Source organism: Vigna radiata, chromosome 7, assembly GCF_000741045.1.
Source record: "Vigna radiata var. radiata cultivar VC1973A chromosome 7, Vradiata_ver6, whole genome shotgun sequence".
Taxonomy (NCBI): domain Eukaryota; kingdom Viridiplantae; phylum Streptophyta; class Magnoliopsida; order Fabales; family Fabaceae; genus Vigna; species Vigna radiata.
Genome location: NC_028357.1, coordinates 48,307,251 through 48,377,590, shown reverse-complemented (window position 1 = coordinate 48,377,590; position 70,340 = coordinate 48,307,251). Strand labels below are relative to the sequence as shown.

The 70,340-nt window shown below is 30.6% G+C and overlaps 9 protein-coding genes across 15 annotated transcripts in view; 6 read left to right on the top strand and 3 right to left on the bottom strand.

The window, feature by feature from the left end:
• The window catches only part of LOC106767459 (ethylene-responsive transcription factor RAP2-3-like), an 804-nt gene extending 78 nt beyond the window's left edge, over positions 1–726 (top strand). Inside the window, exons 1-2 of one of the 2 annotated variants that reach the window (XM_014652364.2) lie at positions 1–122; positions 195–726. The exon at positions 1–122 is cut by the window's left edge and continues 78 nt beyond it. In XM_014652364.2, the coding sequence (XP_014507850.1) occupies positions 1–122; positions 195–700 (628 nt within the window). In that variant the 3' untranslated portion in view covers positions 701–726. The remainder of the gene's footprint in view (positions 123–194) is intronic. The other variant, XM_014652365.2, reaches the window with a different exon arrangement.
• A 9,368-nt stretch (positions 727–10,094) lies between these two features.
• On the bottom strand, positions 10,095–11,292 carry LOC106767358. Its single transcript, XM_014652233.2, has one exon. It carries the CDS (start codon positions 11,151–11,153, stop codon positions 10,587–10,589), a length of 567 nt encoding a protein of 188 aa, XP_014507719.1. The 5' UTR covers positions 11,154–11,292; the 3' UTR covers positions 10,095–10,586.
• Positions 11,293–13,973: 2,681 nt separating this feature from the next.
• Positions 13,974–16,195, top strand: LOC106766906 (probable protein phosphatase 2C 34). Of its 2 annotated transcripts, XM_014651694.2 has the most exons (6): positions 13,974–14,130; positions 14,282–14,529; positions 14,620–14,928; positions 15,142–15,259; positions 15,473–15,696; positions 15,844–16,053. In XM_014651694.2, the coding sequence occupies exons 2-6, from the start codon at positions 14,287–14,289 to the stop codon at positions 16,051–16,053; spliced, it is 1,104 nt and encodes a 367-aa protein (XP_014507180.1). In that variant the 5' UTR covers positions 13,974–14,130; positions 14,282–14,286. The 2 variants fall into 2 exon arrangements, with proteins under 2 accessions (XP_014507180.1, XP_022639768.1); XM_022784047.1 differs by lacking the exon at positions 13,974–14,130 and having other exon boundaries at positions 14,287–14,529; positions 15,844–16,195.
• Positions 16,196–19,364: 3,169 nt separating this feature from the next.
• Positions 19,365–24,394, top strand: LOC106766839. Of its 2 annotated transcripts, XM_014651602.2 has the most exons (8): positions 19,366–19,601; positions 19,689–19,819; positions 21,592–21,669; positions 21,777–21,821; positions 21,922–21,966; positions 22,103–22,154; positions 23,256–23,352; positions 24,014–24,393. In XM_014651602.2, exons 1-8 carry the CDS (start codon positions 19,487–19,489, stop codon positions 24,177–24,179), a joined length of 729 nt encoding a protein of 242 aa, XP_014507088.1. In that variant the 5' UTR covers positions 19,366–19,486; the 3' UTR covers positions 24,180–24,393. The 2 variants fall into 2 exon arrangements, with proteins under 2 accessions (XP_014507090.1, XP_014507088.1); XM_014651604.2 differs by lacking the exon at positions 21,592–21,669 and having other exon boundaries at positions 19,365–19,601; positions 24,014–24,394.
• Positions 24,395–24,733: 339 nt separating this feature from the next.
• Positions 24,734–31,561, bottom strand: LOC106767309. 3 transcript variants are annotated; one of them, XM_014652168.2, is made up of 7 exons: positions 31,024–31,561; positions 30,754–30,951; positions 27,168–27,440; positions 26,809–26,911; positions 26,362–26,480; positions 26,118–26,246; positions 24,734–25,877 (listed from the first exon to the last, which is right to left on the bottom strand). In XM_014652168.2, exons 1-7 carry the CDS (start codon positions 31,486–31,488, stop codon positions 25,230–25,232), a joined length of 1,935 nt encoding a protein of 644 aa, XP_014507654.1. In that variant the 5' UTR covers positions 31,489–31,561; the 3' UTR covers positions 24,734–25,229. The 3 variants fall into 3 exon arrangements, with proteins under 3 accessions (XP_014507654.1, XP_014507653.1, XP_022639767.1); XM_014652167.2 differs by having other exon boundaries at positions 24,735–25,877; positions 26,070–26,246; XM_022784046.1 differs by having other exon boundaries at positions 24,735–25,877; positions 26,070–26,207.
• Positions 31,562–35,639: 4,078 nt separating this feature from the next.
• On the top strand, positions 35,640–37,135 carry LOC106769086. Its single transcript, XM_014654552.2, has 4 exons — positions 35,640–36,022; positions 36,109–36,160; positions 36,261–36,328; positions 36,534–37,135. Exons 1-4 carry the CDS (start codon positions 35,873–35,875, stop codon positions 37,080–37,082), a joined length of 819 nt encoding a protein of 272 aa, XP_014510038.1. The 5' UTR covers positions 35,640–35,872; the 3' UTR covers positions 37,083–37,135.
• A 114-nt stretch (positions 37,136–37,249) lies between these two features.
• On the bottom strand, positions 37,250–45,035 carry LOC106769085 (pumilio homolog 24). The gene is made up of 17 exons (XM_014654550.2): positions 44,748–45,035; positions 44,491–44,544; positions 44,002–44,063; positions 43,809–43,890; positions 43,588–43,711; positions 43,431–43,514; positions 42,480–42,594; positions 41,738–41,888; positions 41,525–41,638; positions 41,358–41,429; positions 39,699–39,749; positions 39,570–39,620; positions 39,286–39,393; positions 39,006–39,200; positions 38,141–38,215; positions 37,802–38,049; positions 37,250–37,703 (listed from the first exon to the last, which is right to left on the bottom strand). Exons 1-17 carry the CDS (start codon positions 44,940–44,942, stop codon positions 37,571–37,573), a joined length of 1,914 nt encoding a protein of 637 aa, XP_014510036.1. The 5' UTR covers positions 44,943–45,035; the 3' UTR covers positions 37,250–37,570.
• Positions 45,036–55,400: 10,365 nt separating this feature from the next.
• LOC106765693 (probable polygalacturonase) lies at positions 55,401–58,483 on the top strand. 2 transcript variants are annotated; one of them, XM_022784045.1, is made up of 7 exons: positions 55,401–55,616; positions 55,806–55,958; positions 56,254–56,556; positions 56,715–56,835; positions 56,939–57,113; positions 57,204–57,274; positions 57,364–58,483. In XM_022784045.1, the coding sequence occupies exons 2-7, from the start codon at positions 55,896–55,898 to the stop codon at positions 58,020–58,022; spliced, it is 1,392 nt and encodes a 463-aa protein (XP_022639766.1). In that variant the 5' UTR covers positions 55,401–55,616; positions 55,806–55,895; the 3' UTR covers positions 58,023–58,483. The 2 variants fall into 2 exon arrangements, with proteins under 2 accessions (XP_022639766.1, XP_014505879.1); XM_014650393.2 differs by lacking the exon at positions 55,806–55,958 and having other exon boundaries at positions 55,403–55,616.
• Positions 58,484–63,408: 4,925 nt separating this feature from the next.
• LOC106769477 (WD repeat-containing protein 43) overlaps positions 63,409–70,340 on the top strand; it is a 6,935-nt gene continuing 3 nt past the window's right edge. The window contains exons 1-13 of the mRNA XM_022784042.1: positions 63,409–63,588; positions 63,677–63,823; positions 63,990–64,105; positions 64,475–64,629; positions 65,072–65,160; positions 65,307–65,853; positions 66,136–66,294; positions 67,361–67,518; positions 67,660–67,739; positions 68,398–68,509; positions 68,972–69,046; positions 69,128–69,296; positions 69,989–70,340. The exon at positions 69,989–70,340 is cut by the window's right edge and continues 3 nt beyond it. Coding sequence (XP_022639763.1) covers positions 63,499–63,588; positions 63,677–63,823; positions 63,990–64,105; positions 64,475–64,629; positions 65,072–65,160; positions 65,307–65,853; positions 66,136–66,294; positions 67,361–67,518; positions 67,660–67,739; positions 68,398–68,509; positions 68,972–69,046; positions 69,128–69,274 — 1,875 coding nt within the window. The 5' untranslated portion in view covers positions 63,409–63,498 and the 3' untranslated portion in view covers positions 69,275–69,296; positions 69,989–70,340. The remainder of the gene's footprint in view (positions 63,589–63,676; positions 63,824–63,989; positions 64,106–64,474; positions 64,630–65,071; positions 65,161–65,306; positions 65,854–66,135; positions 66,295–67,360; positions 67,519–67,659; positions 67,740–68,397; positions 68,510–68,971; positions 69,047–69,127; positions 69,297–69,988) is intronic.

The following is a 70,340-nucleotide window of genomic DNA, read 5'->3' as shown; positions in this document are numbered from 1 at the left end:
CATAGACGTTGATACCAAGAATGTTCCAGAATCCACCACCCACCACCTCTTCTCTCAGCTCCACACATTCAACGCCGCCGCTTCTTCCACAATTCAACCATCACACCCTACACACAACAAAGGTAACACCTTCTTAATCTTCTCACTAATTATAACTTTTGCCATTATCATGATTGTTGTTGACTTTTATACAGCAGTGGAGGAGCCATGTGAGAAGGTGAAGAACAACAGAGTCGTTGCAGAGAAGGGTGGTGCGCGCGTACGGAAGAATGCCTACAGAGGAATCAGGCGAAGGCCGTGGGGCAAGTGGGCTGCGGAAATAAGGGACCCACGCAAGGGCGTTCGCGTGTGGCTCGGCACCTTCGCCACCGCGGAAGAAGCCGCACACGCCTACGACACCGCCGCCGTACGCATCCGCGGAGACAAGGCCAAGCTCAACTTCCCCGACCATCACCGCCACCCATCCAATACCAACAACAACAACCCATGTCTCAGCCCCGAGTTGACTCAGTCGTGTTATCAACCCAGTCTTAATAACCTCGACCACGACCCTCAACAACTCGCGCAGCATATTTCCAACCTGGAATCGTTTCTTGGTTTGGAGCACGAACAGCTTCCAATGCAGCCGCTGCCACTTCCCGAGTGGGACCCGCTCCACGACGTCGTTTTGTCCAACCACCACCTCTTCTGTAAAATTTAATCTTACATGCTTTTCTTTGTGTTCCACTTTTATGTATAAAACTTTTCATACCATCCTATAAGTATTTTATTCTCTTTCCTTCCAAAACAAGAATAATCTTCCAAGAAAGATACACTAACAACTATATTTTCTACATCATTTCATGCAAACAAAAATATAAAAGAAATTTCTCAAATAAAACTTTCCCATTTTTAGTAAGCCATATATGCATGTCTTTTTAACACTTTTTTTTTATATAAAAATGAAATACAGAAATAAGAAGAAAAAAAAATAGTAGAAATTTACAAAAGTTATTCACGCTTAATATTCTCAACGGAGCATGACCATTTTTTTCAACATTTTCTAATAACTTTATTTATTTTTCCAGATTTTAAATCTATCACTCTCTCTACTTGAAAAATATTTTCTTTAACATATGCAGCTTTCATCTGATGAGTAATTCAGTTACTCAATTTTATAATAATTATATTAAATAGCTATATAAAAATATATTTTTTTAACTAACAGTGTTCACAGAAACTTAAATAATTTTTTCAATCCTCGTAAATTTGCAAATTCAATACTTTTATTTATTTTTTATTCTCAAAAAAAGTTTTACAAAAAGAAGATTTACTAGGACAGGTTTCTTCAATTAACTTTGAAAGTTTGCTTTTAGCTTTTAATATATTCCGTTTATTTTCCTCCTCTTTAAATATTTTATCTTTTTTATTTCGTCTTTGTGTTGTTTATGGATATGTTTAAAATAATAAACTGTTTACTAAGTTATATACCAATGATTGAATACAACGACACATGTATCTTTTTAAAATATTTTTATTTTAAGAGAATTCATCAAATATTATGTAAAAGTGTTATTCTATTAGGTTAGTGTTTACGTCTCCTATGTTTTGTAATATTTCATATTAATGGATAAAATACCAAGAAATTATGTGTGGCACATGGAAGAGTTTTTTCTCGGATTATTAATCTTCTTTGCATTTCACCTTTATATAAGGAATGCCCAAAGAAAGAAGAATGACAAATATGCTTTAATAGAAAAGGAAATAATATTGTTGTATCAGATTTTTTAATTTTCCTTTTTCAAATAAAATAAATATGAAAAAATATGTTTCTTTTACTCATTCGTGAATATATTACTTAATTGATAACTTATTAATTAAATGATATTGATAAATAAAAAAAAGGACTAAAATGGAAAAAAAAATGAAAAAATTACTAAGAATTAAAAGCAAAATATGAAAGTTAATTAGGAAAATTTAAGACTTCAATTTTATAAAAGTTTCTCACTCAAATGCTGATACACCATAAACTGAAATTTAAAATTTTATATTTTAATGTTTTTAAAAGATATTTGTTTTTATCAATTTAAAAGTTTATGTTTTATAAGATTATATTAAAGCAACAATTGCAACAGCCTTTTCAAAATAATATTGTAGCACAGTAAAATTTATAAAAACTAAATTATCATATAATGTTATTATCCATTTATTTATGCAAAAAAAATCCATTATTTATTGCGTTTGTTGAAATTAAAATAAACTGGTGCATTAAAAATATTTGTTAAATTAAAATTTCTCAATCACTATATATGTTAATATTATATATATATATATATATATATATATATATATATATATATATATATATATTGCTAACTTGCGTATTTCAGTTGGTACATTTTAGCAATGTGTACCGGGTTTCAGTAGACAAAAATACCCCTATATATAATGAATTCTAAGTTTTAAGGTTAAGGGTATTTTAATAATTTTCATTCTCAATTAAAAAAATAAAAAAAGAAACCCCCAAACCCTTACCCATCTCTCTCATTCTTCTCAACCATTTCTCTTTCATCTCTTTCACTCCAACCTTTTCTTTTCTCTGTCATCCTTACTTGCTCCAATTGAAAAAAATCAGAAACACTTGCCTTATTTTAATAATTTTCATTTTCAAAACTAAAAAAGGAAAACCCCCAAACCCTTACTCACCTCCTTCATTCCTCTCAACCCTTTCTCCTTCATCTCTCTTACTCAAACATTTTCTCTGTCATCTTTGTACTAGCCCCAACTAAAAAAACATTCACTATTAAACGATTTACTTTTGTAAAGAGTTGAGTCATATTCACCTTTGGAAAAAAGTTCATTCAAAATCTCTTTAATTTCATTATCTTCACTATATGTATTACAGCCGAAGGGCACAACTTGCACCAAGACTTATGAGCATCCTTCCTTTACATTCTTTTACATTCTGAGACTACTACGTAACATTGTTCCGTGACCATTTAATTTTTTTGGTAGAAATTCATTAACTTGTTTTCCTTTACTAAAGAAAAAAATAAATCAAAATACAATAAAATACTCAATTATAAAATCAAACAACAATAAAAATTCTAAATCTTGAAATTTTATTTATAATTATATAAAGAAAAAATTAGGTGCTTTAATTTTTTTATTTATGTAAGTATTTTTTTTCTGTAACCATTTTATTTAATAATGAGTGTTTTTTTAGTTAGAGCTAGTGTAGAGATGACAGAGGAAATGTGTTGAGTGAGAGATGAAAGAGAAAGGGTTGAGAGGAATGAAGGAGGTGAGTAAGGGTTTCGGTTTTTTTTTTTTTAATTTTGAGAATGAAAATTATTAAAATAAGACAAGTGTATTTGATTTTTTTTCAATTAGAGAGAAAATGTTGGAGTGAAAGAGATGAAAGATAAAGGTTGAGAGGAATGAGAGAGGTGGATAAGGGATTCGGGGTTTCTTTTTTCATTTTTTTAATTTTGAGAATAAAAATTATTAAAATACCCTTAACCTTAAAACTTAGAATTCATGATATAAGGTATTTTTGTCTACTGAAATCCGGTACACATTGCTAAAATGTACCAACTGAAAAACAGGCGTACGCAAGTTAACAAACCCCATATATATATATATATATATATATATAGTGATAGTAATTAGTTAAAAACACTCGAATTAAGGAAAAATTAAGTTTTTTGATGATCAAATTAAAAAATAATTTGACTTTTCATTGTCCAGGAACAAGAAACAATTTTGTATCTTGATGATCAAGTATAAGTATGTTCTTATCACACTTAACAATTTCACATGATTTAATTAGAAGTATGATGTATATGACAGTTTAAATATTATATATTCTTTTTATCTTTTAATATGTTTTAATATCGACGGATTTGAAATTGAAACAATTTATAACTTTTTAATTGTTTATTTCTAAAAAATGTGTTAAAATTTTTGTAATTCAATTCATAATACTTTAAAGGGAGACATAAAATAATTTTGGAAATTTAAATCTTAATTTATCATTAGTCTTTCAACTTGCTTTTATGGTGACACACTAACTCGTAGTATGATAGTAGCACAAATGAATAATTAAATTCGAACAGAAGAAAGGTATATTAGAAGGTGCATGAACCAACCCTCAGTTTGATAAAGTGGGACCCAAATATCTAGTACGTTATCTTAATTAAAGTGACACCACACCATGTTTATATTATTTTATTTCCTATTATTCGACCAAATTCAAACAAAGTGAACTATCTCATCTTAGCCAAAAACAAAAGGATAATATATTTAGACAATATTTTTTTAACAATATTTGAACATTGATTACGTGTCAATATGTGATTGGTTAAAAATTACTCTACAATCAATAATAATAATCATAAACATTATTGTGGAGTAATTTTTTACCAATCACATATTGACACGTAATCAATGTTCAAATGTTATAAAAAAAATATTGTCTAAATATCATTATTTAAAACAAAAATAGTTAGTATGATAAGTGATTAATGCTAAATGAATTACACGTAAAATGATAAAGGAATAATGTTAAGTATTTCCTTTAAAAGAATTCAACATAAAGTTTCTTCTACCAGTTATGTGATATTCACTCTAATTCTATCATTAATGTGGTTAAGTAGCTAATATTAACGGGTAGTAAACTTTCTTTATAATATTCTCTATTTTTCAGTTACATATTCCACCAATATGTTACTATAAAGGCAACATTCAATAGATTAAGATTAATTGATAAGAATTTTTGTTAAAATATTTCTTTTTCTCTATAATTAGTTTTGTTTCTTTTCTAATTTCATTGATAATCAAAATAACTTAACTTAAACTAAATAGGGTGAAGTTAAAAAGATTCTTGTAATAAATTTCATAGAATTAAAAAAATAAAATACCTTAACATAAGATAATAATATATTTTTGATGACTGAAATGTTAGTATTTAGTAGAACTTAGAGAGTCTTTATAAAATTATCAAATACAAAAAATTACTCTAACATCATAATGGTTAATAATTCATGTAGCTTATAAATATACAATTTTAAAAAAATTATGTATTTTAAAAATATGTTATACTTTGGTGTATAATAATTAAATACTAAATAATATTAATATGAGATATTTCAAACATGACTGGAAAATTTATTTCTATATATTTTGAGACAAAATTACTTATTTAAAAAAAAAGAATAGCTTTGAACTTAAGTAACTTATAGCAATGAATATATATGTATATTTAAAAGAACATATTATTTATTAAAATAATGTAAGCGAAAAAATGTAATTGATACTTTACTTACACAATTTAATATATTTAATAAAAACATCCAATTCAATAGTTAATTTTTTTTTCACATTATAGAAATAACTTATTTAATAGTGTTAGTGTAGATGTATAATATATGATGTGAATTGATGCTGTTCACACGCTACAACCAAATGGAGAAAATTATTCTTTAACTGTGAGAGTATAATGAAGAAAAATAAAATGTTGTATAATATATTAATTTAAGAGTCGGGCTCATTTCTTTGAAAAACAAATATATTCAGGTTCACTTAACTTGGTTAATTTAGGCGACAACTATATTTTTTAGAAAACGACAAATCTTTGGCATTTAGCAGTTAACCTAGTCATATTCAGTTAAATTGTGGACATAATAATGGCAACTGGGAATATAATATATTTTATATTTTATCTATTTGTACATGTTTAATCGTTAATAAAGAATCCACTTGCAGAATATACTCTTCAATTTGTCGTATTCAATTACCAACTCCAAAAATCTAAAACATAACTTAACTTACTGTCATATTTTTGTCGTATATCAGATTAACTGAAATATGAAATAAAAAAAAGAAAAATACTCTATCTGGTATTATTATGAGACGGGTTAAATACGTTTTTGTCCCATAATTTGGGGTGATTTTGATTTTAGTCATTCTTTCAAATTAAGATACAATTTAGTCATTCTTTTCAATTAAGGTACAATTTAGTCTTTTAACCTTAAAAAACTTTGGTTTTAGATTATTTACACTATTTGACACATTTTTACTTCAATATTAATTGAGAAAAGCGTTTCAAACAGTAAATAAAGTTACTGATTTTAGATTATTTACACTGTTTTGACACATTTTTTGCTTCAATATTAATTGAAAAACGCGTTTGAAACAATAAATAAAGTTAAAAAAATTTAGTAAAAAAAACTAAAACTAGAGTTTTATAAAGTTGAAGGACTAAATTGTCTTAATTTAAAAGAGGGACTAAAACCAAAATCACTGCAATATAGAGACTAAAAACATATTTAACCCTTATCAGATTACAATTTTCGTTCACGTTTTTTTTTTTCCATTTCATTCTGTCACACCGTGTTATCCAATAAATATATATATATATATATATATATATATATATATATATATATATATATATATATATATATATAATATTTTTCTTTTCATTTTATCTGCGCATCTTCTTAAAAAATATTTCTTAGTACCACCGAGGATCTAAGCAATTTCATTGATTATTGTTGACCATAAATATTCCTTCCTTCCCTCAACAAATTTTTCATTTGATAGGAATTAAAAAAAAAGATAAAATAAATGTAACTATATATCATATCAATTCTAAATTTAGCTGACACATTAATGTCTTATTTTAATGATTATACTTTACTTTTAAAATACAGATGAAAGAGACTTATTGTTTTAATTTTAGATTATAATAGATATTTTGATAAAAAAAAATTAATTTTGTTTTATTATTTTGAATATTTTCGATTTTTTTTTTTTATAAACGAGACGAGCCAACATAATTCATGTGACAGTTGTTGTGTTATATATTTCATTTTGTGTAAAAAGTCAACCTTAAATGATAATGTATCATGTTGTATCATTATTGTAATATCGTTATTATTAAAGCACACACATATTTATATCAAACGTTAAGATGTTTACTGTGCACTAACTATAATAAAATACTCCTTAGGACTCCCATGGATGTTGTGCTCTATCATCAAACAATCTCATAATTATTTCAACAGAACCATTCACACCTGAAAACTACATTTTGAAACATTACAAATAGGACAAAATTTATGAATTAAATCTAACAGATAATTAATATAGGTGAATATTTATTAATCATGGAAAATGGTTAAAGTATTTTAATATTTATTTATAACTCGATTAAGTATGGATATTATAGATGTTCTATTAGTAAAGTATAATGGTTTATGTACTACCTTATTAATATGTTATTTAGAAATACACGTCTAAAAATTGTGTTTTGCTATGGATATTATTTATTCAAATAGGATAGTTATTAAATAGTTTTAAAAAGTATTATTAAGATTTTAAATACGAGTTTGATTGTATGTTAAAGTAGGAACGAGTCATAAAAATAATACATAAGAAACAAAACTCACATACATAATGTCTCCACTTTCTTATATGAAATATTTATGATTTATTAGTATCAAAATTTCTTTAACTAAAACACCTTCTCCATTCTAATAACTAAATGCATAGACTATGTTCACACTTATTCATACCATTTGTCATCTCAATATCTGGAGTTAATAAACAATATATTTGATGGAAAACAACAAAACAATTATTCAAAAACACCAAAATAATGATTTTCTTCAAATTTGCAAGAATATATAAAAATCAACAACAAAAGAAAATAAAAATAATGTTTTTATTGTAAAACTCTCTCAATATGAAATGGAAATCAAGAGTCACTAACAAATTTCACTAAGATCAAATATTAATATAAGAAAGTCAAAGCACAAATAGGTATCTATAATCAATCAATAATGCTTTCGAATATAAAAATCCTATTTTGTGAATATGCAATTAAAATTTTAACTCAATCTAACTATGAACGAAAATTTCGACCAGATCAAATAGTGAACAAAGTAAGAATTATAATTTTATTCAAACAGATTGGTGAATACGCCAACAATTACTTTCTTTTTTTTTTCTTCTCCCTTCTAAATATTGTAAAAAATAATAAATCTTTTGACCTAAAATATTCTCTCCTCTTATGTTAAAATAATGAAAAAATATGAATTTAAACGAGTTAGACTTTATAAACATGTACTTGGAACGAATAATATTAAATGAAAAATGTTATTTTAATATTTTTTTTACAATGTCTACGTGCTAACTCTTGGTCCGTTTTAAATATACGGACCAATAAAAAAGTGACAAATAATCTACTGTAAAAAAGTTGTTAAAAAAATTGTTAGAAAAAGTTATCAAAAAAATTTGTTAAAAAAAAGATTTTCATACCAAAAAAAATCTTTGTTCCACTTTTAATTTTTCATTGGCAAAAATTTTTTAACGACTTTTTTGACAATTTTTTACAACAGTCTATGTGGTAATTTGTGATTAGTCTGTTTTAAATATACGAACCAATAAAATAGTGACACATAGTCTATTATCAAAAAATTGTTAAAAAAAATTGTTAACATATCGTAATCCTTTCTCATTTTACTGCCTTGTCAAACAAACCTAATGTATTTCTTGTTACACACTTTTCAAGTCCTTCGACCATATTGTCTCTTCTATCTTAGTTTTGAAACTATTGACCTTCAGTCTCAAAGCCAATTTGAAACACTTTAAAAAAGTATTTTTGTTGTGTAAAAAAAGGAAAAAAATTTCTTTAATAACTTTTTTACAATTATTTATGTGATAATTTATAATTGATCTATTTTTAATATACATAATAATAAAATAGTGACACATAGTCTATTATTGTCAAAAAGTTATTAAAAAAATTATTAACATATAATGGTCTTACCAAAAATCTCATCTTTCCTAATTATAGACTTTTTCACAGTCAACTTTTTAGCCTCATTCACCATTTTATTGACAACCAAGACTCTCTCCAACGTTTTTTTATTCTAAGGGATGTAATTGTTCATGTAATATCCATGATATATGTATAATAAATTAGAAACTAAAAAGACTTCAGAAACATGGATCTGCAAAATCAAAATAAGGTCATCTTTACATAAATAAAATCTGATTTGAAGAAAACCAAGTTCCAGTATTAAGCATTACTAATCAATTTTGAAATAAATTAAAACTTTTAAATTTATTAAAGTAATTTTATTTTTTAAATTAAAACATGGAGTAAATATTTAAAATTATTTACATTATTTTCTATTTCACATTTATATTGATTACTTTTTTTTCCTGAAAAGTTCTTTGTTATATTTTAGTTTGTCTGTGTGAAATATTTATTTATTATATTCATAGAATAATTTATAGGATTAATTGTAAAAATATTCTTCATAAGAATATGGATTATTATGTAATTAAACTCCTGCCAAATAAATTAAACTCAATCCAAAGGTAAATGCAATAGGTTACATCTTAACACTACGAATTCATGAATTAGGTAAATACAAACAATAGGTTAACATCCTTAATTTTTTTTTCAGGATGTTCTTGTTTAGCTTCTTATCATTTTGTTCAAGAAAGTACTTCTAATATTAAAATACATGATAATTCACACTGAACTAAATTATTTTTTAATTTATTTTAGCATAAATAGTTTTTTGACATAAAAATAGTTCATTGGTAGTAAATTCTAATTCTTGATTTTGACATCAGACTTTTTTTACAATTGATATAACCATGACTCCTACTAATCACAAATTTGTGTCCAATAACACATGGTCAATTTCAATAAACAAACTTCTCAACTTATATTTGTTGATATAAAATAGAAGATTTGATGTAGAAATTAATTTTAAATTATGTAAATAAAGTTTTCATTTTCTTCTATAAATAGAGTACTTAAAGAAGTGATCCAAAATAGTCCTGCTTATAATTTCCACAACTTCTTCAACCCAAGTTCACCATTTTCTAATGCAACGGGATTTTAAAGAATCTAATTACACCTCTTTCTAATACACAAGTCACATTATAAAACATGAATTCAAAATTCTGGGTAAAAATTGAGGCAAGAGAATATAGTTATTACTCCTCTTACTATCACACAAGTCACATGATAAAACATGAATGCGAAATTCTGGGTAAAGACCGAACCAAACAAGAACGACCGCCAATCATATAAAAGTCCCGTATTCCATTCACTACGAATCATTAACAAAACAGAACAACCATAAAACCAACAGCACTAAATGGTAAATTGTTGGCACCAACCCCGAATAGACGCATTATAAATAGGTTAATGTGACCTGGATTTAGGTCTCGATTTAGACTATTGAGGTTATAACTATGAGCAAGGGCACCCGAAAATGTTTGTCTCTCTACATGACTAATATCCAAAACATGAAACAGGGACAATGCATTCCTTGGATGCAGTTCTACCCGAAATGATGCTATCGCAATCTGGAAACTTGTTACTTCAACTAAACATTACACAATTAAATGTAAATACAGAAAAATAATTACTTTGAAATTCGTCAACTAAATATTAAATGACAAATTATTATATACAATGTATGTACAGCAAATGCACAATTAAACACAGATGCAATGCGTAATCACGAATAATGATTTGCTCTACGATGTCTATGGGTTCGTTTGAAGATACCAAATCAGCAAATTGGAACCAATCTGGCGGGAACCTTTTCCCTACCGGAATCCACAATCGATCCCGCCGCAACAATTCGAATGATCTTCTTAACCGCGAAATGCAAACAATTCGAAAGCATAATCCACGACAGCACCTGATACACAAAATCAAAAGCAGGATCCGGAACTGAAGATGAGGGTTCATCCCAATTGTGACCACCCCCAAATCTATTGAAATTCCAACCACTGCCGCCGCCACCACCGGATCCGCCACCACCGCCACCAAAATAACCGTCTCCACTGTCACCGAAGAGGAACCCGTCGTCCCCGGCGTCCCCGGAGAGGCCATCGGGTGATATCCGTTTGGTTCGTTGTTTTCTCCGGAGCAGTGTTCGGCGTCGTAGCCTGTAAGTAGAGGGCTTTACGGGCGGCGGTGCGACGGCGTCGTAAGGCTGGATCATGGCGGAGATCTGATCGGCAGCCGAATCGGTGAGGGGAAGGTTACAGGTGGATTGACAGGCGCGGAGGACACCGAGGCCTTTGGCTGCGGTTACGACTACGGTATCGGCGACCATCATGATATTGATCATGGTGAATTGAAACGAGTGGGTATGAGGAGAAGAACACGGATCGGAGAATAAATATCGTTCCTTTTATTGAGATTGGAAGAAACCTAATAGAAATTGAAATGGTTTTCTTGTGTCGTGCATTGGATATTACGAAGGCTGCACGAAACGTTAGCGTGTCAGTTTGATTTGACCACTAGATACAGATTTGCCACGTGTCCTTCCTCGGAAACACATGCGTGGTGTAGCCATTTTCAGTGTTGAGGTTGGGCTTTTGGGTTATTTTCTGTGATCCGCAATCTTGGGCCAATGTGCGTGAGTGAACTTGGCCCATGCTAAGAAAGAGCGATGTGTGAGTTATTACAAAAATGACGAATTCTACTATTTCAATTTTTTTTCTTAATTAAATTTTAATTTCATCATAAATTTAAGTATGCTTAACTGTGTTTATAATAAAATTTTATAATATATTGATTATTAAAAATTATTATACTTTTTAATTGATTTTCTCTTTTTTTTTTTCATTAACTAGCTATCATGATTGTCACATTTTATTTTATAATTTTATACTAATCATTAATTTTAACTATTACAATTTTTCACTTTTCTTGTAAAGAAGTCCTTGAAGCTGAATGACTAAGCTATCAAGGGAGTAACAGATATGCTCCCTCGACTACACCGTAGGAACTAAAATGTTTTGGATGCGGGGCCAAGGTCAGTTGTTCGGTTTCTGACAAGTTGTCCAAAGTTCAAGTTTTGTTATGTGAAAGTCTTTTATATGTCCAAACTACTCGAATGGTATATGTAAAAGATACCCTTATATTAAAGTTAGTAAATGATCGATCAATGTAATATTAATACAGTGATGCATGTTTTTGAAAGTCATATTTAATAGATTTTGTACTAGGGACTACTGGACGGTTAATACGGCCGGTCCCCAGAAACAAGGATCGATTTGTGAAACAATTGAGCGGACGTAACGGTCAGTCATCTTAGAGGAGAGCAACCGGGCGATTAGAAGCGGTCGGTCCGGAAAATCAAGGTAAAACCAGTTCAGTTAAGGTAAGTGTATGATTAAGGTGATTGGGCCAAGATTGGGCCCTGATTAGGACCACCTTAATATTAAGCTCATATCCAAACTATAAATACAAGTCACAGGTACCAAGTAAGAGAGTTCATTTATTGTGCATTTAATACAGAGCTTAAAACAACAATCGGACATTTAATTGACTTTAGCATCAGAGTGCCTTTAGTAGGTACCCCTCCTAATTGGTTTATGGAAGAACGGACAGACAGGTGCGAAGAGATGAAGAAGCGAACGACTGGTTGGAGGAGCAAATTGTGAAGGGTTTAGACTACTTGACCTTACATCGGAACAAATTTATTTACAGTGGTTATTATTTTTACCTTTTTGTTAATCTAATTGTAATCTACTTATATTTTAATTAATATTAACATGTTATTCGTGATTATTATTATGTTAATTAAACTATTTTATAACTGATCAACCTCAAGAAAAACATCCGACCAAATGTAATCTGCCAAATATACTAGAACAAATGTGGTCGGTGTTAAGGTGCTAAAGTGTTAAATTACTCGATCAAATATAATCAGTCTAGAACGTTTGAGATTAACCAGACAAAAATGTATTAATATATTTTTTCACAATAGTTATAAAAGGTCTCGGCACTCGAGAACATGGATATATGCTGCTTAATCAGAACCCGTTATGTCTTTGAACATGTCCTTCCGGAATCATCTGAAAATTAAGAGCATAGAAACATAAAAAGAAAAAAAAAAGTGTTAGAGAGCAGCACAGTTTTATTACTTGATAGAGTTCCAGTATGCAGCTGAGTGGCAAGAGAGGATCTAGTCAAGATAGTCTTATAAAGCGTGTTTGTGCATATGTGCATGGTTGTATAAATTACCTATTTATCATAAATGAAAATTAAAATTCAATTATCATGCTTTATTCTATTCCAACCCCACCAATCCAGTATCTACTCCTCCCACTATGGTGGGCGGCATATTATTGTCTAAATTGTCATACGTGGTTTAAGATATTGCAATAAGTCCTCCAAACAAACCAACCTTGGCCATCAATGCTTGCTTCGCAGCTTACTAAATCCTTGGTAGGCCCTCACCATAACACCCTATTATGTCACAAATCTCAACTTTTTCTATTCTAGATCCTCGTGGAGTCGTGTTCAAAAAGCCTACAACACAATTCACAAAAAAAGAACAAAAAATAGATAATATAGATAAATGTGATCCAAAGTAGAAGAAAAAAATGAATAGTAAAAATATAACAAATTTGAGTATGATTACGACCACTTTGTAGAAAGGCACGTTTACATTATTGACCTTAGCATTGTGGAGCCCTCCAAAGACAACTGGGCAAGCCATAGCCTTGTGTTTGGTACACTCAGTGAAATGTGCTTATTAAAATATCTCAAAATTCTATATTTTAAAGTGTTCAACCTGTTTGAATTTTTTGCTTAATCACAGATCGAAGATATTTACCTAATAGAACACAAAGAAAAGTTGAAGATCGATTTGTTCAAAGCCAACCACTAGCTATAGACGAATTGCAACCACAGAATTAAGTTATTTAATGTCAATTTGTTATTATATAGTTGTTAAACACCGACCTCGTATGACAATAATTGCTCTTTTATTGTTCTTTTTTCGGTCAATTCTTTTGTCACTTATTGTTTATAATGTCTTCAAATTATTAATCTAATTAGTACAATATGTTTTAATCACCTTTCACTGTCAAAAATACCCCTTGCTCAGTTTCTTATGGTGGCCAAATAAAGGGTACGAAAGGTAAAGCCACCACACATTACAAATATGTCACGTGGATTCAAATACAGCGATTGCGGTTGTAACTTTGTAACTTGCTATCATGGTATGGGAGCATTGCTTGGAAGGAATCGTCTCTGAGTTCCTCAGGCTCTGATAGGCTTAAGGATTTTCTGGTGGTGATTACAAATCACAGGTATGTTCATAACTTTTTTCCTTTTCTATTTCATGTGTTATCATGAAAGAACTAGAACTGGTATATCAGTGCACATACACATCTTTTGTTAGTTATGTTTATGGTGAGGAACTGTGAGTGTGTATAACCTGCAGCAATGATTGGAATGCAGTTATCATGGTTCTTTTTCCATCTTTTGTGAATGGATTGGCAAGAACCGTGTCAATCAAGAAGGAGAAGAATTGTAAAAGGGAAGATGGAAGGCCAGCTGCAGAAGAATTGGCAAAGGAAGCAAGGAAGAGTGAACTGTTACTGAGTTCATCTGGAGTTGTTAGGTCGACAAAGGCCAAAAATTTTGCTTCTATGTTCACTAATAGGGGACGGAAAGGAGTGAATCAGGATCGTCTTCTTGTTTGGGAGGTAAGACAACCACTTTTTTCAAGCCATTACAAGTTAGCTTAGTGTACAAATTATCAAATGTTGTACTTTGTTGGCTATTGATGATGCTAGGAATTTGGATGCCAACAAGACATTATGTTCTGTGGAGTTTTTGATGGGCATGGCCCTTGGGGACACTTTGTAGCAAAAAGGGTCAAGAAACTAGTGCCAACAATTTTGCTGTGCAATTGGCAAGAAAATCTGGCTGCAACGTCACTTGACCTGGATTTTAAGATGGAAGCAGACAGACATATCCATGGTTTGAACGTGTGGAAGCAGTCCTACATCAAGACTTATGCTGCTGTTGATCAGGATCTGAAGCAGCAAACCGGGTTCGATTCATTTCTTAGTGGCACAACAGCATTGACAATTATCAAACAGGTTATATGTATTCTCTATTTTCAAGTTTTTATATATGTTATTTACTTGTCTGAAATCTCTTAGTTTTCCATCCTAGTCTTTAATTAATGATGAAGACATACCATGTCGGGTTGATGGAAATAATTGCTTTTAGTTACTAAATTTTAGTGGCTAGGTTTCGCACCTGTGTAATAATCAGAAGCGTGCTGAAAATGTTTGTCAGTGATGTTTCAGGGTGAATATCTTATTACAGCAAACATAGGTGATTCTAGGGCTGTCTTGGCAACCACTTCAGAGGATGGCACATTAACTCCACATCAGCTTACCACTGACTTCAAGCCAAATTTACCACGTCAGATTCATCTCTCTTACCCACTCACTACAACTTATTGTTTGTAAAATTCATTTTGATTAAAGCCTAAAACTAAATTCATATTGAAATTCAATATAATTTTTTATTTAGCTCCAGAATTAAACATATGAACATTTATCAAAATCAGACTAGTTAGTATTTTAATTCATCTAACATGGATCAAACACTGAGTGTGGTATTTGTTGAATTCAGAGGAAGCTGAACGCATAACACAATGTAGAGGGCAGGTATTTAGTTTGGAAGATGAACCAGGAGTGTACAGGGTGTGGATGCCAAATGGTAAACCACCAGGACTAGCAATATCTAGAGCTTTAGGAGATCACTGCATGAAGGAATTTGGACTAATCTCTGTGCCTGATGTCACACAAACAAAAATTACAACCATGGATCAATTTGTCATATTGGCAACAGATGGGGTATGCGTCTTTTTGTGTGTGTGTGTTTAATGCAATCACTGCTTTCAGAGAAAAACATTGAGTAAATGAGCATATTTGGTTCAGTAAGGTATCAGTATCATTTCTTAAGTTTTCAGAAATTGATGACTTCTTTTTGTTGCCTCTCAGGTATGGGATGTTATATCCAATCAGGAAGCAGTGGAGATTGTTTCTGCAACACCACATAAAGAAAAAGCAGCTCAAAAGCTCGTTAAATGCGCCATACGTGAATGGAAGCGGAAGAAAAATGGCATTGCTATGGATGACATGTCAGCTATTTGCCTCTTCTTTCAGTCCTTCCCTTCTCAAAAAACCCCAGCCATTAAAACTGTTGATTAAGAAGAATGGTTAAGCAGTTCATTGCAACTTCCTTATAACACAGAAATTCATGTAAACTTGTATATAAACTTGTCAACTATAATGACATTCGCGGTTGTCTTACGACAGAGGTAATACTAATCTATCTATATCAATCATCATACTCCGTGATAATAGGAACATCTTCAAGAACAGGCTCTGTGTCCCAGAATCTTACAATTTCAATTTCAAGTCACACACTCGGAGGCTTTATAAGATACTACTTCATGCATATATGTAATCTATAGAGCTAAAATTATACTTACAACCAAGTTTGACAAAAGTCCCACATCGATGGTTTTAATTTAATGCGAAAATATCAGAGTCCCACAACACTGTCGTTTCCACTTCAAAATAGACAAAAAGAAAATTGGAATTTTGAAAAGGTGAAAAAGGATATTTGATTATATATTTTTGAGGGTGTGATAATATTCCATGCTTTTAACTCATTACTTGCGTTAACTCACGTTGTGAGCTAGGCTTATGTAGGGAATATTGTAAACTATTACGCAACTTCATCTAATTTATTTTGAAATGAAATTTAACCAAAATTCCCTTAAATAATTAATGAAACAATATAACATAAAATGATATTGAAATTAAAAAAAAAAACTTAATGCTATTAATATGATAAAAGTGATTTCATTTTTCAAGCAATGCCTTAGAAAGTGAAAATTTGTGTTTGTATTTAATATAATTTTGATGACAGCAAATGTTTCATATATGCACCATCTTATTTGTAAAAATGATTTCTATTTTCTCTTAGGACTATTTTATTTTTATTTAATTGAACATTTAAAATATTTTCATTTTATAATCTAGACTAATATTGATACAATGATGGATTTTCAGTAAATAATTTGCGGTGCCGAATAAATATGTAATTTTTTTGGAGATGTCACATTCACAAAATAATCTAAAATTAAAATAAATTATTATTTTTTATATATTAATTTATAAATATTAAAAAATTGGTGACCCAAAGTCCCCAACAAATAATGGAAAACTCTGCCACTAATTGATATCATTGCTCTATATTGCTTCACGCATGTTTTATTTGATTTATAACTATTTAATATGTTATTTTAGATAATTCTACTATAATAACCGATGATCTTATAAATTTGAAAAAATAAAAAAATAAATCACACATTTATTTTATTTTATGTTCTTGAGAAGATTGAAAAATTTTGACACCAACAAATGAATGATGAACAAATTTTTTAAGTTAGTGCAATAAGGTATGCATGTTAATTCATGTGTAAAAGTTATTGGTTTTGTAATATATGTGATGATTTCCACTTATACCGATATAGTCTATGTTGTGAGTATTAAAATCTTGGTCAAATTCACTAATAAGTTTTTAAATGAGTTTTTTGTTGTATAAAAAGATCGTATACAAGATTAATTTCAGTTTATGAAACCGAATGATATGTTAGAGATATTCTCATAAGGGATTATATTAACTCACACTATACTATGAGTTTGAACACCAACAAACTTCTTATTGATTGTGTTCATGATATATGATGGTGAAAAACCATTTATAAAAGATAATAACTTTGTCAACTTTAAAACAAGGTACATTATTATGACAAAAGTAATGAAAGAAGTTTTATTACACAACATGGCACGAAAGCTAAGGCTCCAAGATTGTTATCGTCTTTCATGATTATAACAATGTTGTGCAATTATCCAATAACAAAATCCGTCATAAAAGAACTAAAGATATTGATATCAATTTTTATTTCATAAAATGAGAGATTGTTCAAAGGTTTTTGAAAGTGACAAAAGTCTTAACAATGTACAATCATTCTTGTATGGTTAATGATTATGTTTGAAGAGAGCATAATCATTTTTATAGTCTTAAAATAATTTGTAAACAGTGAATTCATTTTATTGTTTGTATTTTGACATAATTTATTGATGATTGAGCTTCAAATTAACTTAGTAACAAGTAATAATTATTACTCAAGATATGTGTGTTGAAAAGGAGGAGATTTGTGAGAATGGACTCAATCAACCTTGCTAGGGTTTTTTTTTTTTAATTATTTTATTTATTGTTCCAAATGGTTTGATGGTTTAAGAATGTCTAATGGTTGAAGAGCATTTATCCTGATTAATATATTTGTTTTCATTCATGCATTTGTGTTTTTATAAGAGCATTTAATGATACCAAATTATCTCTATCTATAATACATTTTAACTTTCTTTTCAATCTGTATTACATGAATATTCCACACTTTTGTAATATTTCAAGTTTAGTAGTGAAAATATTATTCATATTTCTTATTAGTTATCTTATGTATGATTTACATATATTAATTACATTAGTTACTTTATATAACAAAACATACATTTAAAAATTCTATCAACTAAAAGTTTATGTTTAATTATATAGAAAAAATGAAGAATTTTTTCTAAAAGAAAACTTCAAATTGTAAATTATCTTTTAAGTTAATTATGTCATGTTAATTGTATATGCAAAACTCATGAATTTTTTTTGGGGTCAGGCTGTCAACTCATTCAAAGAGGAATTGATAGAGTTAAAAATTTCAATCTGTCAACTTGTTTTGGCTTGATCCTTCCAATTTATTAATTTGATGAGTCAAAATGTGAGTGTAAAATCTAACCTATTGACTTTTTTTTTTAATTAAAAATTAAAATAAAAATAATTTAAAAAATTCACTTTTTCATATTATATTTTTTCAAAAGCGTAAATATATAATAGTATTGTAATTTAAATCAATCACTTATTAATTAAGTTATAGTTATTAATTATAATATCTAATTTAACATGTAAATACAATAATTATTTTAATTTATCTGACTAAAAACATTAACTAGTCCATCAGAGTTTAGGAAATATTTTATAAGATTAAATATGTTTGTAATATATATATATATATATATTAACTTTTTAAACTTATGGATAAATTTTTACGTTGATTTTATTTAAAATTTAATTATAAATTTAAAAATATTATCATGTTTTTCCTTAACTTCTAAATATTTTTAACATAATATATATTTAAATATCTTTTTAATGTAATATATGCTTAAATGTATTTTAATATAATACATTACTAACATAAAAAAAAATATTAACTAGTGAAACGAGTTTATTATAAAGAAGGAGTACGGAGAGAATAATAAAAATCGACAATTAAAATTTGTTTACTTTTTTTATAAAAGAATAATTTAGGAAAGAATAATAAAAAAAGGATAAAGTGTAAGGAACAGACAGACAGTGAGAGAGAGAGAGAGAGGTATGGGTGCATCAATAAAATGGACACACTTGTGTGGAATATAAGGACTTTGCCAGATCTCTTATTTATTCCCCCAAACCCCAACCCAGCCAGTGTTAACCAATCATCACTGTCTTCCATTCTTCAATTCTCCCTCTTCCGTTCCCATGGCTATGGCTAAAACCTTGCCCATTCATGATCTCACTCACCTCTCCGATTTCGATGCCTTACTCTCCGCAGACGATTACATCTCCATTTGCGGTTATGGTTCTCTTCTCTCAGGTAATTAATATATGCATTCTTTCATCTATGATATTTATTTATCCAATAAAATCTTCTTTATCAATTTACTCTCTCTTATTCACACAGAGAGAAGTGCCAGAAGCACTTTTCCCAACCTCGTTAACTTTCGAATCGCCCGCTTAACCGGATTCCGTCGTCTCTTCAACGCCGTTGGAGCCCTCTTTTTCACTCACGGTGTTGCCAATATCAAAACTGAGGTCCTTTTCTTTTTTTTTCCCATTTTCTTAATTTTTTTTGTCCTTTTCATCGCCAAGAACTAAGAATGGTTACGCCATGCTTTTCTGTTTATCTTGCAAATTAGATATGATATTTTCAAGTTTCATGACAAATTTTAATTCTCACATTCAGAAATTATAAATATGTTTATTTTTAATCTAGTAACGTACTATAATATGTAATATGTTTATTGATTTTTATAATAATAATTATCTCATAAATTATTTCTAGAAAAAAAAATACACTTATCTCCCTCGATATAAAGTTAAACGACACCTATACTAACCTCTAATTTTAAAATAAACATACACATTTTTTTAAATATTTTTCATAAAAATAACGTTCGCATGTCTTTTAACTTTTAAATGAACATTAATTCCATTAATAACACTATTACAAATTACGAAAAATAAAATTTCATAAATTATCATTTTATAACACTATTTATTAGAAAATGTAAGAAAAGCTTATAAATGAGAAAGAACGTGTGTTATTTATTAAAAATATTAAAAAATGAAACTAAAAAAAATATAAACATTATTTTATGGAAAATGTAATGAAAGTAGATGACTATTTTAAAACTAGATGGATTAAAGTTAAAGAAGCATGAGTTTTTTTTAGTTATTTAATTTGACTAATAAAAATAGTATTGAACACAGGTATATACTAATAGAAAAACAACAGAGGGTATGTTTATTTGATAATGAAAGATGGCTTATATAAACCTAGAAAAACAACATAGGCTATGTTTATTTGATAATGAAAGATGACTTATATAAACCTTACAATGAAAGTGAAAAGTTCAAAAAACATTTCTAAAATCTAGATATTAAAAGACTGTTTCACCCAATGAAGTAGGGATCTTTTATTGACAAATAAAGTTAAACTTAATATTAACATTTCCTCCCTTAAGATATAATAGTTATATTTAGCTTATTGCAGTACCTTCTATGACTCCAAGCATGTGTCAGATTCTTTCAAACTGCGTTATGTCTGTTGCTTGCTTGTCAGAGGAGCAATAGAGCAAGCGAATTATATGATCATGTACTAAGTCTTTAAGAAAGTGAAATCTCACTATAATATGCTTATTCCTTCTATTAAGGACAGGATTCTTGGATAATTGAATGGTAGAATTATTGTCACATAGAATTTCTAGTACTTTTTCTTCTGATCCAAGATAGTTTAAGATTCGTCGAATCTAAATACATTGACAAGCGCAAAATGCTGCAACAATGTATTCAGCCTCGGTAGTAGATAAAAAAGGCTCCTTATAGTGACAGTAATTATGTTGGAGACTTAGATGATAGAAGAAGTACTTTCCACTTAAGTATTTTTAATCGAAAATGGAGCTGTCTCATAGACATAAAAAAACAGCCTATGATAAGTTTATCTACCACCGAGGCTTAATACATTGCTGCAGGATAGAAAAACAACACAGGGTATGTTTGTTTGATAATGAAAGATGGTTTATATAAGCGTTACAATGAAACTGAAAAGCTTAAAGGGCGCATATTGCACAGCAGAAAAATAGGAACACTAACGAAACATTCCTAAAATCTAGATATTAAAAGACTGGTTCACCCAATAAAGTAGGATCTTTTATTGACACGTAAGCAAAGTTAAACTTAATATTAACAAATAGAAATTTGAAAGGAAAAAACATGGAAAATCTTGAAGAAGTTTTAGTACGTGATGTGATAGTTGGCAGTAATTGGTTGTTGGATGCGCGTTTGTTTGGTTGCGTTGCATGCAGGAAATTGCCGGGCTATCTGTTGAACCATGTGAAGGTGAAACAATTATTTTAGTTGTTTTTGAGATAAAGAAAACAGAGGTACTGTATTTGCAAAAGTTGAAATTGTTTGAGGAAGATTTACCATGCTAAGACAAAAGGCAATTATATCTGAACAATTGTTCTTTATTTTCTTGTAATGGATTTAGATTCCAGCATTCATCGAAAGGGAACGCGAATATCGGTTTTTAGCTGTGAGTTATTGTTCATTTCTTTGTTCCGGTGATAATGGAATATCCAATACTCGCTTCAAGAGTTCCAAATATAATTTTTAATTTATTTTGTCTGCTACAGGTTGTTCCTCAATCACTAGATGGAAAGCCCTTTACCAATCCTGCAGTATGTTGTTATTTAGATGTTACATTTTAGCAATTATCTTAATTTTAATTTTACTAACTTCTTTTTTTCATAAGTTTATTTGTAACCCGTATATGGTGTTTAATTGTGTTGGTCATTTTGTGTGTCATCAACGCAGGTTCTCTGTGCTTCTTACAGTGATGAGGAGTTCTTTAAATTTAAATGCACTGGTAATGTTACAAAATCCAAGTTTATACTCAGTCAGAAGTATTTGATTACAAAATCCTTTTTTTTTAAGTTTTATTTGGTAATTTGTGCGACATATATACTTCTTTTCTACTATTTTCTGTCATTTTTAACTTTTTTAACATTTCTCATGAATCTAAAAATATAGTTTGAAGACTAAATTAAATTTTCTTACATGCTTGATTATTTAAAAAATAATAAGTTCATAATCATTTGCTAAATTTTCTTTAAAAACTTAATTTTGCAAATAAAACTTAAAATTACGTTCTTTTTAGAGTTAAATATGATTTTTTTCTTTAACTTTTACGATTGTAATTAATTTTTTTAAGACTTCGATTTAATATAGTTTTTTAATTTTATAAATGTGTGAATTTAATTATTTTAATTAAATTTTATTTGATCTTTTAAACATTTAAGATTAAGAAACAAAATTTATTTAATCTTTTTTTAATTACTTCAAAGTTAAAAAATAAATTTTGTTCTTGTTAAAGTTGAACGAAAATGAAAATTAGATATTCATATTTATCAATTTAAAACTGAACGATGAACAAAATTATAGGGGTATGTAAATCGTGTATATGTTTACGTAAGACTGGAAATTTGGAATTATGGAAGAGTGGGTTAGCATGATATAAAAGTAGATTAAGGGTCTCTTTGTTTTTAAAGATGGATTTGTAAGAGTAAATTTAAAGAAAAAAAAATACGAATATGTAATTATTTGGATCAAGAAATAGATGATAAGAAATTAAGATAATTAAAATGAAAGTTTATATAAAAAAAAGTGCTATGATGTATTTAATGAATTAAAAAAATGTTTTAATAGTTAAAAATGAAAGATTATTATTGTTATTGTTTATATTTATATTTATATTATTATTATTTATATTAAAATTTAATTTTATTTAAAAATAAAATTATCACATTTTTCTCATATATCTCTTTTACGTTGAAGAAAAAATTAAGCAATTTTTATTTTCTATTTACGTAACTATTTTGTCTTGTTTTACGTATTTTTTTTTTTTTGAAATCCGTGAATATATCATTTTCTGAAGTGAGTTATATGTTTGTGACATTTTTTGTAACAGAGGGCAAGGAAAAATATTTTGAACGGTATGGAAAGTATAAGATCCATAAGATCTGGCGGGATGATGTTTTGCCATGCCGTGTTTATCTTCGTCACTGGTAACGCTCATTCATTCAAACAATGAAAATTTTAATTCATTTGGTTTGGAATGTTTTCTTTCACTAATGTAATTTGAATTTATTAAATTTTAACTTTTTCTCGAGATAAAATATTTTAATTATGATTATACATAAAATAGTTATTTAATTATTTAAGATATTAGTATCGACAATTTTTTTAGTTGAAGTTAGTTTTTAATCGAAATTCATAGGTTATTTTTTTTCTTCTATTGACGTCATCAATAAGAAATTAAGTCAATGTTAAAAGAACTTTTCTTTTAATAATTATTCTGAAATGTGAAATTATGTAATTTTTAAACTCATGAAAGTATTTCCATTAAAATTCCGTAGTAATGTTTTATTGTAAAATATTTCAAACATTAATGTTCTCTACAATTGTGTTTAACTATCAATCAAGAATTACAAATTATCACTTCAGATAATTTAGAGATTTGCAATCGTGAGTGAAGAAGTGCAATTTATTTGTTATCTTTTTACGTACAATTTTTTTTTTCTGGGCTATCTCAAATCGTACCACTTAATTCTGTGTTTTTTTTATCTGGTACATTTTTGATTTATTTGTTCTAATGAAAAATGGTCTGCCATTAATTTATGAAGTCATATTTGATGAAGAAGTGGTAATATGAATTAATTGTTGCAGTGCCCTTGGTGCGAAAAGCCTTGGTGAAGAAGTGTACAATAACTTTCTGGATCATACCTTCCTTGGTGATCGTAAAACAACCATACGTCAGTACTTTGAAAAGGTGGGTTCAAAGATAATGGAAGAAGAGCCACCTCAGTCTTTGAAAACCCGTTATGGCGGTTGATTTTTTAGATCAAAGGGTGAAGATATATTAATAAATTGATAAGGGAGCAGATTTTTAGAATAATATTTCTATATTGTGAATTTAAGCTGCTACCAGTCTCCTGTTAAACAAATATTTATACAAAAATGTTTCACTGCATTAGTTTTACAATACCTCCTGTTATATCTCTTGTAATACCAAACTTTGTATATAATAAACGGTAGACTTTACTTGTAAAACAGGTTATGATAAAAAAACTATATATTTAAGGAATGTTTGAAAATAAATAAGTAAAAAATAATAAGAACATAAAGGTAGTTTAATTAAAAAGAAATAAAAAACAATTTTTCAAAATTATTCTTTTTAAAAATTATTATATTTATCATATTATTAAATAAAATACAGGGATAGCCCCTTTTTTTTGGATTTCATCTATTTTATTTTTGAATATTAACACTATAAAAAAATTACTTATTTAAACTGAGCGCCTGGTAAAAGAATTGTCTGGAGTTTTACCACACAGCGTCAGCAAGACGGAATAAACCAAATAGTACCACCTAATTAAAGATTAAATAAAATAAATACGATTGCATAAAATTAAATAGTTGGGGTGAAATATTACTTGATGACTTGCAAGTCCCATATCGGAGATTTTATAATGTTGAATGTGGGACGGCCTATAAACTGGTGGAAGAAAACCCTTGAAACTTAACCTGTCCTGTCAGGGGGTGAAAGGCGACTGGTCAATGATCGCATAGAGACGACTGGTCGTGCCAACACCTAAATTTCGAACACCGACTATCCGGCGGGTGATTCCTGCCCTACTTTGGTTGGGAATTGCCCGTCAATTTTTGGAAGCTTCCCTTATGAGGGGAGCTCTAAATCATCTAAAATTAGTCAACTTTTGAAAGTTTTAAATCATCTAAAACTAGTCTCTATGATATATTCTAAGTAAATGAATGATTAAATTATTCTTGAATGTTAGGAATTTCTTATACACACAGGATTGTTAAACTTTCAACCACGAAAGGGATTTTATTCACTTCTCTTTAGTACTTTATCCATGTAGTACTATTTGAAACCATCTTTCTTTAATTGCTGGATTAATAGTTGGATCATTGTTCTATATGTTGGCATGTAATGATCATTTATCATATTTTTTGAAAGTCTGAACTTGCTATACAGCTGTCTTGGTGTTTCATATAATTTGATACGTTCCTCCTTGGAGTTTGAACTAGATTCATCAGGAGGTGCAGAGACAATATGCATAATTTTACCTGGGGGATAAAAACAACTATCTAGAAGGCCAGATGTTGACATTGAATTGCTAGCATTAACAAGCTGATCTTCCTCAATTATCTCATTTTCTGTATCTGCTTCTTCTACCTGAGTCAGGATGTTCAATATATTCTGTTTTTCAAGTTCCTTCTCCAGTTCATGCCACAATTCACCTTCTGTAATGTGTTCATTGGCATGAATGACTAATTCCTCTTCATCTGCGTCATCAAGTTCGGATTTTCCACTAGAGGAGTTTGGTTCATCTTTATTAAGTACAGACACACTTTCGGTCAAAAGAGATTTACTTATATTTTCTGCTTCAAGAGAAATTTTGACCAACTTATTTAATTTAGATTTCGACAGGGGACCAATATTCTGACTGTGTGCAGTCATAGTTTTAACAACAGCTTTTGCAACACTTTGTGCATGCTTTATCACAACCTGCAGGTAACAGCAACATCAGGATCTTTCTGAGATAAAATATGCATATGGAAAAAGCCTCACAACAGTAATAGCAACAGTTAGTCTTAGGATCACTTCAAGTGCAACTGATCGGTTGACTGTTCTTGATAATGTATGGTTGGACAATTGATCACTACAATGTCAAATAGAGACAAGGAAACTTGAAATTACCTGGGTACTACTGGCTACTGGCAGTAGAATAGCACCTACACCAGTTACCTTTCCTTTTGCACTGGATATAAATTGTAAATGAGATCCAAGGGTACTTGCAGAGCGATAGATGACATTCAGAACCTTTGTATGCTCAACCTGATTCCATAAATCATTCAACCAAGATGATGCAGCAACCTAACCAAACTGACCCGAGTAAATAACAAATCATTATCTAAAAGATAAGATTAACATACTCATTAAAATTAATATTTACTCAGATTGGAGAGGTTGGGAAAACCAGCAAATGCACCTCAGAACGAAGATTGTCAACAGAGAAAGATGATAATGTGGGCACCATGTCGGAATTATTTATAATGGTGGTGATGAAGTGCTTCCCTGATTCAGCTAACTCCCATGTCATACAGGCGGCTGAAAAGGACAATAATGATAGGTCACCTAACAAAAGTAAGCATTCTAACTTCAATCATAATATAATTACATGCTATTAATATAATTTCATACCACACTAAATAGCTATGTGAATGTCATTCTCATTCATCAAAATAACATGCTGGGCATATGGATTTAAAATCACATATCATAGCCCCAAACTGATTATAGAACAGTTCCAGCTTCTTTCCAACACTGACATTTTTCACTATTACGAAATAAAAGGATAATTCATTCTAACCTAGAGACAACTAGTATTACTTGTCAATTCAATAACTTCATAGGTAAAATTAGTATGATCACATGCCTGGAGCAAATGTGACACAGGTGCTTGAAGATAACTCGTTTTGTTCTCTAAGAATATATGTCAACAGTGATGCAGTACCACCACCAAGTGAGTGTCCAATAACCTGTGGTTTTCCGAGAAGGAAAGAATATGCAATTAGTAATGTGATTGAAAACAAATACATATAGCATTGATTTGAAAGAAAACACTAAAAAAAAAAGAAAAATAAAAAAATATATTATTTTTATTTAAAAGAAAACATTAACAAGGAATGACATTCTAGTGAAAGGATAAAAAAGTTAAGGCACAACAAATGAAAGAAAGAACTGGACAATCACAACTAGGGGCTGTAGCATTTCAAAAATAATATATAACAGTACCTTGACTTTTGAGTCTGGACATTCATTAAGTGCTTTAAGTAATGCAGGAATGCAGAGTTTTGCAATCCAACGAGCAGCAGCAACCATACCACAGTGTGCATGTCCTAAAACCAAGTTGCTAATTTGTCCATCACTTACAATGGAATGGTGAAAAGGAACCATAGCACCAGTTGCAGCTGTCAGTGTGTCTTTTATGCTATGAGTTCCCCGGATCAACAGAAGAAAACATCTTGACTGCATATCATGTATAATAGTGAATGCAGGCTTCAGAAGCTGCAAGTTTCATGATATTAAATCAGTTTTCAGTTACAGTTGAGCAATAAATTAAACGATGACGCTGTGCAAAACAGCTCAGCAATAGAAACACAAAATTAAGATAAATCTGAAGAAAGAAAAGAAAAGAAACGAGCAAACGCACATTTAACGTGGAAAGTAGAACATGTTTTGTAACATAGAAAGTAACTAAGAAAATGCATTATCAATTTCAGAAGTAAAATATATACAAAAACAACTGACGTTTAAGGAGCATAAATTAACCTGTGCAATAACCTCAACAGCTAATACTGCCTCCATCTCAAAAAAATATCAACAATCAATTACGTCTGTCAGAACCTCAAAATGGATTTGTCATCCATAACTATGTAAGATTTACAGGATTTGTCATTTCAGAATGGACATGATCAACCATTACCATCAATTTGGGACTGTACCTCCCATTGAGCTAGGATGTCCTTTAAAGATGATCTAGGGTAATGAAAAATTGTGAACGAAGGGCCAACACAAAAGATCCACAACATGGTGCATGTATGACCCTTGCACTGACACATCTGTGACACATTTCCAACCCGGGTTAGACGGGACACAGACCAAGGCATGGAAATCTCACTCTTTGCTACCTTCTATACTACTACATTAAATTAATTTTAAAAAAGTCAAAATATATTATATTATACTATAAAATTGTTTGATCTCTTAGCATTTCTTTTGGCTCACTATTACAGGACTTAACTTCTTGTTTTAAGAAATATGTTTCATCTTCTTATCTGGATTTTGCTTTTCAAAAATTGTATTGTAACATGATATCTCATTTGCTCTCAGTATTCTTTTTTCTTTTTTTTGTGAATATAAAAATTATATTTTAGACATTAACCATGTCCTAAATTCCGGCACTTCAAAGATTTTGCTTGTTCTGAGATAATAAATCAATATTTGTGCATCTGCTGGCCCACATAGACAGGCAAGAAGATCGTGCTTAAAACTTGAAAATTAATAGCATCAACCTAGGTTATTGAAAAATGAAAATATTAAAAAATCAGTGCACCAATAGGACTGCTTTAAGGGAATTCAAAGGCATTCAAAAGTGAGCAATGGCTATAAATTTTAAGCACCTCAAGCATTTTGCATGAGTGTTAAAAGAAAATAGCAAGACAAAACTAAATTCAACAAAAAAGGCTTAAATATTTTCAAAGAACACATGGATCTTGGTTTATTGGTTCATCTGTCCCCATAATGATTGGACAGACTGACAAAAAAGTGAGACAAGTACTAGCTTGCACACTTGAATTGAATTGTGGATGGGGAATGTAATAGTGGTATGGTAAATGTCTTTTTTCATTAGGAAAGAAGAGTTCCTTGTGTGATAAATGTAAGTAGCATTCAAAGGGCAATATGGATTGGTTCCACTCTAAAAGTTCAACAGTCAAGTTCAAACTATACCGTGGTGCAACACTATACATATAAAAGTTCAACAGTCAAGTTTGATTCATGTTTTCCACTTTTTCTTAACACTACTAGGTCAGGTTGTGGTAAAGTGGGAAATGAATGCAGTCATCCGCTGCTTCGAAACTTTCTTACAAAGAAGTTGAAATTTTCAGCAGAATCACATGTATATCTGTGTCTCTCTTTGCTTCTCGAGCATGTAGTGTGTTCTGTATGTTGCCTAACTTTTGCTGTTCAAATATAAGATTTGTAAGAGATGTGAATAAAAAATTCATTGACCTAACTTCGATATTTTCATGTTTCTTTTTAGTTTTCAAGGGTATATTTCATATTTTATGGCTTAGAGTTTTGTGAATCGAGAAATTTCGTTGTCACCACACTACTCTTCTTCAGAACTGGGCAAACCAATTTCACATGATTTGGATTCTAATTTTACTTTCACAAAAATAACTTGCTTACTTAGTCCTGAGGTCAAATTAACCACTAAAAAACATTTATTTGTGCCTGTCACTTAAAGATAATAAAATAGAACAGAAATGAAGAAGTAGCAATGAATAGCAAACGCTTGATTGTTCATTTTAAGACACAAGGTGTACGATACAGGTCCAATGAATCTCTTCTAAAGAAATGAAATTTTTCATTTCATACTAGAGACTCTCTATCAACATGGATCGACATGGTCTCTTTGAGCTTAGAAGGTCATTGTATGGTTCGCGTGGAGTGAATCCCAATTAAAGAAATGAATTTTTTTTCCCATACTACCTACAGACTCTTGATCAACATTGTCTCTTGCATAGCACAAGTCGAGTGGTCTCAGCCAAAGAATGAAAACTTTTTTCTCAAAGACTCTTGTGTTCTTCTAAAACTCCTTGAACCTGGGAGATCAGTCTACAATACACAACCATGACCTAGACCAATATGTGACATCTCTTTTCCACAAGCCAAGTACATCCAAATATCAAGCTAAATTAATCATATTAAGAGGTAACTGTATTATGAAAGTCTTAACTCGAGATTAAGATCATATAAGGCCACTGGCTAGAGTCAGGACATGTAAAAGTTCATTAAATTAGTATATCTATAAACGAAAATTTCAAGGTATACATGAGTATTGATTACACATTTATTACTCGTTTAGGCATTTATTTGCCTAATCTATCTAACTTGAGTTTGAAAAGCCTTTTATAGGTAATGTACGATACCCCATATTAATAAAATATAAACCTCTTTTTATACAATATATTTAACTTGAGCATCAAAGTGTTTTGTTTTTTGCAGGTCAATCACTCTACGGAAGATTGTGTTCTCCAAAAAGATTAAAACGATCCAAAGAGAGCACCGAAGTAAGTTCAACCAATTCTACCGAAACAGGTAACAACGTCATCTGTCTAGAACTCTTTAACGTGAAACTTTACAACTAAAAGAAGAAGACTATAACTCAGCCCAAAAGAAGGAACTACTTGATCTTGTAAGAAAATCACTTGGTCCTTGTAAGAACAAGGCGGAAATGGGGGCATAGATTAGTGCTAACTCATGTAGACCATTTCCTTGGAAGTGCATGAGGCTGTTTTAAGCATGGGCTCTGTTGGGTACATTCCGAGCACTAATTTCTAAGACATTTCCCAGCTGATCAAAATAAATTCCGGAAAACAAATTCCTAAAAGGGTATTTCTGGGAAATAAAAATAAAACCATGCATGGGGAGTGGGTCTAGTAATTGCCATTAACAACCCTTATAGAATTAGACCCAACTATAAAATTAATCACATACCCTTTTTACTTCCTTGGAATTTTCTAAGTTAACCCCACCAAAAATGAACACACAAAGGGGAAAAGAAATAGAGAAAATTACAAAAGAGGGTACCTACCTCAGCTTTGGGGCTGTGGAGAAGGACATGGTCCTGTGAGAATCCAGCAGAATCTAAAAATTCGGGAAACGGTTTTTTGGAGAAAAACATACACAGAGTCAACAGCCTCAATAGTTCCTCTAAGTCGGCTACAACTTCAGGGCCTTTCAACTCCACACAACCATTTCCACCATACACACCCGCAACTGCCAAATCACCCTGCAAGTTTCGTGTCCAATTTCAAACCTAATATTCAAATCGAAGACAAGAAAATGGGGAAATTGAGTCGACCTTTTTACGCATGAAAGAATTGATGCCGAAGGCCAAATCTGCTATTGGCCATTTCCCAATAGTCTCAGAGTAAGTGAATCTCAGTGTCTCCGACAACGTCACGATCGACTCGAACAGATTCGCCGGCGCCTGAGCTGGCCTCACCCTCAGGGTCCGCGCTCTCGACCACTCCTCTTCGGCTTTCTTCCTCCTCCTCAACAAGAGGTACAACGTCACCGCCGCTCCGGCGGCCGTCGCCATTGCAGCGGCTGTCATGGAATCGACAGAGAAGAAGAATGATGTGCAGAGAGAGGTTTGGAAGAAGAGAAGGAAAATGGAGACATAAATTGGAGTTTGGAATATGATTTGAGTGTGTGAAAGAAAAACGTGTGAAAGGAACTGAGAATGTTCTTTTCTGGAAACAGGAAGCTCAGTTGCATTATCTCTTTCTTTGATGCGAAGATAACATACAAGAGCATTAGCCATGGATACCCCATCTTCTGCAGTTTCAAACTAACTCTACCAAGGATTCATTTTGCTATTTCATTTTATTTTATATTAAAAGAAAACAATATAACATTGTTGGTAATATTTTTCTAAAACTGGAGCACATTTATACTGACAGCACTGTTTCCCTCAACCAATCATTTAAAAAAAAAAACTAAATTTTTAAATATTAAAAATAATATAATGAAATTGAAAAATTTATCCATACTGTCAATAAAATATTATGATATTTTGAGAATTTTTTAACAATTTATTTTAACAGAATTATTAGTCTATTTGAATTTATTTTTAAAAAAAATATTTTAAAAAACGCATTATAAATTATCAACCAAAAAATTATCAAAAAAAAATTATTAAAAAATCTTTATCCATTAAAAGTATCAGTTAAGACAAATAAAACGTAGTTAAAAACTATTTTAACAAAATATCATACTTAACCATTCATGCTTAAATTCATTGTGATAGAATTTTATTAGTTCTAGAAATTCAATTTTATAAATCATTAAAGAACAACAATATAATAACTTTTAATATAAAATATAATTAAATTATTCGAAAACCGATGTATCATATCTAAGTTATAATTGTAACAAAAAAAATTCATTCGATAAAATTAAAACTGGTAAAAAAAATATAATTTTAAAATAAGACATTTTATATATTCATAAGGATTAAACTTTGATAAAAACTTGGGACTCAGATTAGTGTAGGCCGAAAGTACTAAAAATCAACAGTTAGCATACAGGTCATTTCTTCCTTTACTTTTATAACTTCAATATTTAATCTCATAATTTTTTTATATTTTAAAATGTATAAAATCTAATATATAAATTACATATATTGGATGTACATTCTGAAATATGAAATAAAATATATGATTAAAATATATTTTTATACTAAAATATGTCATTTGAAATATAATTTATATTTTAAATTATATATATTAAATTAAAAAAATAATTCTGAATTATACATTTTGAAATACAAAATCTACATTTTAAATTATATAATTTAAAATAAAAAAATTATGAGAATACAAGAATAAGTTTTGGAAGATTGAGAAAGAGACGACCCAGTGGACACTGAGCTCACGTCTAGGCCCAATCACTTCCTTCTTCAATGCATTGACTATGATTGGATGCGCAGATGATAAACTATTATTTTATTTCAAAATTAAATACATTATTTTAATATACGTAATTTGAATATTTTTAAACTCAACAAAAACATATGTCTAAATTAATTTCTAATAATAATAATTTATGCTAATGCTGGTGTTATTGATTAAAATAACTTTAGATATGGTTTTTAAACAGCAAACGGAACTGAAGGTAATTATGATCACGCGATCTTAATCTCTCAATTAACATTCTGACTATCAAATTCTGTTTGATTTGCCTTCTTCTTACATCAAGGAAATTTTTATTAGATTTTAAGTTTTTTAATTTAATAAGAGTCTTGAATGAGCAAATAAATATTATTATATATAATAAGTTCTTAATTATATTATAGTTATTTTTTCAATTAATATTGTAAAATTAAGGATATCAAACTCACTAGTTTTCTTACGAGTTTACGTAAACTCTTACGAATGAAAAATACTATATAAATAATATTTTAATTTATATAAGTCTAAAAAATTATATAATTTTAAATAAATAAAATTTATAGATATATAGTTCATAAAAATAAATATTTTAAAACATAAATACTTGGATTATTGTCATTAATTTTGATACATTTTATTAAATATATAATAAAAAAAGACCAAACAACCTTATTTTTTTTAATTTTTTCTTTTTTCAAACTTGTAGAATCGCTCATTTCACATTATTCTACCAATTTCACAATTAATTCTATCGCGCAGCCTAGTTAACTCGGAAAGCATGTCTGAAAACGTAAACTCATAAAAGTTTAAGAGTTAACCTGAGAGTTTGATAACGATGATTAAAACTAATTTTTGAAATGGTGACAAACGAAGATCTTAAAAATGATATTGATATGAAAGAAAAATTGTGGTATGTGTGAGTAAAAGCACATCAGCAACATTTTGAATTCAGATCTTGTAGGAGTCATGTTTATGCAAAAATAAACTTTTTATTTCTCTATTATTTTATTTTACTTACCCTTTTCTCTTTTCCAAAGCTCTTGAAAGCAATATGCTATTCTTGTCATTCCATTAATTGGGGAATTACCAATTGCTCATGCCTATAACACTATCACTTCTGTCTTCTTTCTTTGCTTTCAGACAAATCACAAATAAAATAAAATTGTATTATTTCTCTTTTTTCTTATTTCCTATCGTATTATATTATTTTCTCTTGATAAGTTTTTGAATTGATGACCTCGTGAAGTGGGGCAGTAGAAAATTTCTTAGGGCTCCTCATGATCAATGTCCTATAAATAATAATTAAGCTAATAACTAAATAGGGTTGCATAGACTTCAATCTCCAGCCTGGCCCACAATTGCTCAATTTTCTTGTGTTGGATTTTGAATTTCCAGTAGATTGTTGACCTGTATATTGGGCCATGGGAGCTACAAATTAATTAATTAATCCTATCCAATAAAAATTGTACCACTTTACTCTGTTGCAATTTGTCCTATGCAAAACAAAGCCTATCTCGGAAGTTGCAGTTGTTAAACTTAAAACAAGGGTTCGGTTACCAATGTTTAAAGCAATAGTACTATGAATTATTCGATTCCAACCTCAAATATATTTTAAATTCCTAAACCTATAAATTAAACCTCATCTTTATTTTAAATTTTGGTATATTTATGTTTCTAAATCTTAAAAATAAATAAATATAAACCTTTTAATTTAATTACGTCAAACTTTTTAATAGTCAAACATTAAACACATTAATAAAGATGAATAAAAAAATACCGTTTAACAAAATCTAAATAAATTAATGTAATTGAATTAAAAGAGATATATTAAATTTTTAAAATTTAAATATCAAAATTTTAAATAATAACGAATTTTACTAACTAAAACATATTTAACAGTACAAAACCTTCCTTTTTTTTTTCAATAAAAAAAATAACTAATGGGCATACATGAATGTTTGGAGAAGACATGAAATTATTAAAGGATTGAGTGCAAAAACCAACTTGAACAGAAAAAACTAACTTTCCCTCTAAAGCCACTGCAGTTGTTACATTTTTCACCTAATGCATGATAAGGAAGAAGATGTTTTTGTAAACTTATATACTTTTTTTTCGTAGTTTTTATTTGTTAAAAAGTGAACTTCTTTTTACGATTCTAGAATAGTTTATTGTGAAACAATTTATAAATAGGATGAACCGAAGCACTGATAAGAGTGAAGAAGCAACTTTAGCAGGTAATTTCCGAGGAGAAGAAGATGAAAAGATGATATGATGCGTTGTTTTGAACAAAAGGACAGAAGTAGGGACCAATAATATGATTTCATTGTTTTTTTTAACCTTTTGATTCCTAGCTTCAACCGGGCATTATATGAGTGGGTCACCCTACTCGAACGCTCCCATCTCATCTTCACGGGTAATTTCTCCTACAATTTAAAGACACTGTACCAAAATAATATTGAAATCTACCTACCACCATACCATAACCTTCAAACCTCTACGAACCCTTCACGTATTTTTGTACCAAGGATGCTTGGTTGCTTTTCATGAACGTTTTGTGAGTTTCTATTTTCCACAATGCCCTCACAAACCTCAACAAGTAAAACAATGCTTGAAGTGGATATTGAAAGATGAATCATTAAAAGTGAGCAGAATAACTGGTAGATGGCTTAATCAAATTACACAATTGATTCAACATCTCATATTTAATAATTTTTACAAAACAATCTTTGGAAAACAACCTCTGAACTTCTGCAATTGTCACAGTGGTGTGAAGTTCTATTTTCAGCCTAACATGTTACTACTTACTAGTTGTTGAATGTTGCAACAAATGGTAGGAGGCGGTAGAGAATGGCAACACCAACTTGGTTAATCTAACTAACATCAAAGGAACAAAATAATATATCATCATATAAAAATAAGGTCTTTAGTTGGATTTGGATTTAAATTTGAACGAGAAAAGAAAAAGGAAACGTAAGGGCCAAATGTCCTTCCCTAATACTTCTCAATCAGTGCCATTTGGAGAGAATAACGTTAACCTCTCCATATCTCTAAACTTGTCTTTTCCCACCAACTGATCCAATGTCAAATATCTCCTCCGCAAAGGTTGCTATTTTTCCTTAACCTCTGCATCTCTGTTTATTATTACTGCCTTCCCAAAACCAACAAAAGGAAACAACAACCTTCACTATTTCTAATAACCCCTATTCGCGTTTTGTCCTCCACTTCCAATATTCGCGCTATCATATCACTCTCAAAATGGGGAGAATGGGACAAGACTCAGACCCCAAGTCCAAGTTGGTATTAGAGATTTGCTCCATTTCCACGCGTTCTGTTGTATGTGTTCATCATGAACTTCTCTCAGAATCAGCTAACACAACTTTCGTTGACTGGTATTGCATTCTTGGAGTAAGTTCTTTACCTTTCTTGTTCAAACAAACCGTATATAGCTTCTCTTTTATGATGTAAAGTTTCTCCATATTGGGTTCTCATAGGTGGAAGAAAATGCAGGGGTGAGTGCCATCCGTAAGAGGTACCATAAACTCGGTAGGTTTAACTGGTTCTATGACTACGTGAAATCTGGCATTCTCTCTATTTTCTGAATAATGAGAAGCTTCTTTTTTTTTCTTTTTTTTTCCTTCTGCAGCCTTACAAGTTCACCCGGATAAGAATAAGCACCCCAAGGCTGAAATTGCTTTCAAGCTCGTTTCTGAGGTATTTCTGTGATGTTTTCTTCTTTTAATTGGTTAGCCACTAAGCCTGCAGGTAACATAACACAAACAATGAACATTTATCTTCTGTTCATTCTAACCTTTGAAGGTGTTATCAACACCCCATGTAGACATATACCATAAATTCATTCACAAGTCTGAGTACAGTGGAATACAATCTCATCCCCTTGCCACCCTTTTTCTTGTAGGCGTATGCATGTCTATCTAATGCAGCAAAGAGAAAAGCCTTTGACTTGGAGAGATATAAGCATTTCTGCATCGAGTGCAAAAGAATTCCGTATACATCCAGTAATGTCCCAGTCAATTCAGGGGGACCAGGTTTTAGGGCATGGAATATCATCACAAGATCAAGATCTTTTAAACTTTGGAGAAATATTAGAGAAATGAGAGAAAGATTCATGGACGAGGCTAATGTGATAGAGAACTGTTTGCGAACAAATTCAATGTCAAGGAAAGAATCTCCAGCCCAGAATCCGGTTGGGTTTCTACATAGAAGCAAGTCGCTTAATAGATTTGAGAAAGAAACCCCTGTTTTCAATCCGTCGGATTATCTGTACCAAGGCTACCCTCACCTGAGGAGCAATATTTACAAGAATTCTTCAACTTTTTGGTACGTGCAGAGAAATAGTATGCTTCACAATGAAAAGGGAGGAGCGCTGCATGCCTCCCCTGTTTTTGAGGTCCAATCTAGGAGGTTATTTGCAAGCAAATTCGCTTTTGTCCCATCAAAATGCTAGTTAGAAAGAGTTCTTTTAACGCAATGTGATTATCAACCTCCGGCTTCTTCTAAGGATTAATTGCATTTCGTTTGAAATTGGCCTGATATATATGCGTCTTATTATGAACCTCCCAAGCGTAAAATATGCATTGATTAAATAAAAGTTAGATAACATAGCTTGAAAAATGAAATTGAACAGTAAAACACTGTAAGAACAACAACACATACATGTACTACAATACACACCGTCCGATAACATTGCCAGGGATTGCAAAATTGCTGCATTAAATATGCAAAAGTAGATCATTATACATCTAGTAATTCTGGTTGCCAAAATAACGACATCAGCTTTCTCGGCCAAAATTTTAGTTTTTGCCTTTTAACTCGTTTTCTACAAATTCAGCAAAAAGTAGATCGTTACTGCCTCCACATCATAACTTGGCTAGTGATATCTTGTACCACACCTGTCCCCTTGTGATATAGTGCCCCCTTCTCCATACAAGACAATCATTGGTTTGCTTGTTCTTTAAGCTTCGGGTTCTTGAGAATTCCGCGGTCAATTAGAGGCTGGAGCTCTTTTTCTACGAGTTTTTGCACTTTCGTATCTGGGGATTCTAAAAATGCTGAAACAATCTTGCAGCTGCAATCATATTGAAATGACAAAAAGCAGTAAGAAACCAATCCTTTGCACCTTAATTTCATTGGTGAATAATCTGAACTAAAGTAAATGAAACTTACCTATGGCCATGCGCCCATAACTCACTTTTCCCTTTAAAAGCCTTTTCCCATAAGGTGGAAGCAAAGTTGGGGCTTTCCAAAATCAGTTTTCTAATGGTCCGACTAGAATGGAAATTTTCAAGGACATGCTCCTCTTGTGAATCTGCTGGTTTAGGCATTGCTGCAAGAGAAGCTACTGCGTTGTGGAGAGAATTTATCTTATCATCCAAAGTTGGGCGCATTATGCCATCAGAACCCCCTGTCGCAACCTGCATGTGCAATTGAATTTAAATAAGGCAATACTTGGTAACAAAATTTACAGAACTCGTGAGATTATAATATCAACATCCTCTTTATTACCTCATACAAAATCTCCTTGCCAAAATTTGACCGTAGCAGTTCTCCCACGCTCTCAATACATACATCAAGAAGACTCTGCAAAGCAAGTAACAAGAAAACATTTTAGGCACAACTTCATAATTCACCAGGGTTCAAATTCACGTATAGTAAAATCAGTACTGAGTTCCTTCTTAGGTTTTTTTAAGGTTAGTTGTGCAACGACCCTTATCTAACTCATTGATTTATTTGTTATTTATTATTCTTCGATTATCCCACTTTTTAATTTCATCAATGTATAATAACTAAATTAGGTGACGGGTACAATTAACTAATAATAGTCTTCACCATTTAAAATGGCATACATCTATAACATTGAAACATAACAAGGATCAGAGGCAATACAAAATATATTACAAAAAAGAAATTGTTCGAAACAAATCATAACGAGCTTAAGAAGTAATATATTCACGGATGACATTATAAAATGTGTAGAGAGTTCCACTCAATATTAACCAAGCAATTGTCCACTCTGCACTAAATCTATCAAGTGGACATTGTACATTACATGCAGAACCTTTGTATGAATTTTCTTGAGTAAAAGACCTAATTGTCCTCTCTGCATTAAATCTATCTAGAGTCTATTGCATGGAAGATATGCAGAACCCATGTACCTTCTCTTGAATAAAAGACCTTTTCATTCTCTAAATTCTAACAGATTGATTTCTCTCTCTAAATCCCGTGCTCTATATAAAACAGAAATATGTACAGAAACTTTATTTTATCCGAAATAAATCAGGAACAAAAATTAAGGAGAGACAAGCATCAGTAGAAAACACAGGTGAAACATGTAAAAAATCAAACTGGAATAAAAGCCAAATCAACCTACATCTGCAAGTCCACTCTTGATCAATAGCTCCTGCCTTCTAACAAGTGGGTTTTTTTTCCCACTCTCGGCTAGGTCAGAATCATCCACAGAAATCTTATCTTTATTAACTTCATCTACTGCCATGTCTTCCTCGGATTCATTGTCACCAAGTGAAACATTCGTAGTTTCAGTAAGAGAGCCAGATTCTGACTGATCCTGATAGCATAGAAAATGAAGAATGTGACAAATATAGTGGCATCTTAATAACAAAAAACCAGAAAAGATAGATTAAAGAAATAACCTTCAGAGATAGAGAAGGTATAGATAAACTCAGAGTAGCAAGATCATCAGGACTGAAATAGCGTGAACTATTAGGATGTAATAATTGGAGTAAGGGTCGCCTTCCGTTCTGTAAAATTCAAAAGTAAATAACAGAACTTAGAGAATTACAACCAGAAAACACAATAAACATATAGATATCATGAGAAGGATCTCTAAGAAGTGTTCTATTAATTGATGAAAATTATATTCACTTCTCCTTCATGATGCTTGTAAACATCAAAGGTAAAGTACAGTAGGACAAACCTTATCCAGAACAAGCGCCTTTAGTACTGACTGAAGCTCACGAATGATAACCTGCAGCATGAATGATTTACTGCTTACAGATATTGACTATTAATGAGAAAAACAGAATCATAACAAAACCAAGCAAACCTTTGTTATCAGTTTTGTGTCATCAACAACTGAGAGGATGCAAACCAGCACCTGAAAAATTGATTATACAAATTTATTCATAAGAAAAATCTGAATGGAATCTAAGCAGGTAACTTATAGTGAAATATTAGTGAAAAGTTAGGGGCGCAAATATTTTTCACCAATTTAAGATGGTATTAAAATTATGATTGCTACTATACTATACAGCTTAAATAAAACTGTTTTCTAGGCATATGCACTTAGCATAAGGGGTTGAGTGTTAAAGGGTATACCTTTCCCTTGTAATCTAATCCTCTATAACACATCAGCTGAGAGCAACTCATTGATTTTTATCATTGAAGTTGGAAATATGTCATTCTAAAACAAGTTCTAAAGTAAGAGTCACAGATAACAACCACATATGAGAAGCAACTGTTGAGTCTATAAACTTCCCAACTATTGAGGTACATGAGAGGCATATAAATAAGTGATAGGCCCATGTTGTTACCATACTTTAGAAAACCAAGAATCAAAAGAACGAATTCACACAAGCAAAGTGGGATTAATATAACAAAGAAGAGAATAGATTCTCTGCATTGCCTTTACCACTGCAAGAGATCCTACTCCTTCAATAAACTTTAACAATATTAATTCTTAAGAAAATAAAATTTAAGTTTAACTCAACCTTACAAAATTGATTTGCAAGATAAAGTTTGCACTTATAATTTGACTTTATCTCTATTCGATATAGACTCTTCCACACATAAACCTAATCTCTATTCGATATAGACTCTTCCACACATAAACCTAATCTCTATTCGATATAGAGTCTTCAACGCATAAACCTTATCTCTATTCGATATAAACTCTTCAACACATAAACTTCATCTCTATTCAATATAGACTCTTCAACACGTCCTCTTACATTCAATACTGGACGTCTCAAAAGTGAGACTTGAGAGAAACTTGAGTGACACGAGGCCTGACTAACTTAAGTAGGATAAGTTTCAAATGACTTTAATACCATCTTAAGAAAGTGAATTTAAATCTAACTTAATCTGACAAAACTAGTCTATAAAATGAGATTTACAACCACTTATATGTTATAATTTGACTTTAGCTTAAGTCGATGTGAGCTCTTCAATAATAATATATTTCTATAATAAAAGTGAAATTGTACAAATTAAAGAGTGGATCTTAACATGACTATCTCATGCTTTTTTCCACAGGAGAAAAATCATTTCCAACAAACAAGATGCAACATATAATAAATTAGTAGTACAGATGTTAGTAGTAGATGTTTGGCTGAAGAAGAATAAGAGAGGCAGTTAATGAATATTTCTAGACAAGGGGAAAGAGGAAAGGTATGCAATTATTCAGAATTTGTGGTTTTAGTATTGGCTGGTGTTGGTGCTCTCTTTTAAATAGCCTCCATTGTTTGAGAGAATTCCAGTTTTAAATTTCAGAACCCAAAAAGTGCGTTACGGAAGAGTGCATGTCTTTTTGAACCCTAGATATTTTGCAAAAACAAATCCCTATCAAATGATTTATGTCCATATGTGGTTCACAGCTATTTAAAAAAAAAATTAATTATTTAACTATGAACTGTGTCACCAGGTCAAATATTTTTTTAATAGGCTGGGCCAACAAAAAACATAGCCTCACAGTCAAATTACTCACCATGCACCCATATTGATGATAAGCTGTTTTGTCCACGTGCCCTTTCAATCCTTTGATAATCTTCTTTCTTTCCTATGAATAGAGTGTAAAGAACAATCATATGCTGCATTCATCATCAAAAATACTCTAAACATTTCTATTGATAAGAAAGAAGTTGCTGGGCACACCTTAGCATTTCCATATTTTACACACAGAGTTCCAATTTTGGCTCCATCCCTTGTACCAATCATTCTAACAATGAGTGGACTTGATAACTGTTGGATTATATCTGTGACAGAAGACTTTTAAAAAACTTGATTTAGATGTTATTGCCCAAGGTGAAATTTGTTGCAGAAACAAAAAAGGCGTGAAGAAATATTGGTTAAATGGGAGAGAAGTACCTTGTCCGCAATGCTAAAATATTCCAGCAAGACTCTGTGTAAGATAGAATGGTCAACTATCCCTTTTTCTAAAATTGGCTGAATCACTGACGTCATATGTCGCAAAACTGAACCTTTCTGTAGCTTCAACTTGGACATCACATCTAATAATCTGACATACAATAAAAACTAAGAAAAAACTCCAGCAAGAGAAAAATAAATAAATTACCATATTGAATTCTTACACAACCCATTAAAGTTGCTAAAATTAAGAAATTAACATCAATTCTGTCAGGAAAAGAACCAATCGTTGCAAGGAAAAATTGTCCTTAACACTGCTTTATACAGCTTCATAGAATAAAACTGTCAATACACATTTCATGAGAATTTACTCATCTACAAGTATCTAAATGAAAGTTGAGATCCAAGAAAATGTACTCTATTTCCCAAGTAATGAATTTAAAATTAAGCTTATTTTAAATCATTCAGTGTACTCATAAAGTAGTGGGATATCCAGCAAATCGTAAGAAATTAATTAAGTATAAATTGAATAAATTTTACTTCCTGGCTTCTATAAAAGTTGAAACAGAAGGTTCATCTATCTTTTCAATGAAACTTTTGCAAAGTTTGGATATGTCCTTCTGCATTTTCCCTCATTCCATGAGAATTGATAACAGTTACATATTTTAGATTCCAGTTATTATTTTTTAAATTAACTTATATTGATGTTGAAATGTAGACTACCAATAGCCGGGTCATTTACCTGCTCTCTTTCAGTGACACTAGATCCTTAAACAGCTGAAGTTCTGTGGAGTACAATTCCAAAAGCAGTTCTTGCTTCTGTGCAGCATTTGCTAACTCATAAGCATGCTCAACAACTGCATCACATGTAGATACACAACTTATTGCAGGAAAGTTGACTTTGGCTAAAAATTATTTCATATCGGTCATGAAAAATCAGCAGAAAATTAGTGAGGAGAAACTATTATTGGAATTTCCTCCCCAGTTCCTTGTTAGTCACAATGTTTCAAATATAGGATGGCTGCACATAAAATTGGCTTCAAAAACGCCATACGAGATAGCACATGGGAGAACTGCTGCTATTTAAAATATATATATATATATATATATATATATATATATATATATATATATATATATATATATATATATATATATATAGTTTATATGATATATACCATATACAAAGAAACCATCGAAGAGATGAAAAAAATATTCAAAATTAGTACCATTTATAATTAATAATTAAAAGTCAAAGTTGTTTTAACCAAGCATACAAGTAAACACCAACAAAAGTCAAATAAAAGTTTCATGGATTGCCATTATCATTCATCATCTTCTAAATCCAAGTCTTCATTACCATCTTCACTATCATTACATTACGTCTATATATTTCAATTTTGCAAACTAAAATCCTAAAATAACCCTCCAAAAAATCCTAATATCTCATTTCTAAGGTATTTTTTGGACTCAAGGCATGGCACCATTCTAGTGCCCATTATGGTTGATTCAGCCCACTACAGCTGCTGAACTAAACTACTCCAGTAGCAACCCCTGTAACAGGCAATGGCCACTCCACACTGCTATAGTGTGTTATTTAAAACCATGGTTAGTAAATGTGTTATCCTAAACAATTCAGATCCAAACCATGAACACCCACAAGAAAAATACTACCCAAACCAAAGTCACATACCAACTGACCCAACCATATGACGAAGAAGAGGAGCAACATGACCATGGAGTGTTGAGATAAAGCCTGCTAGTTGTTTCTTGGAGGCTGAAAAAGGAGAGCTAATTAGAAGAAAAGTTGACACTGACAAATAACCACGTATATTTCACTTATACCATACCGTTGTCAAGCATCTTCTTCACTAAGTGAACAGCGTAGGCATTGTATGCTAGATTTAGAAAATGTGGAGAAAGCTCTTCAAATACTGCATCCCTTTCAGATTGTGAACAATGTTTGACACAAGTCTGATCGATAAAAGCCAAAAAACAAGCAAAAGATGTAAACTGCAAGATCTTCTAGAATTATGTCAAACTGAACAATGAAAAAAAAAAACTAATATACTTGAAGAACACGAGATGAAATGTGAGAGCCAGCGATCTCTGGAATCTTCCCCTTCATCTTTTGCACAGCTTCTGTCACTAGCCTTCAATCGTATAAAAGTCTAAAGTAAGACATAATAGGGACAACAAAAAATTTCAGCATGCCATTGACAAAGAAATATCATTCCCTAAATTTTTTTCTTAAAGAAACATACTTAGCTCTGTCCTCTTTAGCAATTTCACGACATCTCATTTTCTCCCACAGACGTGCAAGCTCCTGTGTAGAATTAACCAAAATCAAATAACCAGGGTTCTAAATTGCGGACAATAACAACTGTTGCATCGCAATGTTGTCAATGTGCTGCAACAGTCCGCAATTGCGGTGTAAATTTTAATCACATAAATTTAATCTTCTATTCTAATTGTTGAAGTGTGATGCTATCGGATAGTAGGCGAATACGAGAGGAGTTTGGTGGTGACAATTTGGCCAACTACACAAACCCTTAAAATAAAATAAAAAATTAATACAACCTAATGAATAAAACATATACCAAAAAATTATAATAAGTGTATAATGCTTCTTTCCATTAATAAGAATCATACAATAACATCACGCCATGAGCAACCGAAACTTAGAAATATGGTTACAGCACTCAGTTCAAGAGACAAATAATATTTACAAATAGGAATAGGAATGTTCTCACTTGCTCGAGAGTATAATGTCGCTTTCTCTTCTTTTTTCTGGCATCAGCAAGTTCCTGAGATGAAACAATCACAGCCTCAGCTAATCAATCAAAACGAGTAATCTACAAAATTTTCGCTGATCAACTAGAATAAAACAATCCAAAAATTGAAAAAAAAAATCAAAGAGTATCGGTATAATTAACCTCATTACAGGCACAGATCGATATCATAAATGTGAAACACGCTGTTTCAAATTATTACAATAAAGAATAAAAACCTTGGCATGAAGACGACGTTCTCGGCCGGTAAGAGTAGGCTTCTGCTCCTTCTTGTCTTTGGCAACAGAGTGTGGCTTGTGCTTCTTTGAGGCAGCGAGATTGGAAGTCTTGGAATGAGATGGAGATTCCTGAGTTTTAGTATCGAGTCGCTTTCTCTTTTTCGTGTTCCCGGCGTCCTGCTTCTTCGCCGCCATTGCTCAAGCTCCGAGGTTACGCTTACCGCGTTGAGTTAGTAGCACCTATCGCTCGGAGGGAACCCGCGGGTTTACGATTACTAGGGTTTATACAAAATATATGTTTTCCATAGCGTTATTCTAAAATGTCTTTTTTATCCTTTATAACTTTTGTAGTTTATTTTGCAAAATTACACATCAATCTCTGTATTTAAAATAAATTATGCTAAATATTTGTATTATTTGACTCTAAAAATCTCTGATTGTTTTCTACTATGCATAGCATGGTATGCATATTGTGAAAATACCTTTTTATGGATTAAAATTCAGTATCTTGTATTCATATTTTTGTATATGAGAATTTAATAAGACAATTTAAAGGACAAATTAAAAAATGGATTAGATTCATAAACGAAGAAGGTTCTGCCATTATTGAGATATGTAAGAAAAAATCAATATTTTAATTAAACAAAAAAAATAGAAATAAGATTCAATAATAATTCTTTAAAATTTAAATAATATTTGTTTCAAAAGCATAAAGTTTCATTTTTAATTGAATAAAAAAAATACAATAATCAAACTTTTATTGTAATATGTATCTAAGACTACTAAGTAGATTCAACAAGTTATATAATACATTCATTGATTAAAAAAAATAGTTACAAAAATTAGCAAAATTACAGAACAAAATTATGGTTTGTAAATTGACTGTAATATATTTGTAAAAAAAATTCTGATTAATACAAGATCAAATCACGAAAGATACAACATACAGTCATTTTTCAATCAACAGAACTCAATCTAAAATACGTATACATCTTCAAGGACAAACTTTAGATTTCTAAAGAGAAATATTGCACTTGTAAAAACTATATGAAACATAGTTCTAACAATATCCAATTTAAATATTTGTCACATAAATTCAGTTAAATAGATGCAAACAATATTGAATACATATATAAGTTGTAAAGTAGTAATAATATAATAAAATAGTGATAAATAGTAAATAAATAAATAAAACTTAACAGGGGATGTTTATCCCCTCGCATCTGTCATATTTTTCTCTCTATCAGCAAGCTATTTGCAGTTTACACATAGTTTTATTAACAAATCGCATATAAATGACCAAAGTATACAAAAAAAAAAGTTAAACATGATAGCTTCAATAAAATTAAATATCATTGTATAACATTCCTGAAGTAAAACTTAGACTCAAAATTAACTTTTAGTCTTACTTTCAATTTTTTTGACATCTTATTTCAGTTTCATTATGGGTGACAAATTATAATAAAAATCCATGTTTGAAAAAAAAAATAGTTACGGTTAAATGATACGTTATATCATTGATTTTTTTTTCTTGCTATTCGTGATTTTAAATTACACTGATTTTAAACTAAATTTATAATCTGAGGTCAAGCATTACTATTTTTTTTGGAAAAGTTTAAACATAATTGACATAGACACAGAAATTAACTAATACGTTATTTCTACAGTGTTTATCGTTTCTAACTTTTAGTTTGGAGAATTTAATTACATGAATGTATTTGGAGGAAAACTTCGTTGCATCCAATGTTGTTAGAGGTGACAAAATTTTAGTATGTCTTGTCCGTAACTTGCAAAAATTGATTAGGATAGATTGACCCACCAACTAATAATACACCATGAAATTTTGGCATATTTCACTTAGCTTTCAGGGTGTCGCACACTTTTATGTGTTAATGTGAAGATCAATTTGTGATTGCGTGAGCTATTTGTTTTGGTGGTTGTGAAATCATTTACTTACAGGCGATGATTTAAGTAATAATCATTTCTTCATAAATAACTGATTTCTGAAAAAAATATTTTTCAGGTTAGGCATAAAGTCAAAAATAACATTGGGTGCATTTATTTGGCATACAAAAGGAGGGTCTGGATTTCGGAGAGAGGAAATAGATTATGGGTGAAAGACAGGGAATGCATGCCTTACAAAAATTTAAGTCATTTTACTAGCTATTTTAAAATAAAATAAATATAAATAAAATATTATTATTTAAGTTATTAAATGAATTTTAATTTTATAGATAATTTAAGTTGTCGATTATAAGTTGTTAAATGGGTATATTTTATTTGGTGGATGTGAAAAATAGCACCACCATAGTATTTTAAAAAATGAACCTAATAAAAATTGCCCATGATCATGATACAATATTAGCCCGGTGTATTCAATCTGGTGATAGATTTTTTTGTTTCTTATACAAACATTACAATTATTTGGGTTGCCGAGTCGAGTTACTCTTAACACCTTTACGGTTTCTTCTTATTTTTGAATTCTTTCTTTGCTTTCTTATCCGAAAATGTATCTGTCAAAAGTTTTGCAATACCTAAATCATCTATCTCTTACCTGTAATTCATATTTATATTTTCATCATGGGTTTCAAATTAGTGAAATTTTAATCACAGTTTAATATCAGTTCAATGACTCTAATCACTTCTTATCTTAAATTTTGTATAAATATGATTACTAGTTCTCTTTTATTGTCCGGCCGAATATTAATCACGAGATGGTTTTATGACATTCTGTGTTGGGAATGCAAGTGTGAGTCCAAGTCCCATATTGGATAAAAATGAGAAAATAGAACACTATATAAAGATGAAAGACCCATTGCCTCAAAGTTTTGGATAGAAAATGGTGTCAAATCCTTATATGTTGGGCTCATCTCATTAATATTGTGTATCCCCGATGAACCTCCTCCTTGATAGACCCAACATTCCTGTCCATATGATACAATAAGAAATATATCTCTCTTTGATAACCTTTGAGGTTTCTTACCCTTCGAAGGATTTCTCACTTTTTTTCCAGCGTAAGAAAATAAAAATTACAGCAAAAATGGAGACACAACTTTCTGCCTTGAATTCAGAGTACTCTGTCATTCATGTCAAGTAATCGAGTACTTTGAAAAAAAAAAATTCAGACAACTACATCATTAGATCACCAAAGTTACCTGTCAATAATTGATGAGCAATCATTTCCCAAATATTACCACATATGTATACAAAGGTTTCGAGGTTTGAAAAAAAACGTTTGACATGAAAGTCATACGTCTATCAGTGGTAAGAACAATATATATCTTTTATTTATAATTAAGCATGCATGCTTTGCTACTAAGATCTTTGGTTATTTCCTCAGTCAATGATTTGGAAATGCTTGTCAGTTGTCACGCCGTGGTATCTGATATAGATGTAATGTAGTGTAGGTATATTGTGTGCGCAAGCGCACTTTTATATAATCGTTATTAAATAGAATCCAACTAATAATGTCACTGGGTGCATGCATCTGCGCGATGGCGCAACGTGACATTCCATTCCACATACTATGGCTTCAAGTTCATGGTAGTGAGAAGCAGAATATTTTTGTTGGTCTACTCATGGTAGATTTTGGCGAGATCCGCGCAGAATATTTGCCTCTTAATAAACTTTGGACTGGCATTAACTTTGCCATAGGTTGAGTTTTTCGTTTCTTTCTTTTCTATGTGGTCCTATTATCACCTAGTTATAACACTATTATATAAATTGATAACAATGCTTTGTTTTTATCATAAGGAGGCCAAAATAAGCCTTAATGGGAATAATGATACCTGAAGATAAATTTCTGTCCCCCACTGCACGTTGTAAAGCTGAGTTTCATACACGTAAATACGTTGACTACTACAAAGGAATTCCTCACATGACCTAACCTTTTTTTTTTCTTTTATTTGGTGAAATATGTGTATCACTCTGCATTCATCTGTTTAAGTCAAATCGTTGAACATGTATGGATCCCGTTTAGGTAGGTGAAGATGTCTCTGCGTGTGTTTTCGAGTGCTGTGAGTATATATAATTTGTAAAAGTATTCCATATATGCAGACAAAGTGTTTGTTTTTAGCGAAATTATTTTTCTCCAGAATAAATCCTTTTTTATATGGCTTCAATGATTTTTCTTAAGATGACAAATGGAGTACTTTTTTTAAGAAAAATCTTGAAGTTTGACATGAATAACTTGAATATTCCGTCCTTGTTACATCAGTCTTGGTTTTGGTCTGAAACTACCTACGGCTCTTGGATTCCATAATTATTTGGGGATGAACAGGAAAAACATATATACGATATGATGGAGCTTATTGGGGTTGTTTGAGTTTGGGTGAATAACGTTTAACTCTTAGGAAAGAGTGAATTGTTTAGGGAGAAATAATTGGGTGTGTTGTGTTTGTCTTTTGGTTGGGCACATGCAGGTAACAGTGGCAGAAAATGACTTGATGGGAGGGACCTTGCTGCTTCCATCTACAGGATTCGGATACACTTCTTGCATTGGCCCCATAATCCATGATGAGACCTTCTCATCTTCAGCTTTTTCTATTCCCCACCTTGTCTTCACACTACTTCAAAAATCACCTCCTCTTTTCAACATCTAACTCTTCTACGCACGCATCTACATATATATCATAATTAAATCTTCTTTATTCACACCAAATTGTGGTTCACATTCTTTGCCCTTTCAACCAGGTAGATTCATTTGCATTCACACCAATCAAATAATGCTCTTCGTTCAATAGTATATATACTTCAAAGTAGGTATATATATCTCTCCTTGTATGATCCAAATAATTTACAAAAGAAAAAGTTGTGCAATATCTCTATCATATAGGTATGCATTTTTGACTTTTGTAGCTTTATTCTAGTTTCTTCTCTTCTCCCCAAAGGAAAATCAATATAAAACAGCTAGCTCCCAAAGATTTCCAATTTCAAAACCTCAGCCAGCTAGTTGAACAGTGGATACATAGCAACTGTCTAAACCGGGAAAAAGCATTCCATTGCAAAACAATGCTCGGAATGGAAGGTTCCGTTTTTAGCTAATAGCTGAGATATAAATGTTTGCCAAATTCTAATGTTATTTGTCCTTAAAACTATGTAAATTCTTTTTCATTTTATCATTACTGATAGCAATAGACACGATATTTGGTATCAGTTTTTACATTTGATGAGATACTTTCTAAGCTGCAAGGCTTTCAGCTAACAATCTAGTTCGTTGGATTATTAGTATTTGGTATTTGATAATCAAACTGCAAAATGAGATAATAGATGTAAGACATAGCTATACAGCATATAAATTTTATTATATAAATCAGACTTGTATTTTTAAGAAAAACTATATTATTGAAGCTGTTACAAACATTCTAATTAAATATAATGTCCTGTTTTTCTAATCTAATATTATTTGTAAGAATGGATTTGGTGATATTAATAAAAAATAATAAACAGTATGACGTTTAACTTCAGAAATGTAAATATCTTAATAAAATATAGTAAACTTGTAATGGTATAATCTCCAGAGACCAAAAAAAACTAATGTATATATAGTGCCTAGATGAATACACAACTATTTTTGTTGGCAGTTGATATTTATATTCAAACGTTGCTAATATTAAAATGTATTGATGTTAAATTTTTTTACTCTGTTATTTCTTTATTGTTAAAAATAGTAAAAACAATAATATTTGTATCCTCACTCTCATTTTCTATTATGTACTTCTAGGGGGTGAGTTGCAATTTAACAAAGATGAAACTTGATTTAACGAAGACTTAATTTGGTGGATTGGTAATAATTAGAAAATAGGAGGTGTTGGTTAGAAAGTCTCTTAGGCGCCCCACATGAACAATCATTGGCAACTTGCATTTTGAATCTACTAATTCTTACCTTTTGTCATGCTCCTTCCAACATTATATTAAAATCTTTTCCACTCTCATAAACCAGATTATATATGTGTAAACAAATGGATTCTTTAATGCAAATATTTGGTATGTTGGCTACTATTGAATAGCAATTAAACAGGAAAATCCCTTATTTATAAATGTGGAGACAAATAAATGTGGAGACAAAAAAGAATAATTTTTTCTATATGTGAGTATAGAGGCCCAGTTAAAACAAATGTACTATGGATATGTTGGTATTTTTTTATAATAATAAAAAAAATAATAAAGAATTATTACTATTGTTATTATTATTGTAATTATAAAATTAAAATAATTTTTATAATTTTACTGTAAATGGTTTTTATGTTTTTACAGGTAATTTTATAATTAAAAAAATAGTTAAATTTAAAAATAATCAAATTGGAAAAACCTTTAAATTTAAAAAAAAAATCACGTAAAAATGAAATTCATGAAATAATTATGTTAATTTAAAAAAAATCATTAAAAAAATAAATATGAACACTAAAAAGAAAAATTCTCATTATATAAAAATATAGATATAGATATATGTATCTTTTTTTATCAAGAACCGCGTTACTTAAAAAATATGTATATAAAACTAAGTAAATTAATATGAAAATACTGATGTATAATGACATTCCAACTAACTTATTTGTAGGAAAATATCAAAGAAATTAAAATTTCTGACATTTATATGGGATTTTCAATCATGTTTTTTATATCAACCCTATTTGAAAAATTTATGAAAATTTAAAGTTGTAGATTTTGATTTTCTAAATTTAACTACGTTAGTCTTTTTTATTTTATTTCACGAAATAAATTGTTTTGAAACTAAACAATCTTCTCGCGTCTTCAAGTTTTCGTAATTTCTAACAATAACACATGAAAATTTATACACATTTATTTGCAAAATATAATTAAAAGTAATTTTAATTAGTAATTTATTTTTAATATTTAGATTTTGATTTGATTCCTTCTTTTGTATATATTTTTAAGTAATTGAGTTTTTATTTTAAAAAGTTAATATAGTTTTAATATTTGTAAAAGAGGATTAATATAATTTATTTTATTAAAGTGATATTAACTATAATGGAAGGTGTTTATCTCAAAATCTGAGTTTATTAATAATAAAATTTGAATCGTCTTATATTTAATACTTATATCAAAATTAGAAGAGTTTTAAATATTAAACTATTCAAATTTTAACATGTAATAAATATAAATGTTGAAACATGATACTTTTAAATAATATTAATATTAATTTAACACAATTGAATTAAATTTTTTTAAAAAAATCAATTAAATAAAAAGTAAATATAAGTATAAAAAAATTCTAAATATAAAAATAAAATTACCTATTAGACCTTAAAAGCCACGTGTCTTGCATTTTCTTGTCAGTCTTCTTTTAGATAAATCATGGAGGATTTTATTTCTCTAATTCTTCTTTTATATTAATATACATATAAAAGAAACATATTATCAATTTTGAATCACAGAAGTCAGTTTATTTTTTCACTGCAATGAATTTTGATAGCTGGTAGGCGATTAAATATACAGAAGTAAAAACATATAATAAACAAATTTAAAAAATGTGAAATATTTGAAATAATAAACAATTAAATTATGAACAACAAACAAATTAATGCTTATTGAAAATGCTTATTTTAATTATGTTTTTAATTTACAATTGTCATATGTTATTATGGGTGGGAGCTCTCAATGCCACTTATTCTATAAAGAGACACGTCTGATTTAAGAGATATTTGACAATATACACGTGATAAGTTGCTTGAATATTTAATAGGATGATAATTAAATTTATTCTTTTTAGGAAGGCTTAAATCCTTAATTGGTTTCTATTGTTAAGAGGGAATTTTCAGTTTAGTACCAGTTTTTAAAAGTATATATATTGAGTAGTATGTTTTGCAATTTGTGTCAATTTAGTGAATTAATGACACTTCAAATAAGTTTGTAAGAACAATTAAAAGGTATTCGAACGTTCAAACAGTTAATAAACTGAAAATTCCCTCATGGAAACCAATTAAAAATTTAAGCCTTCTAGGAATGTAAGTATGACTTTTACAAAAAATTTTAATTTTTGTTCAAAGTGAATATAAGTATAAGTATAGTAATATATTCAAATTTTTAAAATACTTGTAAGAATAACACTGATATATTACTTAAAATTTGAGATTAAAATTAATATATATATATATATATATATATATATATTCCTTTCTAATTTTACAAAATATTTTTTAACAATAAAATCATTTTATAATTTTAAGTTTTAAAACAATAATATTTTAAATACGATGATGGATAATAAATACCATTTTTTAAAATAAAATCATAATAAAATATTAACTGAAAAACAATATAAATATTTAGTTAAATGTAATAAGTTGTCAGTATAAATAGTAAGGATATATTTTACTAAAAATAAAAGTCCTCGACTACATATATCCTTTATTTATATTCTTTAGCTTAAATAAAAGGTAGCGTATATTCTTTCACATCTATACGGTTATATGTAAAAAAAAATATATAATATGTGGTCATGATATTCTTTTGCACATAAACAAAATGTTATTATAAAATTTCCTTTTGATGCTTTATTACATCTCTAAAAGTCAATAAATTATTTATTAAATGAAATATTTAAAAAATAAGTAAAACTTTAATTATATATATATATATATATATATATATATATATATATATATATATATATATTCAATTTTATGAATTTACACCATCTTATTTTTGAAAGATTCCGATCCTTCCACTCACTGTGTAATATTAATTTACCTGTTAATTTAATATTTAATGTAAAAATGGCGTGATTACACATCAGGATGACATACTATTACATTATTAAACATTATTTTCATAAATAAATTATTTATTGGATTAAAACAAAATTTCCAGATAAACTAGGATATAGGAAGAGCCCAAACATATAATTAATTTACTTTTGTTGATGTGACTTATACAGAACACTCAAGAATACGGATTATGATTAGCGTAAAAAGATATGCAATTATTTTCTTTTTGCAAATTTAGTAAAAGAGATTAGCATGTATAAATTATTTGGAATTTTGGTTAGAGAAAAAGGGAATTAGAGAAGAAAAATGACTTGTATAGTCAAAAGTTAGTAAGAATTTTTATTTTAAATATATTTAATGAAAAATTACATCTAAGTATGAATTGAATTTGAATGTATAAAAGATGTAGAATTTGAATTAATGAAAAATATATTAATAGGTATGTATAAAAAGAAAGTTATTATATGATAAGAAGAGTGATATATAAATTGACGGCACGCCAGGCTAGCATGTTGAGCATGATTGATGATTGGTGTGGGGTCCAGTCTCCTTTGTGTTCTGTCAATTCCACATGCATTTCCTCATTATTATTCCATTCCTTGTTCCCTCACCCACCGTTTCACAAACTCCCTCCTACTACTTCTTACGTGTTCTATCTCTCCACTGTACACTCTCTGCCACGTGTGGCATCTGACACAACCTATGAGCATCATCGTTGTACGTTAATTCACATTAAATGTGCCACGTAAACAATACTCCTTAATTTTCACACACAAATTTATCAAACATAATCAACTATATAATGATTTTATTATTATATTTATTTAAATTATTTTTATTTTTACTACACCTATAATTCTGAATTTTATAAATGCACATATTTTTTGCATGCGACTATTTAGTCATAAAATTAAAATAACTGTAATATTTTTAATCAATTGAGTTAATGCATTTTTTCAATAATATTATTGGTGCAGAATGTTGATTATTGACTAATCTTTAGTAAATTGTGTTCGTCGTTTTAATAGAATTTTCTTTTTAATTTCATTTTTCTATATCAAAAGAATCTAAGTCTCGTATTAAATTTGTCATATATAAATATCTATTTTGAAAACAAATAACATTTAATTTTATTTATATTTTAATATAAAAATATTTCATAGTAACTACTACGGAAGATACACAATTACATTTTTTTTATTGAAATATAATCAAATTAAATTTTCTTATTATTAAAAAATTTTAAACAAATTTATAGTTTATTTTTCAACCACTAAAAAAATTTATGATTTCTTTAAGGAAATTATCATATAGATTATTACTCTTAATATATAAATGACAATTCACGATTAAAAGATAATTTATTGATAAATTTTAAATTAGACAAAATTAATTTAAAAATCCAATATTACACACACATATATAATATTATATGAAATATTTTAAAAAAGAAGTGTATTTTGAATATTTTTTCAAATAAGCAATTCAGCCAGTGTAAAACAATGAATCGAAATTTGAATTTTTAGTAAAATATTTTCAGATTTAGCATTTTATTATATTTCCAATAAAATTACCTTTAATAATATATATATTTTATTTATGGTACAAAATAAATAATAATTCTATATAAATGAAAAAATGCCTTTTATGTAGTTTCATAATTATTAGAGTCATAATTTTGAGCATTTAATAAGTAGAAACACTCCATTAGTATAATTTTTTATCTTTTACCTTTTAACATTTCATCATTATTTATATCAATTACTTGTCTCTTTTCTCTTCTGATTTCTCTTAATATCTACACTAAATAAATATTAATTAATTTTAGTATGAATTACCAATGTAGGATGATATGATCTAAGTTTACGGTTCTGCATATGAAAAACATATATATAAAAGTGTGCATACATGTCATGTAAGAAAAGACCATTAACTCTCTCCTTTCCTGTCATGTACATGATTAATGCTTATAATATTCAGTATCTTGCATAAAGCTGTCTCTGTCTTCCTCTTCTCCTTGCTTCTTGCTCCTCTCCTTCAATATTCTTTCTCTCCTCCTGCAATTCTTTTTTATTTGGTTCTTTCTCGGTGATTGTGTCTCTTGTGCCTCTGTCACAAGTTTTGACCCAAGAACATGCTAGTACGTATGTTTCTCTGCTTGATTTTGTTCTGTTGTCTTATATTGCAGTTGGGTTTATCATTGTGCAACAAATCTGTTTTCAATTTTTAACCTTTCTGCGTATTAGATGCTTGAATTAGAGAGTGTATATCTCTACCCTATTGAGCGACGTGTTTGATTCCATTTGGGTTTGGTCTTTGCTCCTTTCAGAGGCAATGGTAGTTGCTGTGGATGTCAGACTTCAATCATTATCTCTATGATCTGTAAAACTTGCGCACTTTATATTTCAACCCTCAAATAATGCAATTTAAAACACTTATTTTTCGGTTTCAAGTCTCTCTCAATCGTTTTCAATTCATTCAGGCATGCCTTTACATTCATTTTGACTGAGGAGAACAGTCTTTTGCTTTGATTACTCTCTTTGCTATCAATTTCTCCACTTTCATACTTTCTTTTAACTAAGGTACTTGCGCATTCCTACAGGAAATGCTTACTGGTAAAGGGAAGTGAATTATTTATTCATATAAGTAGATTCTGTATCTGAATTTGTCTTGAATCAATCTCGGACATAATCATAAGAATCTGTGAATTATTATCGTATTTGACGGACATCTTGTGAATTGATGTTTTAATTTTCCTTCTCCAATTCCTTGTTCAGGTAGCATTACTCTTGCTGCTGTCGCTAAGCAATGAAGTCCGAGTCAATGGGCAGTGTGAGCATAATCCAGCACCAAAGCCAAGACCGCACACCGTGTCCATCCTTGAGTTTGGAGCGGTTGGGGATGGTAAAACATTGAACACTATTGCATTCCAGAATGCAATCTTCTATCTCAAGTCATTTGCTGACAAGGGTGGTGCTCAGTTATACGTGCCACCAGGAACATGGTTGACTAAAAGTTTCAATCTTACTAGTCATCTGACACTGTTCTTGGAAAAAGGTGCTGTCATTCTTGGATCTCAGGTATTTCACCTTTTTCTCTTTCTTTTACCGACTTTTGATCATTGTCCTTTTTACCGAGGATAGCACATGTGAGATATTTCTGTCTGGGGTTACTCTTTGTGATAAGTGGTTTTCCTTATTCTTGTTTTTCTTTTCCAATGCTATTGATGTTTTGGCAGGATCCATTTCACTGGGAAGTTGTTGATCCATTACCTTCTTATGGTCGAGGAGTTGAAGTTCCCGGGGGAAGATATCAGAGTTTAATAAATGGATACATGTTAGATGATGTGGTGATAACAGGTTTTTTCCACTCCCAGCATCTTTTCTTTTTCCTCTTAGCAACAGGTTTTCCTAAATTTTCCATCTTTTCCCTAAATTCTCATATCTTTGTGGGTTTTACTAGGTAATAGTGGAATCATTGATGGCATGGGATTGGCATGGTGGGAATTGTTTAGCTCTCATTCCCTGAACTACAGCCGTCCCCATATTATTGAATTAGTGGCATCTGATCATGTGGTAGTTTCAAATCTTACATTCTTGAATGCCCCTGCATATAGCATCCACCCAGTTTATTGCAGGTATGTTATATGTTTCTTCTAAACATCACTGTAAATAATACCTATTTTCAAAGCACAACTGATATTGTTTTGGTCATGTATTGCAAACAGCAATGTACATATTTACAATGTTTCAATTTCTGCTCCTCCAGAATCCCCCTATACCATTGGCATAGTACCAGGTGTGTCACATATTATGGATTATACATTTTACATTTAGTACCAGGTGTGTCACATGTTAACTAATTTCCATGCACTTTAATGTTTTCAGATTCTTCTGATCATGTTTGTATAGAGGATTGTGTCATTGAAACGGGTTATGATGCAATTGCCCTCAAAAGTGGCTGGGACGAATATGGCATTGCCTATGGCAAGCCAACTGAGAATGTACACATCAGAAGGGTGCATTTGCAAGCTTCTTATGGGTCTACTATTGCATTTGGAAGTGACATGTCTGGTGGCATTTCAAATATTCTTGTGGAGAATGTTTATCTTTACAATTCAAGGAGTGGCATTGAATTCAGAACTATGAGGGGTAGAGGTGGTTATATCAAGGAAATAGTCATATCAGAGATAGAAATGGAGAATATATACACTGCAATGGCCGCCACAGGTTATTGTGGATCTCATCCTGATGACAAATTTGATCCAAATGCTCTTCCACTTTTGGACCACATTATTTTCCAAGATATGATTGGCACAAACATCACTATTGCTGGAAGCTTTGCCGGTCTAGAAGAATCTCCCTTCACAAACATATGCCTTTCCAACATAAATTTATCTATAAATGCAGTTTCTTCCGTTCCTTGGGAATGTTCAAATATCTCTGGATTTTCAGATTCTGTTCTTCCCAAACCCTGTCCTGATCTCGAGACCCTTTCAGATTGTCTCTCCAATCTGAGTGTCAAGGGAAAAACTGCGGACATGTGATGTGTCAATAATCTTCTGTCGACAAAAAGGTTCATATTCTTCAATTCCCTGCTTGGAGGCCTTGAAAAAGTGATTAGCCATTGATATATCAGATAAAGCCACATTCTTTCAAATAAGACAGATATTGGGATCATTCATTTTTCCATCCTACGATTTCCATTCTTCCATGCTGCAAGCAGCACAATATTTGTTGTACAGCTTCATTTCTTCATTCATGTGTAATGAAATTTTGGTAGTACCCACAGGAGGACTCGATCTGATGATATCTTCACTGGTGCATGTCCTTTGAGATAATGTGATTTCACTCTAAAGCATCTGATGGATTTCCGTGAGTCTCCAATAAGGAAATTTTTATGGATGGTATAATCTTTTTAGGTAATTGAAAGTATTTGTAGCTAAAAGTCTCTCTCCATTGGGTTTCACTTTTTAAAAATATGATATAATTTGATATTCTCTATTAATACATTAATACGGTACCACAAGTTAATTAATATTAACATGTGATGTGTCAGTTGTTGTTTTTTTTCATTTTTTTATTGAATTTTTAAATTTATTTTTAAATTGTTATTTATCAAACAGTGTCGTTTCACGTGGCAAACGAGAATGATGTGATAGTATTATATGTTGTCATTATAGTGTTAAGTTAAAAATCTAAATTTAATATTTGTGTTTGTAAATGTACTCGTATTTATCAAAGATTACATTTAATTTTTATATAAATGTACTCATATTTTTATTAAAATTTAGGTTTTCTTATGTGTTTGTAATAAAATAAAATTTATTTAAATTTATATTTTATCTTAAATTTTATTTAAATTTTGTTTAAAAACTTTAAATTTCTTTATATTGATATTTTAATTACATCATACTTTAATATTATTCTTTATTTAAATTTATATTTCAAATAATTGTATTTAAATTTATAATTCTATACAGACATTTGAAATATAAATTTTATAAATTTATACAATTTCAAAATTCATTTACATCTCCTATGACAGATAATAAATGAAAATTTATATTCTTTATTTTAATTTTGTTTATATTTATATTAATTCAAATAAAAAAACATATGGCTTAATATTGTATCGACATAAATATATTTAAAATTTTAAAACAAAATTTAAATAAATTTCAATATAAAATTTAAATATAATTTTTTTTAAATACTTAATAAAAATATCATTATAACATTTATATAAAAATTAAATTTGATATTAGTTTTGATTAACATTTCAATCTTAAAAAAAATATAATTAAATTAAAAATTTTCACGTTAATTTTTTTTCCAACGTTAAAACATTCACTTAACACGTTTTAATTTAAAAAATAATTAAAAAGCACACACACTTAATAGGTGACTTAACATAATATAATATTAACATAAATAACTGAATCACATCATACTTTTTAAATATATATTTTTAAAAATAGACGCCTAATTGAAATCAATTAAAATATAGAAATCTAAGATTTTAAAAGATATGAAAATCATTTCAGTATTTTAACTTACCTAAAACTACACTTATGTTGTTTATCCATGTAAATTTTATAAGTACAGTACATGACTATCGGAAAATAGGCAATTAATAATAATTTTATAAATAATAAATTTCAGGTCACTTATCATTATGGATTGAAAAAAAAGATTGAATTTGGTTTTGGTTTTTCTTCTATTATGTTTTTTTTTTTCACTTTTAGGTTTATGTAGAAGGTTTTATATTTATAATAATAATAAAAAATTGTTCACGGTTATCACACCCCAATTAATGTTTCCTTTTAGTGGAAGCTACGTGTCAGGATTTTCTCTTGGTTAATGGAAGACAAGGTGTGCAGTGCAATTAATTTTCTGTCATCGTGATCCGTGCGGCGGCAGAGAGAATGAGAGCTTCTAGTTAGTGGAAGGCAAGTCTGTGAGTGGGCCGAACGGCCCATTTGGTGGCCATATTTAAAGTTGAACCTTCGAAAATTGGCACCACTTCTGCATGCAACCTCTTCGTCTTCTACCCCCAGAAATCCATTTTTCTCCTCCTTCTCCCTAGAAACCACCAACTTCTCTCTAGATTCTCTCTAGATTTCTGAACTCTTCTTCTCCTCCGATCACCCCACTTCTTTTAGATTAAATCTTCCTGGCGTCAAGACTTTCCAATTGCACCGATCAAAATCTGGTGTGGAGCACTTTGGACTCTTGAAGCCTTAAGAGTGACCACTTGAAGAACCTAAAAGCTTAGCTTGGATCATAAGGTAAGGGAAGCTTATAAATTTAATTATGATTATTTTGTATGCATGATTTTGTGAGTTATGCTTGCTGAATGTATGATCTTGTTGTTGAGAAATGCATGTTTGATTTTTGGTATGAAATATGTCATAAAGTTATAAAACTTAGTGAAAATATGAATCTGTAATCGAAGGGTCATTAGGACCGTTCGATTTCCTCTTAAAACAATTGATTTGGTACCTTTGTGTTGAAACTTAAATATCTTACTTGGTTATCCGTTCGGAATTAACCATTAAAGGACGTCCGGTCTTATACTGAACGTCCGGTCTCGAAGTACTTGGTCATAGGCCGAGTATTTGGTTTCATATTAACCATTTAGAACGTTCAATCATACACTGAGCGTTCGGTCTATATTAATTATGTTTATTAAAAAGTGCTAGGTCTTATACCAGTACTTGAATTCTAAGAACATCCGGTCATAAACTATACGTTTGGTCATACAAGTGTTTAGTATTAGACTGATACTCTATTTCCGAAGCATTCGGCTTCATATTATTGCTATTGATTGTTTTAAGAACGTTCGGTCATAAACCAAGCGTTCGGATTTACAAATATGATATTATGTTTGAGCATTTGGTCATAGACTAAGTACTCGATTTGATATTAATTATCCTTCTTGGAAAAACGTTCGGTTTATAATATTATTTATTTGAAAAGTGTGCGGTCTTACACTGACACTTGATTCCTCACAGAGTATTCGGTTTTGCACTGACACTCGTTTTTATTGAAGAGAACTTCTGCTAGTCGTAAAGGCATTTGGCTAAAGTCAGTCATAAACTTGGTATTCATTTCCTTCCAAGAATGACTTATGTTGTTTAGCGTTCATTCTTCTTCAAGAATAAGTTTACCTGTATTGTTTTCAAAAGTGTTCAGTTTTATCCTATGCCAGACCGTCTGGTCAACTATTACAACTCATCGTTTTATTCAGTCTCTTGTTCTTTGACCGTTTGGTCACTTGTTGAATTTCTATGATACTCAGTTTTTCTCATTATTATTCGATCAATTTGTTGATAGTATAAAAACGAAAGTGGAATTATTATTCTGATGCTAAGAGTATTCCAGGGAGGAATATCTCATGATTTGGAAATTGATTTAGTGGAGTATGACTATGGTCAGACTCGGGTTTTGTTCTATCCTGATATTCCGTGATTACGTCTTCTGAGGTAGAGAAGGGTAACCCATGTGTCGGAATGACAGGAGGTCCTTTAGCTTAGTATTTTTATACTGAGGTGGTTCCACTGGACTAACCTCGGGTGGCAGTCTGTTGAGTGTATCCCAGCTAGGTCCACCCGGGTGCAAAGAGCAGCGAGCTACATAGTTCATACCCTCCAGAGAGAGTCTAGATAAATTGGTTATATTGATGTTTGGAAATCTTGATGCATGCGGATTATTGAAATGTTTTATGTGTATGTGAAAATGATTAATTAAATTTACATAAGCTTACCCTTATTTTCCTGTCTTGCTTATGTTGTCGTTAGGTATTTGGCCGTTCAGTTTGTTTTCTTCACTGTAATGATCATCTTTTTGGGTGTGAGCAGAGGGTGATCGAGAAGATACTCTGGAAGATGCCCTGCAGACGGAGCAACCTATAGACGCTATACTAGAAAGTTGTGCAGGACCGTCCGTACCATAGTTTAGGATTTAATTTCACCTCTTATATATATATATTTACGTCCGGTTCGTTATTGTGGTAAAACCGTTCGGTGTAGTTACCCTTTTGTATTACCGTTTGGTCTGAGACTGTTATCATAGCCAATCGGTATTAGCCTATATATTGTATTATACTTTTATTCTCAGTATAGTTTTAATTCCATATGAAATTTCATATTCTCATTCTTTCTGTGTTGCTCTTTATTCACTGTTCTCTATTATTATTCATGTTAACTCCTTAAATAAATTATAACTTTTGTTATAGATTTATTTGGAATATTACAACGGTAATCTTTGTTAAAAGAAATATTATTCGCCAGGGTGTAATTAGAAACTATAAATAAGAATAACATATTTACCAAGATTAGAAACAAGTAAATTACATGAATTAAAACAAAAATTAAGATATTTGCAAGAAAAAACTATTACTTTGATATCCTTTAGCCTAAGTATAACACCGTGTTTTTCTTATTCAGTTTTGGTTACGTATAATGATTGTGTTGTTATCCAATCGTATTAGAATTTTTTTCAATGATCCACACAATAATTTTATTAAATATCATCATCATTAAAAATGCATAACTCAAATTCTGATTGGAATTTAATTTTCTTATATTTTTTAATATATTAAAGCTAATTAGTTGAATTATTTTTTATATTGAAATATGTAATAACTCTTTTTGGCAATTATAGTTAGGGTTTTTATGTTGTTATTGTACTGTGTGAGAATGGTGGTGTGAAAATGTTTTGGAATGAGTACATTAAAAGTATAGACTGTTTCAGAAGTTCACCTCCACTTCACTCTAATTAAATCAATTCTGAGTATTTTACATTAGATATTGAATACTCATAGAGTTTAGGATTCAAATTCCATCCAAAATTTTAAGATATATATATTTTTTTATAAAAATATTGAGTTTTATCATCTCTATCCAATTGAATGTGATACTTAAATTCATATTTAATATATATATATATATATATATATATATATATATATATATATAAACAAATTCTCTTATAAATTTACATTATAAATTCTATAAGCAGAATATAAATTTAAAATATGGATTATACATTTAGAATGAAATTTGTATTACAAATTATCTTCAAAAATTTGTATTAAGAATTATATAATTCCAAAAGTAAATTGTATAAGAGATTTTACAATTCAAAATACGTAAAACTAATATTTTTGAATTCAGAATTCTTTAAATTGAATATTTACAAATTGTACCGGAACTAAAATTTCAATAGAAGTATAATTGGAATTTAAAAAGTGTAGGGGTGCAAGAAGAAAACATGGGAAGAAATTCCTTAATTTGAGTTGGATTGAACTTTATAAAGTCCATATTGAATGAACAGCATAAAATGGAGCCCAGTGTTAATGGACCCTTTTTGTTGTTAAAAAATGTAGATGAAAAATAGTTAAAATAAAACCGACCCGACCCACAGCTAGTTTGTTTTGTTTCCCTCTCTCTCTCTTACTGCGAACGGGAACCCTCTTTCGTCCTCCTTGAGACTTGCGGGCTTCGACTGTTTTGGGTAATGGCTTCAACGGACGTCAGAGGAATTTTGACAGCTTTCAATCCTTCTCTGGACTTCTTTGCTATAACTGCCGGAGACGGTCGCGTCAAGGTTTTCTCTCTCTGTCTCTCTTCTAATCCTTTTACTTCTTCAACTGTTAGTTAACTTGTTCACACATCTCAACAATTTCTATGCATAGATATGGGACACGCTGAGTGGCCAGGTTCAGACCGAGTTCGCAGATATTGCATCAACTCATTCAACAACTACGTCACAGAACAAATCCATTAACGGCCATCTCGCACTAGATTATACCTGCATCAAGTGGTTCTCCTTCGAAAGAAAGGTTCCTTAATTTTTTTTGCAATTATACGTGCGTGTATGTATATATTTGTGTATGTATGTGTATGAATGCATGCATGTATGTGTTATTTCTTTTATAATTTTATATATGTAATATTTATTTTATAATGATATGTATGTATGCATACCTCACATTTTAATTATTGCAGAGGAAACGGAAGCATGCATCCTCGTTGTTAGTACTTGGAACTGGTAGTGGTGATGTTCTAGCACTTGATGTTGATGCTGGTCACTTAAGTTGGAGAATTACTGACTGTCATCCCGGGTAAGTTATAACATTTTATTCTCCGTTTTAATGATCTTAGATATGATAGCTTATGTTTTAAATATCCGGTTCAAATTGAAGTTACTCCTTGGAAATCGACTTTTAAGATTGACATTAACCGAGCAAATTATGAAGGTGGCATTCTAATTTTTGACTGGAGAACAACACCAGAAAGAGATGCTTCTATATTATGTTCAATTTATAATTATTACCGTATTTGAATGGATGGGTTTACCTAATGCTCTGTATATTTTAAAATTTGCAACTCCGCGAAAGTTGGAAATGGTGTCTCCCAGAAATGTAAATTCCTGGATTTTATGGGTTTTAGTTCCTAATTTCTCTTTCTTATTTTGTTCAACTCAACTGCAGAGGTGTGAGAGCCATTGCATCTTCAGCAAACGTGTCAAGCATTTATACAGCTGGTGCAGATGGGATGGTATGTGCGATAGATTTCATGACAGGAAACCTGTTGGAGAAATTTAAGGCTTCTACCAAGGCGGTGTCCTGCATGTGTGTTTCTCCAGGTATTTATCCTCCGTAGCTTTTGTAGAAGTCTTGGTTTTTTGGGTAGGACCAACTGAAGCTAATTTTTTTCTGTCTAGCTGAGTTAATCAAAATTAGACACTGTACGTGGTGTGTGGTATAATTTCATTGAGTTTTCCGTGTGATTCTTTAAACTTCTATAGTCTAGTGCGTTTTATTTGACCATAAAGTTGCCAATAGAAAGCTCAAATGTAATTGTAAGGTCGATGATCCAAATTTGGTTAGGTTGACCATCTACAAGGAAGTTAGTTCTTTAATTATTTTTAAAATTAGCATGAGCTATATCATTATCAATAATTCATGAGCTTGAGTGAGCCAGAAGGATTTCAGTTAATCATGGTTTTGATGAATATTCAATCTTTAGGGTATTGATAGTACTATTTTTATTACTGATTTTGGTAATTGCTTCTTTACTTAAATCAGATGGAAAGACATTAGCTACTGCAGCTGCACAATTGAAGATTTTTAACTGCTCTAATCACAAAAAGATTCAAAAGTTCTCTGGTCATCCCGTGAGTCTCATATATATTTCCCTATTTACATGCATATACTCTATGAGCACGCAAGTAATTTGCGCTAAGAATAAGCAAGCCTTTTTCTTAAAGTTGTCTGTTATTATTTTATTGTTTGCATAACGTCGTCTTAGTTTTGTTAACAGGGTTCTGTTAGATGCATGGTTTTCACTGAAGATGGCAAGTATATCCTCTCGTCCGCTGTTGGTGAAAGATATGTTGCTGTTTGGAGGATGGATGGTCCTAAAAAGCAGTCAGCTAGTTGTGTTCTTGCAATGGAGCATCCTGCTGTCTTCCTTGATAGCAGGTGCATTGATAATGTGGAGGATGACATGCCTGGCATATGTGTTTTGGCCATTTCAGAAATTGGCATTTGTTATTTATGGTTTGGTAATAGTATTGAACAACTGCGTAATGCAAAAGCCACAAAAATATCATTATCTTTAGAAGACATGCCCTCCAGAAATTACAGAGGAACTCTGCCAGCAATATATGCTGCAAAATTACAAGGCATCCAGAAGCCAGCCTCTGGGCAAGTTTTTCTTGTTTATGGGTTGCTTGTAAAGCCATCATTCAGAAAAGTTCTTGTGCATTCTGGTACAGACGTAAAGTTGAATGTCTCTCGTGATGGTGTTCTTCTACCAACAAGTCAAGCTCTCGTCAAATCTAAGAAGGGAACAAATGCACAAACAGGTAGGACATTGTGTGTTTAATTAACTCTTTCTAACTAGCATTCTCTTATTTTGACTATTTTTATCCATACAAAACTATTTGAAAAGTTTGAGGTATTAGGTGGGAAACCTAAAACTTGTGTATATTGCAATCTTCTTCAGTGTTTCTTTGATGTACACGATTTTTCTATCTGATCCTATATCTAATTTTGAACTTTTCTCCCAAAATAAGCTGATCTTATTTCTTGTTAGCTCTATTCCCAATCCTATTGTAGGTTACTAACTGCTGCTCCTATATTGACAGTTATTGCACTAGACCGAGCTAATGCTGAGGATGCCTTGCTTCCAATTCCTAAGGTTTTTAATTCTCAAGAGAACGAGAAAGAGAAAGCATTTCAAAAACCTCTGGACAAGGATATAATTGATGATTTGTGGAGAAATGACGAGTCTGTTGAAATGGAAGGTACTGATATAATCTTTTCTTGAACAAATGCACGATTGATTAATGCTTCAATTGTAGCTGAGACTGGACTTATCTCTTTCGGTTTATCACCATATTATCTTTCTGAGCAATAAATTAAACACTTTCACTATTTTCCTCAAAATGGAATTTTTAGCTTAATATGTATGTTGACAAATTGGTACAATCTGGAAATTTCATTTGCCTAATAACAAGTCCACCCTGCATGGACTCTACAGAGAGTAAAGTAAGAAAGTCATAGGTTGAAGTAATGGAAAGTTTCTGACGTGGTTGATTAATTTCTAGGTATTTGTTTGTGTTTACATATCTGAGTGATATTCATTACTGTTTGTTGCAAAACAGCGGTTTCATATATTTTTATTCGTTCATAATTTTAAGAGACGTTTTGTAAAGGAATGCAATGCAATGCTATTGCATGCTAAGAGCTATCTAATTTTGTAAATACCTCATCTTCAACCTTGTCAGTCAGTTGGTGTGAAAACTGTACATATCTCCTTATGTGCGCAATATTGTTTGTTTTTTAACACAAAAATAACACAATCACAATAGAGAGACATCCCAATTAGGTCGTGTCTGCCACTAACAATTATCTGGAACACACCATAAATTTACTAAATAAATGATGAAAGAAAGAGAACAAGAAAAATTTGGGGGAGTGGCATAAACCAAGCCCATGAAAACAAAGATCAAGTAAATTTATAGTTGGGAAGATCAATCCTGTTCTAGTTAAAGTCCTCACTAAAACCGGGAATTAAATCCCACCAAAAAATAGTCCTGTTATAGTAAAACCATGAGAGGCTAGCTTGTCTGCATAAAACTCCTTATAAGTTGAGGAGTTTTATGATTGCTTATGAGTTGTAACATCTTTCAACTTCCAATCAATATGGTAGAGCATTCTTCCATTGTAAATAACACTGGCTTATAGGCATTTTTAATATAATTTGCCTGTCTTATGTTCATTGCGGTCACTAAGTATGATCTAGAATAGAGGATGCACTGACACTTCTTTTCTGCTTTGCTTAATCTGTTATTTTACCAATCTATGCAGATGATATGGCCCATAGTGAGGCTGATGAACTTTGCATGGAGGACCAGCTAAAATCACTGGGGATGCTTTCCGGTGAAAGTGAATATGCATCAAAAATTGAACTTTGCTCTAAGTTGTTGAAGGGTATTGATGTGGATGCTACTGTTCCAGCGAAAAAGGTTAGTTTGAGTCAATGTGACTGTCATTTAGAATTGCTTTTGGTTTATATTAATTGTCATTGTGTTATATTAATTGTCCATATTTTTTAAAGGTAGTGCGTAATTGTTTATGTGCCTAAAATTTTAAGATCCATTCATTAGATAAGAGCAACTGTTTTGTCTATGGAGCCAAGCAAAGCATTCATGCTACTGGAAGCGTTACTGGCTGCATGGGAATCAAGGTTTGGTTTCTATTCTTGGGCTTTCATCTGAAATATTTCTTGCTTGCTGGAATGCTCTCAATTTTCTCTTGTTTGTTCATTGTTTTATCACTATATTAAAAGAATGAATGTTATTCCTGGAGTGGTTTTAAGTTATGGTAGCTTTGGATGTCTACTTTCTTCCCCCACATAGAAATGGAAAGCAATTGTTTTGTGAAGCTAGAATAGGAATGGGAAAGTATGGAAAATAGGAGATATCTCTCTTCAGAGGATTTCCCCCTCACAGTGGATATTTTCTTTTACAAGGAGCAAAAGCTCAATTCTCTAATGATACAAGACTGAATGCCTCTTTCCTGAAATCCTTCTTTGGTTCATGTGATGTTCTAAGGGGTAGCATTCAAAAGCATGATTGATAGTTGTAGGAAATACAATTCTATGGATTATATTTTAATGTTAGCTTGTAGTTGTGTCAAGGAAGATGCTAGTTAGCTAATTCCTGTTTGGTTTCAGAAATCATATTGTTTTGTTAATAAGCACAAAAATACTGCTTGTTTTCACTTTTTTTTTTCCTGTTTCAAAATATTTGTTGTACAGACAGTGGAAAATAGCAATTGTGATATCTTTCACTATTTCACAATGTATTTTATTCTCTCGACATTGGTAAATTTTTATTCAACAGGTCATCTAGTGGAAAGTACATTCTTCCATGGATATACAGCATATTAGTGAATCATGCTCAAAATGTCATTGCTGAGGAATCTGATACACGTACGCTTGATACCTTAGACAAGGTATGATAGATTGAAATTTCCATTTATTTGCTTATAATCAACAATCTGAACTTTAAATTCATCATACTCTATTTTCTATATAGAATTCAAATATGCTTCTTCAAAGTTAGTCCTGTAGCTTCTTCTGTTATTCCTTCTTGTATGACAAACGCTTCGTTAAGAAGTATGATGTGTTCTACCTATGTTGACTTTCGTCATATGGTTGTCTTAGTTGATGTTATTTTACAGTAGAAAGACTTGAAAGATAATTGAATGGCCAAAGGATAAGTTAATTTAACTTTGCTTGGTTAAACATATATTTACTACACGTAAAAATAATTTCTTAATAAAACTAAGGCTACTCTTTGTTTCTTCTGGTCGTTCTGATTTTCTGGGGACTTCTGATTCTGTTTGAGCGACAAGGCATACGGCTTTACTTTGATAAATGTTTGAGAATTTGAATTGTTTTCTGCCTCTTTTCAGATTAGCAATTTTAGAGGGGCAGCTCTTCAGCCTTTGTTACAATTATCAGGTCGTCTCCAACTGGTGACATCACAGGTATAGTCCCATTTTCTAAATTAGTTTGCCCGTCTGTTGAATGTTATTGGTTTTCAGGGGCCTTAATAAATTTGCTTTCAGATTGACAAAGCCTCCCAGACTATAAGCCATTCGGTGCATGGACTCCAAACAGAAGAAAGTGAAGATGAAGATGAAGATGAAACTAAGGATGAATATTATCACGAGGGAGATGACACTTCTGAAATAAGTACTGATGATGAAAGCTAGTCTGATTTTTCATTTTATTGAGGTAATTACGTAAAACGCTTTTATAACTTATGCATTTTGGTTATACGAAAATTGATACAGTGTGTTTGGATTGGAAGTGAGGAACCCAAAATCTTGGAGGCATCATGAAAAACTGGAAGCAACTGTGTTGCTCTGTCTTTAATGTAGAAAATCTGAATAATTTTTGGCAAAAGTGAAGCCAAACCAAACATAAATTGTGGTCGAATAAACATTTAAAGTTTTTAACTTGAGTCTGGAGTTAAATTATGGTTGACAATGATGTATGGTTTTCTTTTGCCACTTGTTTGCCAATTAACCTTTTCCACGCAATTATTTCTTAAAACTCAAGGAGGATCTTAGTCATGTTCTAGGGTTGGGAGTAGTTGAGATTGCCAAGCTAAAATACTTGGTGTATGTAAATTTTTATCAACCTAAATTATACTTTGCTTCATAAAAATGATTATTTTGCGATAGGTGGCCACTCTCTAAAGTTGTTTCTTTGAACTTTGGAGAACCAATCCCAGTATTGAATGTCAAACTGTCAAAAATATTTGTCTGTCGCGTCCTTATCTTATTTCTTTTGTTTTTATCTTAGAAATTATGGTATTGTCTCGTGATGTTTATAATTGTAGCTATCATAAGTCTATATATGCATATTAATTGGACTTTTTTCTTGGAAAACTAGTAATTGGAGTTTTACTATTAACTTTTAACAGGTTGTCCCTTTTGCGGCTAACAAAGATAGAGGAATTGCGGCCGACAGAGATATAGAGGAATGGAAACTGTATTTCATCCAGTCTCTTCACAATTTTGTTGCTATATATAGATAGATAACTCCTCAGAAAGAAATTTTGGTGTTACCCACAGAATTAGTGAAAATGACGCTGCCCCTAGTTTATGTAATTTCAGTTTTTGCACCGATAAGTAAAAGTACACGAACATAGCTCGGGCACATATTTACATGTTTGAAGACATACTCAGCTTGTAATGATTAGGAGTTTGTATAAACCGGATCTAGAACATCTTTGAATATACAGTTATCTACCTGAACATATATCTTTCGCTC

Excerpts from the sequence above, each read along its gene's own strand:
- LOC106767358 (XM_014652233.2), bottom strand. The coding sequence starts at position 11,153 with ATGATCAATATCATGATGGTCGCCGATACCGTAGTCGTAACCGCAGCC.
- LOC106766906 (XM_022784047.1), top strand. The coding sequence starts at position 14,287 with ATGGTTCTTTTTCCATCTTTTGTGAATGGATTGGCAAGAACCGTGTCA. Across the intron at positions 14,530-14,619 it reads ATCGTCTTCTTGTTTGGGAG|GAATTTGGATGCCAACAAGA; the intron begins GTAAGACAACCA and ends TGATGATGCTAG. Across the intron at positions 15,260-15,472 it reads CTTCAAGCCAAATTTACCAC|AGGAAGCTGAACGCATAACA; the intron begins GTCAGATTCATC and ends TGTTGAATTCAG.
- LOC106766839 (XM_014651602.2), top strand. The coding sequence starts at position 19,487 with ATGGCTATGGCTAAAACCTTGCCCATTCATGATCTCACTCACCTCTCC. Across the intron at positions 19,820-21,591 it reads TTGCCAATATCAAAACTGAG|GAAATTGCCGGGCTATCTGT; the intron begins GTCCTTTTCTTT and ends CGTTGCATGCAG. Across the intron at positions 21,670-21,776 it reads TTGAGATAAAGAAAACAGAG|ATTCCAGCATTCATCGAAAG; the intron begins GTACTGTATTTG and ends TAATGGATTTAG.
- LOC106767309 (XM_014652167.2), bottom strand. The coding sequence starts at position 31,488 with ATGGCTAATGCTCTTGTATGTTATCTTCGCATCAAAGAAAGAGATAAT. Across the intron at positions 27,441-30,753 it reads TCCACAGCCCCAAAGCTGAG|CTTCTGAAGCCTGCATTCAC; the intron begins GTAGGTACCCTC and ends TGAAACTTGCAG. Across the intron at positions 26,247-26,361 it reads TTGACAATCTTCGTTCTGAG|GTTGCTGCATCATCTTGGTT; the intron begins GTGCATTTGCTG and ends CAGTTTGGTTAG.
- LOC106769086 (XM_014654552.2), top strand. The coding sequence starts at position 35,873 with ATGGGGAGAATGGGACAAGACTCAGACCCCAAGTCCAAGTTGGTATTA. Across the intron at positions 36,023-36,108 it reads ACTGGTATTGCATTCTTGGA|GTGGAAGAAAATGCAGGGGT; the intron begins GTAAGTTCTTTA and ends GGGTTCTCATAG. Across the intron at positions 36,161-36,260 it reads TAAGAGGTACCATAAACTCG|CCTTACAAGTTCACCCGGAT; the intron begins GTAGGTTTAACT and ends TTCCTTCTGCAG.
- LOC106769085 (XM_014654550.2), bottom strand. The coding sequence starts at position 44,942 with ATGGCGGCGAAGAAGCAGGACGCCGGGAACACGAAAAAGAGAAAGCGA. Across the intron at positions 41,889-42,479 it reads GTGTCACTGAAAGAGAGCAG|ATTATTAGATGTGATGTCCA; the intron begins GTAAATGACCCG and ends ATTGTATGTCAG. Across the intron at positions 39,394-39,569 it reads AGGCGCTTGTTCTGGATAAG|AACGGAAGGCGACCCTTACT; the intron begins GTTTGTCCTACT and ends TGAATTTTACAG.
- LOC106765693 (XM_022784045.1), top strand. The coding sequence starts at position 55,896 with ATGCAATTTAAAACACTTATTTTTCGGTTTCAAGTCTCTCTCAATCGT. Across the intron at positions 56,557-56,714 it reads CTGTCATTCTTGGATCTCAG|GATCCATTTCACTGGGAAGT; the intron begins GTATTTCACCTT and ends ATGTTTTGGCAG. Across the intron at positions 56,836-56,938 it reads AGATGATGTGGTGATAACAG|GTAATAGTGGAATCATTGAT; the intron begins GTTTTTTCCACT and ends GGGTTTTACTAG.